This window comes from Spermophilus citellus (genome assembly GCF_964194105.1).
Source record: "Spermophilus citellus genome assembly, chromosome: 9".
Taxonomy (NCBI): domain Eukaryota; kingdom Metazoa; phylum Chordata; class Mammalia; order Rodentia; family Sciuridae; genus Spermophilus; species Spermophilus citellus.
In genome coordinates, this window is record NC_138191.1 from 5,006,279 (window position 1) to 5,066,720 (window position 60,442).

General features: G+C 48.4%; 5 protein-coding genes and 1 long non-coding RNA gene across 17 annotated transcripts; 2 read left to right on the plus strand and 4 right to left on the minus strand.

Annotated features, from left to right (window-relative positions):
- Positions 1–17,989: 17,989 nt before the first annotated feature.
- Positions 17,990–23,818, minus strand: S100A16 (S100 calcium binding protein A16). 2 transcript variants are annotated; one of them, XM_081306299.1, is made up of 3 exons: positions 23,662–23,818; positions 18,922–19,099; positions 17,990–18,689 (listed from the first exon to the last, which is right to left on the minus strand). In XM_081306299.1, the coding sequence occupies exons 2-3, from the start codon at positions 19,072–19,074 to the stop codon at positions 18,531–18,533; spliced, it is 312 nt and encodes a 103-aa protein (XP_081162425.1). In that variant the 5' UTR covers positions 19,075–19,099; positions 23,662–23,818; the 3' UTR covers positions 17,990–18,530. The 2 variants fall into 2 exon arrangements, with proteins under 2 accessions (XP_081162425.1, XP_081162426.1); XM_081306300.1 differs by lacking the exon at positions 23,662–23,818 and adding an exon at positions 19,700–19,845.
- Positions 23,819–24,956: 1,138 nt separating this feature from the next.
- Positions 24,957–26,644, minus strand: S100A14 (S100 calcium binding protein A14). Its single transcript, XM_081306675.1, has 3 exons — positions 26,434–26,644; positions 25,878–26,024; positions 24,957–25,668 (listed from the first exon to the last, which is right to left on the minus strand). The coding sequence occupies exons 1-3, from the start codon at positions 26,461–26,463 to the stop codon at positions 25,531–25,533; spliced, it is 315 nt and encodes a 104-aa protein (XP_081162801.1). The 5' UTR covers positions 26,464–26,644; the 3' UTR covers positions 24,957–25,530.
- Positions 26,645–30,533: 3,889 nt separating this feature from the next.
- Positions 30,534–40,104, minus strand: S100A13 (S100 calcium binding protein A13). Its single transcript, XM_081305251.1, has 3 exons — positions 39,604–40,104; positions 38,072–38,265; positions 30,534–30,765 (listed from the first exon to the last, which is right to left on the minus strand). Exons 2-3 carry the CDS (start codon positions 38,222–38,224, stop codon positions 30,622–30,624), a joined length of 297 nt encoding a protein of 98 aa, XP_081161377.1. The 5' UTR covers positions 38,225–38,265; positions 39,604–40,104; the 3' UTR covers positions 30,534–30,621.
- A 296-nt stretch (positions 40,105–40,400) lies between these two features.
- S100A1 (S100 calcium binding protein A1) lies at positions 40,401–44,297 on the plus strand. Of its 2 annotated transcripts, XM_081305250.1 has the most exons (3): positions 40,401–40,555; positions 42,498–42,651; positions 43,960–44,297. In XM_081305250.1, exons 2-3 carry the CDS (start codon positions 42,511–42,513, stop codon positions 44,101–44,103), a joined length of 285 nt encoding a protein of 94 aa, XP_081161376.1. In that variant the 5' UTR covers positions 40,401–40,555; positions 42,498–42,510; the 3' UTR covers positions 44,104–44,297. The 2 variants fall into 2 exon arrangements, with proteins under 2 accessions (XP_081161376.1, XP_081161375.1); XM_081305249.1 differs by lacking the exon at positions 40,401–40,555 and having other exon boundaries at positions 42,480–42,651.
- Positions 44,044–45,238, minus strand: LOC308655278. The gene is made up of 2 exons (XR_014023441.1): positions 45,083–45,238; positions 44,044–44,475 (listed from the first exon to the last, which is right to left on the minus strand). It is a non-coding gene; the product is annotated as an uncharacterized lncRNA (long non-coding RNA).
- A 250-nt stretch (positions 45,239–45,488) lies between these two features.
- CHTOP (chromatin target of PRMT1) lies at positions 45,489–55,131 on the plus strand. Of its 10 annotated transcripts, none has more exons than XM_081306049.1 (7): positions 45,490–45,774; positions 46,900–46,981; positions 48,302–48,455; positions 49,164–49,247; positions 51,069–51,255; positions 52,031–52,168; positions 53,933–55,131. In XM_081306049.1, exons 2-7 carry the CDS (start codon positions 46,917–46,919, stop codon positions 54,136–54,138), a joined length of 834 nt encoding a protein of 277 aa, XP_081162175.1. In that variant the 5' UTR covers positions 45,490–45,774; positions 46,900–46,916; the 3' UTR covers positions 54,139–55,131. The 10 variants fall into 10 exon arrangements, with proteins under 10 accessions (XP_081162180.1, XP_081162176.1, XP_081162175.1 ...); XM_081306051.1 differs by having other exon boundaries at positions 51,072–51,255; XM_081306054.1 differs by lacking the exon at positions 52,031–52,168 and having other exon boundaries at positions 45,489–45,774.
- Positions 55,132–60,442: the final 5,311 nt, after the last annotated feature.

Below are 60,442 nucleotides of genomic sequence, written 5' to 3' on the forward strand. Positions count from 1 at the left end.
CAGTTCCACCCTGGATTATGCACGTCCAGTCTGGCCCCTGATACGACCTTTCCATAAATATTGGTCCCCAACCCAAGTCAGGGCTGCTTTTCCCTCCCTAGACAGCCTGCATTCTCCCTTGAATGGGTATCTTCCTTCCCAAATAAACCTCTATGCCTTTGTCTGGCTTGTGCTGAAATTCTTTTCCATCCCATATGCCAAGAACCCTGCTGGACCAGGTGAGATGGGGCACACCTGTAATTCCAGCAGCTCGGGAGGCTGAGACTGGAGGATTGTGAGTTCAAAGCCAGCCTCAGCAACAGTGAGCAACCCAGTGAGACTCTGTCTCTAAATAAAATACAAGATAGGGCTGGAGATGTGGCTTAGTGGTTGAATGCCCCTGAGTTCAACCCCTGATACCCCACTCCCCCCCAAAAAAAAATGGAAAAAAGAAAGTGAAGGGAAAGAGAGGAACAAGAGACAGGTAAGAGAGAAATGAAAGACGGAGACCAGGCAGAGACACATACGAGAGTTTATTTGTCAGAGCTGAAAAACTAAGGCCATCTCTATAGGAGAGAGGCAAAACAGGCCTGGGTTCTGGGATTTTCAGGCTCAGAAATCAGAGCTGGGCAGGTCCTAACATCTCTGTGAAGCCCAGCTCAAGGCCAGAGGCCTTGTTTGCACATTTCTTCAAAGTACTAAACTGGATACGTTTGTGAAAAACTAGTCAGGGGTGTCCAGCACCTGGAGTGCTGTATCTTCTCAGCCAGTGGTCAAGTAAACAGGGCGACAGGAAAATAGGAAGTTTATCTACAATGGACTCTTTTGCTGACAGTCCTAAAATCAGCCATGGTGAAGAGGGCTTTTCTGTGGAGAAAGGGTGGGGGGGCACTTCAGAGGCAGGAGGATCACAAGTTGAAGACCAGCCTGGGACACTTAAGAAGACCTATCTCAAAATAAAATATACAAAGATCTGGGAATGTAGCTCACTGGTAGAGCACCCATGGGTTCAATCCCAGTACCACCGAGAGAGAAAGAGTTGTAAAGTTTCAAAGAAAAAATATATAGTGAAAAAAAAAAGAGAGAGAACAGATTTTCAGAAAAGAAACAAAAAGTAAATTAAAACATGACAAAACTGAATGTCATATTCTAAAATGGAATAAAAAGAATAATAGCAGATGAACTTAAAAAAAAGCATAAAAATGAAATTGAAAAAAAAATGTGCTGGAGACACAGCTCAGGGGCAGTACTTGCCCCCCATGTGCAGAGCCCTGGGTTGGAAAGCACATGGCCCACAAGTGACAGAGGCAGGAAGCAAACCTCGGCTCAGCAAGAAATCCTTCATTCTGCAGCGAAGTCCATCCACCAAGCACTGGAGGCTCATTTTCTGGGTGTAGGAAATGGCCCCTGAGTTACGGAAGGAGTCTGGCTTTTCTAGTTTACAATGAGGGTGAGTTAACCACTGGAGGCTGCGGACGTGCAGTTTGGACAGTCAGGAACCTGGTTTGCAGGTTGAAATTTCACTCAGGAAGGCAGTTGTAAAAAGTTTGAAACTCCTCGTCACTGGGAGAAGCCCACAACTTATCTTCCTTCCTCCGGGACCCACTGTTACCTAGAGCTTCACCATTTGCTTGTCTCTCCCCAGGACTCATCTGCACTGGGAAAAGGGAGAGGTCCCTTGGCCCTTCCTTCAGGGTCCATTGTGGTTGGGAAGGGGTGAGTGTTGCTTTGGGTGGAGATGCTGGGGATGAACGGTTAGGGGTGAAAGTTGGCTTTTCCCTCAGGGCCCATTACTACTGGGAAAGGATGCATTGAGAGAGGCGTCATTTCCCTCCTCTGTCCCTCTCTCTTTCTTGGGGAATTGTCTTGTAGGAATATTATTTTCCATGACCCTTCACTGGGTTTGCTCCCAAAGTAACACATAAATGGAAAAGAAAAAGAAGCACAACAATAAAAATATTATGAAAAGAATAAGAAATGTGGAAAAGAAAAAAAAATCAAATATATAATTGGTAGACCTAAAGAAGAGAACAAGAGGCTGGGGCTGGGGCTCAGTGTTAGAGCGCTCACCTAGCCTGTGCAAGGCCCTGGGTTTGATCCTCAGCACCAAATAAAAATAAATAAATAAAATAAAGCTATTATATCTAACTACAACTAAAAAATAAATCGTTTTTTTTTAAAGAAGAGAATAAAGCATTGAAATAATAAAATAATCTAAAATAAATACTTCATTCTTCAAGAGAAATGGAAAGTTTGGTGGTCCATTTTCAAAATATAGTAATTTGCCTTAATCAGGATGTAAGATCCAATGATGGCCTTTTCCTTTGCCCACCCTAGTCTTAAAATTAGCCAATTTTGTAGATCTTAATCCGAGCTCCTCCCATCAGAGCAAGAGGCAGCGCTGCCCTGGGGATAAAAGCAGACAGACTGCAGGATCTTCTTTGGTAGCCCCCCTTTCGTAGAAGTAAAAGGTTTCCCCTGTCAAGTTTGTTTTTTTGCACGTGTTGATTTCTTGCAGCACCCTTATATTTCTAACAAAGTCTAATGGCCACATCATATTCCAAGAAAAGAAGTTTAATACAACCCAGGCATATCCCGAGAAAGTTATTGTGTTAAGGAAAAGGAATTAAACTTCCATTTCCATCTGGTTAAAACATGAGAGTGACACTTCTTAAAATAAACTGCTAAGCTCACGTGAAAGTAAAGGAAATTTTCGAAAGCCCAAGCAAAGTAGGAATTAAAAACCAAATGAGCATGAGTTGACACTACAGCTCTCCTTGGGAAGGACCCGGCTCCTGGTGTCAGGAAACAAAGAGCTTCCAATTTCAAGGACCGTTTGAGTAGAGATGAGTCCTTACATCAGCAAGAAGCTGGGAACTGGAAAGTCCCTACAGGAGGCAAGAATCCTGCAAGAACTACTCCCCGAGGGAAAGTCTCCACCAGCAAAAGAGAGCGAGCGAGGAGCTTGTTATGTAAGGGCCTGGGCTCCCGTTAGGGAAGAGTGGTTTCCCTGGAGAAATTTTCAACATGGGCCTGCCTTCATGCAGATCTGAGATTTTGGTTTACATAACTGGTGTGATTCAGAAAGGCCAAACCAGCCAGGGCGGTGGCACAGCCTGTAATCCCAGGGATTCTGGAGGTGGAGGCCAGAAGATCACAAGTTCAAAGCCAGCCTCAGCAATTTAGTAAGACCTTGTCTCAAAATAAAAAGGGCTGGGGATGGGGATGGGGGGAGTAGGAGGAGGAGAAGGAGGAGTGGGGAGGAGGAGAAAGGGAAGGAGTTAACAAATTGGTAATGGCCTTGGGACACTTGGGAAAAACAAAGAAAAAGAAAAATTGCTTTGAAGACCCATACTCTTAAACCAGAATAACCAGGTTTCCCCTAAATAAATTTGGATTTTTATTTTATTTTTTTGAACCAGGGATTGAACCCAGGAGCACTTTACCATATTTCTCAGCCATTTTGGGTCTCACTAAATTGTTTAGGGGCCTTGCTAAATTGCTGAGACTGGCTTTGAATTTTCGATCCTCCTGCCTAAGCCCCCCAAGCTGCTGGGATTACAGGCGTGAGCCACCACACCTGGCTCTTTTTAATTTTGAGACAAGATCTTGCTAAACCGCTGAGGCTGGACTTGAACTTTCAATTCTCCTGCTTCAGCCTAGAAACTCTGGGATTATAGGCATATACCACTGCACCCAGTAAGATTGAAAAATGTTTAACTGCACAATATAGGCATCTTTTCAGAGGAACCATACACACACACACACACATGCACATACTGACCACACTGTGTAAGAAAGAAAATCTGAAGATCTATAACCATCAAAGAAATTGATTAGGGGGTTGGGTTGTGGCTTAGTGGTAGAGCACTTGCCTAACACATATGAGGCCCTAGGTTCTATCCTCAGCAACACATAAAAATAAATAAATAAAATAAAGTTATGGTGTGCATATATAACTCAAAAATTTTTAAAAAAAGAGGAAATACTGTCCAGCTTACTCTATGTGGCAAGCAGAAAATAACCTTTGTGGTAGAGACAGCTAATGCCCCATTACCTGTTCTCACCTTCTTTCTCACAACTAAAGAATTCCTAAGCAGCAGAATACAGGATTTGAAGACGGGTGAGTCACTTGGACACATCAACTATGGGTGGTTGAGAAGAACCACCAACTTCCAGATAGTCCAGGAGAGAGAAGCAAAATTCTCCCTCATTGAAGTCACTGTTATTTTTGGTAACTGTTACAGCCTTTTGTATTTTGTATACCAACACCAAAAATGAACCATATGATAAAGGAGAATTTGGGTAGTCAATCTGTTATGATTGTAAATGCAAAATTCTAAATTAACTATTAGCAAATGGCAAATGGAATCTAGTATTATACTTGAATGCTGGGATACAGCTCAGTGGTAGAAAACTTGCTTAGCATGCACGAGGCTCTGGGTTTGACACGGGCACCTTAAACAAAACAAACATACAGTTTTAGTGTGTGATATAGATAGATAGATAGATAGACAGACAGACAGACAGACAAAGGGTTTATACCATGAATGCAGAGATGGTTTTAATATTAGAAAGTGTATTAATATATATCACCACACTGACAGACTAAATTTTCAAACCATATGATGATCTTAGTGGGTGGAAGAATTAATTCAGTACCCATTTGTAATAACCCTTAGTAAGCTAAAACTAGGAAGATAAATCTTGACCAATGAAGGACATCTAGCAAAAATCTATGGAAAATTTTTTTATATTCTTTTTTATTTATTTTTTGACACCAGGGATTGAACTCAAGGGCTCTTAACCACTGAGCCACATCCCCAGTCCTTTGTTGTTTCTTTATTTTGAGACAGGGTCTCGCTAAGTTGCTTAGGGCCACACTAAGTTGCTGAGGCTTGCAATCTTCCTGCCTCAGCCCCCTGAAGAGCTGGGATTACAGGCTGCGCCACCCCATCTGGCATGGGAAATAATTTTAACATTTGACAAAAGAGAGTACAAGATGAGAAATATAAGTGACAAACAGGAACATGATACAAGAAAATATAAACACCATGAACATAAAGAACCTACTAATATAAATTCAAACTATGGGCTGGGGATGTGGCTCAAGCGGTAGCGCGCTCGCCTGGCATGCGTGCGGCCCAGGTTCGATCCTCAGCACCACATACAAACAAAAGATGTTGTGTCCGCCGAAAACTAAAAAAAAATAAATAAATATTAAAAGTTCTCTCTCTCTCAAAAAAAAAAGGTTTAAAAAATTTTTTTAAAAAACTAGATTTTATGATGAGTAGCATGTAGATAATTTTGGTAACTGTTGGTGTAGATTATCTTGACGAAGAGAATGTGCATTAAGAAGAGGTGGCTATGTACATACTTAGGGAACTCTAACATTTAAGAAGAGGTCATGGGCTGGGGATGTGGCTCAAGCGGTAGCGCGCTCGCCTGGCATGCGTGTGGCCTGGGTTCGATCCTCAGCACCACATACCAACAAAGATGTTGTGTCCGCCGAGAACTAAAAAATAAATATTAAAACTCTCTCTCTCTCTCTCTCTCTCTCTCTCTCTCTCTCTCTCTCTCTCTCTTTAAAAAAAAAATAACTTCAAAATAGACAAGACAGCAACTGACAATGCTTCTAGGAGAAATAGTGGATCACTTATGGTTAGAAAATTTAACACAGCCTTTTCAGAAATTGATTAGTAAAGGAGAAAAAAATAAGCAAAGGTATAATGAAGGTGTACAGCTCCCACACTTCTTTATGGAAGCAACCGGGATCTTTGCAAAATTCCACTCTCTGGGCACAGTCACAGGGCACGTCCGATGCTGTGCAAGTAAAAGTGAAGCTGCGCTCTTTGCACGGCCGCTCCTGCCAGCAGGGCCCCTGGGAGGACAGCTGAACCCAAGGCAGCACCCGCAGCTCTGCCGCCAGCCACAGCCCCACCATCTGGGCTGGGCTCACCTGCTGCTGCTCCCTGGCAGCGGCAGCTGGCGCAGCTGTGGGTTCTCTGTCACACTGCAGCTGGCCATGCTGCAGCTGGGAGCTTGGTGGGAGGAAGGAATGCTCTGCCCCCAAGGTCTGACGTCACTTACCTGCAGCCTCAGGGAACCCAGCCAGTAAGGCAGCAGCCGCAGGTTGGTGACTTGTGCCTCCATGAGATAAAACAATGTTTAAAGTGTGCCCAGAACCAAGATGAGGGTTTCAATGAGGAGTTGAGACAGTGCAAGCTCACTAATAGATTCCTCTAATCACGAAATTCAAGTTGAAGAAGGAGAAAATGGGCTGGCATCACTAAATTGTTTTAGCATAAAAATGTAATTGGTAGTGAAAGCATAAAGTGTAAAACCTTCAGCAAACCCTCCCTTCTCCTCCGTGATACATAGCATCCTGGGTTTGTTTGGGTTTTTGTTTTGTTTTGTTTTGTACTAGGGATTGAACCCAAGGGCGCTTAACCCCTGAGCCACCTCCCCAACCCTTTTTTTTATATTTTATTTAGAGATGGCATCTCACCATCTTGCTGAGTTGCTTAGGGACCTGCTAAATTGCAGGCTTTGAAATCACAGTCCTCCTGCCTCAGCCTCCCAAGCCACCATACCGGGTGCATCCTGGCTTATGACTGGCAACAGAAAAGGATGTTCTCATGGTTCATTGAGATGGCATAGAAAGGGTGACTGGGCAAATATATCTGTGGCCTCCTTAGACCAGATGTTGCGCTGTTATTGTTTGTGAGTTATTTAAAATAAAATGATTTTCTTTTTCTTTCATTATTTGTGGTACTGACATTGAATCTACGTGCTCTACCACTGGGCCACATCCCCAGCCCTTCTCATTCTTAAGTCTCCCTAAGTTACTTAGGGCCCCCATAAGTTGCTGAGGCAGGACTCAAATTTGTGACCTCAGCTTCCCAAGTTCCTAAGATTACACTCTCATTTTGAACGAGAGAGTCTGCATAAGAACCTATATATTAAGATATAATGTATGTAAAGTTAAAAATGCAGTGCTAAATAATATATTGCTTAGGAATATATGATTTAAAAAAATGTTTTATATGTGTGCACTGGAAATTGAACTCAGGGACACTCTACCACTGAGCTACATCCCTTGCCCTTTTCATTTTTATTTTGAAATAGGATCTCACTAAGTTACCCAGGCTGGCCTTGAATTTACTTGCAATCCCTCTGCCTCAGCTTCCAGAGTACCTGGGATTACAGGCATGTGCCACTGCATTGGGCCAAAAAACAAAAAAATTATTCAAGGGACACATAAACACGTAATTCAGGATAATAGCTACAGCTGTAGAAAGGGTGCGTGCCATGTGGGATTGCACACAGAGGCTTTTAACTGGATCCGTTAGTTTTGTTTATTTTGAAGGGATTTGAAACAAATGTAGAAAAATGTTCAAATTCAACAAAGCTTGTGCCTGGATATTGTTTTCTGTACACTGGAAATATTTCGTCATTAAAATAGTGGGGAAAGAAAAAGAGTTTAAGAAAAAGAAGAGCATCCACAAAGAAAAAGGAATTGCACATGAGATTTTGCAGGAAGATCTGGTTAGCCTGAGAAAATCGGTGGCCCTTCCAGTTAACGCAGGAAAGGGGAGCCAACCGTGGAGCGGTGTCTCCGGGGCTTGGAGAGAAAAAATGAGTGACCCAAGAATTTCATCCCCTGCCAAGCACCCACAGGCTCCAGCTGAAAGAACTCAAGAGCTACACTGAGCCAAAAGCCCTTTGAAATCCAACCAACTAAATAATGAATCAAATAAAGGATGCAAGAATGAAGAAGTCAAGCTAAAAGGTCTGTTATTGAACACCGAATTCAGAAAGTAAAAGGCTCCCCACCCAAGGAGATCATGGTTGCAAACAAAATGTAAATAGTACAGACATCAGCACCTGAAAAGGAATTCACATAACTATCAACAATGGATAGACTGGGGCAGGGAAAATGATTGTAATTATAAGCATACTGTTTTCTTTAACCTTAGATAACTAAGATGAATGCATGTGGTTAAGAGTTGTTTTTCATCTGCAGCATTCTGTAGGAATTACTGTTTTCTTTTCAGTGGGGCTGGGTACTGCACCCTAGGCCTTGCACAGATAAAGTGTCGCTCTACCCCTGAGCCACATCCCCAACCCCAGGAATTAATATTTCTCATAATGAAAAAAACAGCTGGAATTGAGTAATTTGTTCATTTGGTCTTTGGATAAATTCAAGTGAAATTTAAATAGTGCTTAAAAATGAATAATCCTTATTATGATCCCACTGTGACAACTTGTTTTCCTGTAGATCATCTCTGGGTCTTTCTTTGTAGATAGCCATTCTCTTAGTCCTCAGGGGAGTGGCCCAGGAGGCTTCAAGGAAACCAAAATCCATGGACACTCAAGTCATTAGATAAAATGGCCTAATGTTTGCACATGGCCTATGTCTATCTTCCTGGTTTTTTGTTTTGTTTTGTTTTGTCCTAGGGATTGAAACCATGGGTGCTTTGCCACTGAGTTACATCCCCAGCATTTTTTTTTTTTTTTTTGGTAATTTTGAAGTTTATTCGATATCTCTCTCTCTCTCTCTCTCTCTCTCTCTCTCTCTCTCTCTCTCTCTCTCAGGATCTTTATTTATATGCGGTGCTGAAAATTAAACCCAGTGCTCATACATGTTAGGCAAGCGCTCTACCACTGAGCTACAACCCAGCCCAGCCCTGGGTGGTCTTGAACTTGCAATTCTCCTGTCTCAGCCTCCCAAGTCACTAGGAAGGCACTACCACGCTGGCTTCCTGTTTAATCATCATTATATTCTCCTTTTTTTTTTTTTTTTTTCTTTTTTGGTACCAGGGAATTAACCCAGGGGCTCTTAACCACTGGGCTACATGAGACAGGTTCTCACTAAGTTGCTGAGGCTGGCCTCAAACTTACCATCCTCCTGCCTCAGCCTCCGCAGTCACTGGGATTACAGGAGTACACCACCATGCCTGATCATCATTGCATGTGGCCTAGGCATATCTTCCTGGTTTCTTTCTTCTGTTTTGTTTTGTCCAACACCTTTTTACATCTCCAACCAGCCCAATCCCACAAAGACAGTCCCATGTGAAGGCTACGTCAGGTTTACATTGTTAAAAATTTCTGAGTATGATTCTTCAAAAGTTATCTCAAGCTGGGAGCAGAGGTGCACACCTGTAAACCCAGCAACTCAAGAGGCTGAGGCAGGAGGATCAAAAGTTCAAGGACAATCTTAGCAACTCAGCAAGACCTTGTCTCAAAATAAAACATAAAAAGGTCTGAGAATGTAACTCAGGGGTAGAGTGCTCCTGGGTTCAATTCTTAGCACCAAAACAAATGTCATCTCTGTTGATAACGATTCACTTATTTGTGTGATGATGTAGTATTTGCTGTCTTCTTCTCTAAACTGTAAGCTCCATAACATCAGGAGACACCTCGTCTCACTCTTTTCGTTACAGCCTTTGAACATACACATACATTACCTTGTAACCAGGTGCTCTATACTGAGCTCCATCCTCAGCCCATTTTATTGTATTTTGAGACCAGGTCTCTCTCAGTTTCCCAAGCTGGCCTTGAACTTGTGATCCTCCTGTCTCAGCCTCCTGAGTAGCTGGGATCACAGGCGTGTGCCACAGCGCCTGGTTCAAGGCACTTTATTCTTTCTTGTTTATTTCTAGCTTGCCTTATTGTATTTCATTGTCATTGTGGTTTTTATTGGTGCATTATAGCTGTACATAATCATAATAATGGGTCCATCCTGACATGATCATACCTGTGAGGGATATCATTTGCTCCCTTACACTCCCTCGTATTCGATTTCCTCCTATTTCTCCCTCCTCCTCCTCCTCCTCCTTCCCTTCCTCTATTCTCCTGGTCTTCCTTCCATTCGTTTTTTTATTGTTGCTTTATAGATAGACACAAAGGTGAAGTTCACCGTGGTACATTCATATTCGTACATGGCATATTTTGGTCGATTTCAAATTACTACATCCTGAATGAATAAGTATACCTGAGAAGCCACACAGCCGCCATACAGGGCCTGTAGGGGACACTCTTGGCCCTCCACTGTGTCGAGGCCAAGACATGGACAGACGTCCCTGCCCTCATGGGTGGCAGTCCACACAGTTGGTGAAACAAGGGAGTTGCATTGTGTCTCCTCCTGGCCACAGGCAGGTGTGTCCGTAGGTAAGTCACACCAGGTCTCTGAGCCTCAGTATCTTCCTCTGTGAGATGTGGGCACTGATTCCTGTCCTACAGGGTCATCAATAACCCTTGGATACAGAAGTTGTTTTTTTTTTTTTTTCACAAGTATTTTTAAGGTGAGGTGGCGCACGCCTGTAATCCCAGCAGCTCAGGAGGCTGAGGCAGGAGGATAGAGAGTTCAAAGCCAGCCTCAGCAACAGCAAGGCACTAAGCAACTCAGTGAGACCCTGTCTCTAAATAAAATACAAAATAGGGCTGGGGGTGTGGCTCTGTGGTTGAGTGCCCCTGAGTTCAATCCCTGGTACAAAAAAAAAAAAAAAAAAAAAAACTTTTAACATGAGACAATAGAAAGGATTATTTTGTTTTTTGAAATAAACCTTATTAGGAATTTAAATGGAAAACAAAGCCAAATGTGGTTGTGTGTACGTGTGGTTGTGGGTCTGCTCCCCAGCTGCTGTGAGCAAGCATCTTTCTGCCACCGTGATTTTCTGCCTCATCTCAGGCCCAGAGCAATGGAGTTGGCTAAACACAGACTGAGACCTCTGAAACCATCAGCCCCAAAAGAAACTTCCCCTCTACTAAATCTTTTTTTTTTTTTTTTTTTTTTTTTTGGTACTGGGGATTGAACCCAGAGGTGCCTAACCACTGAGCCTCATCCCCACCCTTTTAATTTTTTAATTTATTTATTTTTAAGTTTTAGGTGGACACAATATCTTTATTTTACATTTATGTGGTGCTGAGGATCGAACCCAGTGCCTCGTACATGCTAGGGAGCACTCTACCACTGAGCCACAACCCCAGCCCCCCCCGCCCCTACCCTTTTTATATTTTATCTAGAGATAGGGTCTCACTAAATTGATTAAGGCTAGCTTTGAACTAGCAATCCGCCTGCCTCAGCCTCTAAATTGTATTTATCAGATATGTCAGTCACACTAACAGCAAGTTAACACAACACCCTAGCAATAGACTTCCAACTGGGTTCTCTCTCTCTCTCTCTCTCTCTCTCTCTCTCTCTCTCTATCTCTCTCTCTATCTATCTCTCTCTCTCTCTCTCTGTCTCACACACACACACACACACACACACACACACACACACACACACACTCATTTCCTGCCAGCTGTTCTAAAGTCTTGGTGAAGTATCCGGGGCAGTGAGGCCCAGCCGACCCCCTCTCACGGAGGCAGGAGAGGCTCTGGGGGAAATAACGGGGTCTCTCCGGCCCCCCCGACCCTGCTCTCCTGCCTCCTAAGAGAATCTCTCGGTCTCTAATGCAGAGGTAACATTTTCTTCCTCTTCAGTCTCCCTCTTCCCCTGGAAGGAAAGTGGGAGTGCTGGGTGGGGTGAAGGGGCTAGGAAACGAGTGGTCACTGCACGGGAGGGACAGAAGGGCCACTCTATTCTGAGCTGCCTCTGGGATCTCCCAGGAGACTTCCCAACCTGGGGTTCGAGTGTTGCCACAGTTTGGCTCTGAATTGCTCCCCCGAAGCCCATGTTTTAAAATCTTGTTCCCAGTGTGGAGCCAGCAGTGGACACTTTAAAACTTAGGGCCTCGTAGAGGTTTTAGGTCACTGAGGGTCCCACAAAAGGAGTGGAGGGACACCGTCCCTTTCCTCTTTCTCTCTTCTGCATTTCAGTCATGAATCGAACAGCTTTGCTCGTCCATGTGCCCCCTCCCTACCCACGACGCACTGTCTCACACAGGCCCAAAAGCAACTGGGGGCCAACCAACCATGAACTGAAGCCTCCAGAACTTGTTTATTTTATTAAACCTTTCCTCTTTGCAAGTTGACTATCTCAGGGGTTTTTTTACAGTAATAGAAAGCTAACAAAAACAAGGAGCCACCTCCTCTCCTCCCCAGGGCCTTGGTACCAACTGTCATCCTTGCCAGATCCTCCAAGAAGCTCTGTGCCCCATTTCCTCCCTTTTGTGCTCACCAGACCTACCCCTCCCCTGATTTTTGTTCCATCTCAGCCCATCCCTCCCCCAGGATAGTGATCCTGCTGCTCTCTGAAGTCTATTTTCACAGGGTTCGCTTCTGCACTCCCTGCAAGAATTTCTTTTAACTAGATGCTGACTTGCACACATTTCCAGTCAACTGAGAAGATTTTTTCATCATGCTTAAATCATTGTTAAAAGTGTACATTCTGAAGCATTTTAGATAACTGGAGCATTTTTAAATAAAACTATTTAGACACTGTTTTAAACGTGTGTTTGAGGAAATCTAAACATTTGAAATATGTAGGTCTGAGAAAACAACGAAACAGAAAGTCAGTAAGTAAATCTAGGACTTAAAGAACACCACAGATCAATTGGACCTGACCCACATGGCATTTTTGAGTTTGGGGATGTGGATCAGCAGGAGAGCCCTTGCCTAGCCTGTGCAAGGCCCTCGGTTCAATCCCCAGTACCAGGAGGAAAAAAAAAATTGTGACTGTAATGAAATGCCTACAACAGCTAGCTTTATAAAGAGGAAAAGTTTATTCAGCTCACAGTTTGGGAGGTCCAAAGTCCAAGATTGGGCAGGGAGGCTCCATCTGTGTGACATCAGATGAGAGCAGCAGATGGTAGTGCATGATGGCAAGAGCTCATATAGTAGCAAGCAGTCACGTCTCAAACAGGAATGAAGAGCAAAAAGAGTGTGGGCAGAAGCAGGCTGGCTCCTTTATAACAATCCTCTCCCACGGGGAGACCCACGGGGTCACAAGAGCTGGGCAGAGTGATGCACGCCTAGAACTCCAACTACTCAGGAGGCTAAAGTAGATCATAAGTTCAAAGTCAGCCTCATCAATTTAGGGAGACCCTATCTCAACCCCAAAGCTAAAGAAGCCTGCGAGTGTAGCTCAGTGGCAGAGCACTCCTGGGTTCAATCCCAGGACCATAAATCAATAAATAAACCAATTGAATAACCACAAGAAATTTGATAGGTTACTATAAGCATACAATCAGACAAGACTGAATCATGAAGAAATAGAAAATCTGAAAAGAATTATTACTAGTAAGGAGATTGAATCTAAAAAAAAAAAAAAAAAAAAAAAAAAAAACCTCCCAACACAGGAAAACCCAGGATCAAATGGCATCACTGGACAATTCTATCTAATACTTAAAAAAGAATCAATACTAATTCTTCTCGAACTCTTCCAAAAAATTAAAGAAAATGGAACACTTCTGAATTCATTTTATGAGTTCAGCATTATTCTGCCACCAAAGCCAGACAAAGATCCTACAGACTAAAATATCTAATGAATAGTAATGCAAAAATCATCCAAAAAATACTAGCAAATTAAGTTCAACAGCACAGCAAGAGCATTATCAATCATCCTCAAGTAGGATTTACCCCTGGAATGCAAGGATGGTTTTACATATGGAAATGAATAAATGTAATGTAATGGGCCACATTAACAAATAAAGGACAAAAATCACATGATCATCTTAAATGATACAGAAAAAGCATTTGATAAGATTCACCACTCTTTCATTATTTAAAAAAAAAAATATGCAAAAACCTAGGAATAGCAGAAAATTACTGCCAGGCACAACGTCACATGCCTGTAATTCCAGCTACTCAGGAGGCTGAGATAGGAGGATCAGGAGGTTCAAGATCAGCTTGGGCAACTTAGGGAGACACTGTCTAAAAATAAAGTTCTCGGCAGAAACAACATCTTTGTTGGTATGTGGTGCTGAGGATCAAACCCGGGCCGCATGCATGCCAGGCGAGCGCGCTACCGCTTGAGCCACATCCCCAGCCCAGTACTAAAGTCTTAATCAGAGCAATTAGGTAAGAAAAAGAAATAAAATGAATCAAAATTGGGGAAAAAAAGAAGTGAAATAATCTCTTTGCAGATGACATGGTTTTATAGGTAGAAAACTCTAAAGAATTCATTTTTTAAAAGCCCATCAGAACTAATAAATAAATACAGCAAAGTTGCAAGATAAAAAAATTAATGTTCAGAAATTAGTTGCATTTCTATACACTAATAATGAACAATATGAAAAAAAATTTGCAATAGCTTCAAGAAGGATAAAAATACCTAAAGAACTAAAGGACTTAAAATTGAAAACCACAAAACATTGCAGAAAGGAACTAAAGAAGACACAAATAAATCCCATGTTTGCAGATCAGAAGATTTAATATCATTAAAATGTCCACACTAACTAAGCAGTCTACTTATTCAGTGCAATCCCTCTAAAGATCCCAAAGCATGCTCTTCTGTATCTTGTTTGGGGTGGGGGACACTGAGGATTGAACCAGGGGTGCATCACCACTAAGCTACATCTCTGGCCTTTTGCATTTTTTATTTTGAGACAAGGTCTTGCTACGTTGCTAAGGGTCTTACTAAATTGATGAAGCTGGCTCCACTTGTGATCCTCCTGGCTCATCCTTCCCCTTGGCTGGGATTACAGGCATGTACCACTATGCCGAGCCCAGGGGCAATTTTTACAGAAATAGAAAAAGGCCTCAAACTCACAATGAACTTCAAAGGACCTGAAATAGCCAAATAATCTTGAAAACAAAGAACAAGACTGAAAGCCCACACTTCCCAATTTCAAAATATATGACAAAGCTCTGGTGATCAAAACAGATTGGTCGGGGCATAAAGACAGAGATACAGACGAGTGGATCAGAAAAGAAAAGTCCAGAAGTGGTCCTCACTTAGCGAATGAAAGGCTGTTTGACAAGGTGCCAATATTACACAACAGGGAAAGGACAATCTCTTCAACAGATAGTTGTGGGAAAACTGGATACCCACATGCAGAAGGATTAAGGCACAAAGACACACACCTGTAATCCCAGCAACCCGGGAGGCTGAGGCAGGAGGGTTGACCGCCAGCCCAAGGCCAGACTGGGCAACTGAGCAAGACCTTGAGGATGTCACTTGATGGTATAGTGACCCTGGGTTCAATGCCAGTACCAAAAAAAAAAAAAAAAAAAAATTAAGATGAACCTTTGTCATATGATCTAAGACCTGAAACCATAAACCTCCTAGGAGAAAGCACAGGGGAAAAACTTCATGACCTTGGTCTTGACAGTGATTTCTTGGATGACACCAAAAGCACAAATAACAAGAGCAGAAATAGACCAAGGAGACTACATCAAACAAAAACTTCCACGATCAACAGAGCAAAAGGCGACCCACAGAGGGGGAGAAGACATTTTTTGCAAACCCTACATTGAATTAAGAGTGAATGTGCATAATATACGAAGAACTCTGACAACTCAACAACAAAAAGACAACCCAACTTATAAAATGAGTAAAGGATTTGAAGAGACATTTCTCCAAAGAAGATATACGAACAACATGCAAATAAAAAAATGCTCAGTCTCACTAATTATCAGGGAAATACAAATCACAACCACGATGAAGGGTAGGGGTAAAAGGGGATAGAGGAGTATTGGTTAGTGCATACAAAAACACAGTTAGGCCAGGTACGGTGGCCCACGCCTGTAATCCCAGCTGCTCAGGAGGCTGAGGCAGGAAGATGGAAAGTTCAAAGCCAGCCTCAGCAATAGCAAGGCAGTAAACAACTCAGTGAGACCCTGTCTCTAAATAAAACACAAAATAGGGCTGGGGATGTGGCTCAGTGGCCCTGTGACCCTGAGTTCAATCCCTAGTACCAAAAAAAATAAAAAATATACAGATAGATAGGAAAATTAAGATCTAATGTTCCATAGCACAGTACGGTGGGTATAATTAACAGTAATTTATTGGTGGCTATATTAACAATAATTTATTTTATATTTCAAAATATCTAGAAGACAGGATCTTGAATGTTCCTAACACAAAGAAGTGACAAATGGGGGCTGGAAATGTGGCTCAAGCAGTAGCGCGCTCGCCTGGCATGCGTGCGGCCGGGGTTCGATCCTCAGCACCACATACCAACAAAGATGTTGTGTCCGCCGAGAACTAAATAATAAATATTAAAAATTCTCTCTCTCTCTCTCTCTCTCTCTCTCTCTCTCTCTCTCTCTCTCTCTCCTCTCTCACACTCTCTTTAAAAAAAAAAAAAGAAATGACAAATGTTTGCGGTGATAGATATGCTAATTACCCCAGTTGATCTTTGCACATTTGACTATGTGTCAAAATACTGCATAATACCCCATGAATATGTAGAATTATCATGTGTCAATTAAAAAAAGTAAGCCATGGGGCTGGGGATGTGGCTCAAGCGGTAGCGCGCTCGCCTGGCATGCGTGCGGCCCGGGTTCCATCCTCAGCACCACATACAAAGATATTGTGTCCGCCAAATACTAAAAAATAAATATTAAAATTCTCTCTCTCGCTCTTTCTTTAAAAAAAAAAAAGTTAGCCACAATGAGATATTACCTTCCACGCATTCGGATAGTTACTATCAAAAACACAGCCTGACACAGTGGCTGACGTGTGTAATCCCAGAAATACCATGTCTCAAAATTTAAAGAAATAATAGTAAAAAGGGCTGGGACTGTAGCTCAGTGATAGAGAGCCCCCGGGTTTAATCCCCAAACCTGTAAAGAAAAAGAAAGAAAAACCAATACATCTGAGCTTGGTGGCACATGCTGGAACCCAGCTACTCAGGAGACTTGCAAGTCCAAGGCCAGTCTCAGCAACTCAGTGAGAACCTGTCTCGAAATAGAAAAGACCTGGGATGTAGCTCAGTGGTAAAGCGCCCCTGGGTTCGATCCCAGTACAAAAAGAGGAGAAAGAAAAAACAGTGTGCATAGAGTTAATAATACTGCAATATACACTGAAAAGTACGGCATGTTTATGTTGGGTTTTTTTTTTTTTGCCATAATAAATAGATAGACAGATAGATATACAGACAGACAGAAGACCCACACTAAGAAAAAAAGATGTGAACAGGTTCTTCACCACTTAGACAGCATAGTGATACTTGGCACAGATCAAAGGCATGTGTTTCATTTTTAATTGGGGAAGAGTTATTGCTTTTCTGTTTGTTTGCAGTTCTGAAGATGGAACCCAGCAGCACTTTACCGCAGAGCTACATCACCAATCCTTTTTAGTTTTTGAAACAGGGTTTTTACTAAGTTGCTGAGCCTGGCCTCCAACTTGTGATCCTCCTGCCTCAGCCTCCCAAGGAGCTGGGATTACAGGAATGTGCCACCACACTTGGTGGGAGACGGTTACAGTGATGAGGAGGTGACAAAGGAGGGTCAGGCTGTTCCGAGGCCAACCAATTTTAGAAGGCTTAAGATCTGGAAGTAGATTCTAATAAAACTCCCTGCGCCTGTTTCTTTTGGGAAATCTTAAATCTTGGGGTACATGCTCCCATTTCCAAACGCCTGATCCCAAGTTCTACAGGCTGGGGTTCCTGCCGTGTTCTCCCTGGGGGGTCCCTGGGGGCAAGAGAGGGAGAGAAATGGAGAAGGCCTGTTGTTTCTTAGCCGCTGAGGCTTCCTCTCCTCCCCTGGCCTCCCTGCATCCCTACTTTTCATCCCACAACTTCTGCTTCTTGGAATAGCATGTTGGTGAGGATTCTAGGCTCCGCACCCCTCGGGGCTCAGGACGGGGGTCTGGCCCCCTGTGGAATCGCAGTAAGGATGAAATGAGACCTCCTCTGCACCTGGAAATTGAACCGGGATCTGAGTCTGGATTACGAAAGTCTGGAGGCAGGGACACTTGGCCTCCGGCCCTCGGTGGAGCAGGAGGGAGGGTGGCAGCAGGTGCCGGGATCCAGGAGTCCTCATTTCTCTCTTGCTCTGCCTGTGAGGTTCCTCCTCGGGTCAGAGTGGAGGGCAACGACCACCCAGGCATGAGAGGATCTCAGGGAGACTGAAGGGTTTGACGAACGCCATCAAGGGACCAGGTAAGAGGGATACCAACTCCAAATCCAGCCTTTATTACCATCATTTCAGTGACTACGCCGAGGGCAAGGGCTCAGCCCTGCTTGGCTCATCCCAGACACAGAGGCAGCTGGGGTGGGGGGTCCCTAGACAGGCTTCTGGGCCCCGCTGAGGGCTATGGAGGAGGGAGAGGTCTCTGCCACTACTGACACCAGGAGCAAAGAGACCTCAGCAGCCAGCCGACCTCTGGAGGCAGGAGGCAGACACAAGCATCAGGCACTGGAGGGTAAACAGACAGAACAGGGGAGGAAACTCTTGGGGTCCCCAAACAGCATTAAGATCTCATGGGGGGCCCCTAGGGCCTGCTGGCTCCAGGGACTGAGACCCTCATGGTAGCACCCCCACACTGAGATATTCACAAAGGGGCCCTGGCATCTCCCCTTCCCCTGTTGAGCGAGGGTATGGAGAGGGTCTGAGGGAGAAGCCAGGAGGGGCTGCGAGGGCAGCGGGGTCCAGGAGGGAGTCTGGGAAGAGAACAGGGCTGGGCTCCGGGGGCCTGGAGGGCGGTGGCAGGGCCTTTAGCCGCTACTCTGCTGCTCCTGCTGCCGGATCAGGTTGGCGATGGGGCCGGTGATGCCACCTATCAAGGTCCAGTACTCGTCAAAGCTGATGCGTCCATCGTGGTTGGCGTCCAGGTTCTGGATGAGCTTGTCGGCAGCCTTGCGGTTCCCCGTGTCCTGCAGAGGAACGGGGATGGGGTGGGGGGTGCTTTGAAGGTCGGGAGGGTGGCAACCCCAGAGAGCCTGGGCAGCTGTTGCCCTTGGAAAATGCAAACAGAGCCCTGGGTGGGGGGGGTGGGGGCGAGGCCTGGGCACCCTGGGAAGACCTGGGCCTCAGGGCTGCAGGGGAACTCAAAGGACAGAGGACCCGTGGGGCAGGAGGCCCCGGCACAGCAGGCAGGGACTTTACTGTCAGCATGTGGTTGAGCTCCTTCTGAAGCATCTTGCGGAAGCTGCTCTTGCTGATCTTGTTCTTGACCAGGCTGTGCTTAGACACGTATTTGTAGAAGTTCTCCACCAGCACCACCACCGCCTTCTCCAGGTCCGTGTAGCAGTCGGCCATTGCGCTGCCTCAGCTCCTCCAGGGCCTGGTACCGAGGAAGGGAGATAAGACATCCACAGGCCAAACCTCCTCCCTTACTCCCCTGCTGCGCCCTGGTGCCCCCAGGAATGACTTGTCCTCAGGAAAAAGGGGGGGACCATGGGTGCTAGGGTGCGGGGGTGGGCCCTGGAATGAGAGCTATGCGGCTCCTCTAATCAGGTGCTCCCCAGCTCAACCGCCTGGACAGGTTCTCCAGCCCTTCCCCAGCCCAGGGCACTGGCTGCCCGCCGCTTGTCAGCCCTGGTAAGAGCAAGAGGCTCCCTTTCGGAGGAGGGTGGCGACTGCCCAGGCCTCCCACCCTGCTCCACACCTAGCACCGAGGGCCCCTGCCCGGGGGCAAGAGCAGCTAAGAACTGCTAGGATGCGAACCGAAGCCCACCCCAAGCCCTTCTCCAGGCTGCAAGGCAGTGAATCCAGAGGCTCAGGCCCCAGCCGCCCATCTCCAGGGGAGGACCAGATGCTGACCCATCACACCAGATTTTGGGCAGCCTCCCAACCACCCTGCCACGCCCAGCCAGCCTCTCTGCCCTCCTACCCACCCCTAGAACATACAGCAGAATCCAAGGAAGCCCCCTTACCCCATTACCTAAGGAGGAGCCAGGCTGTTCTGCCCCAGCTGCAGCCGGACCCTGGACACAACAGCTGCCTGCCAGAGGCCACTTGCGTCACCCCCTCACCCAAGGACAAAAGGCACTCACATTCCAGGCGGATACAGCCTTCTGAATAACAGGATATGAGGGGAGCAGGCGGATCTCCTCTGTGAGTCGCCGCCCATGCCCAGAGCCCCCCCAAGTCAACCCAGGCAAATCAGACACCCCTCCCACCCTCAAGGCCAAGAATGAGCTCCAGCCGCCCTCAGCCGGTTCTGGCAAGGGGAGACGGGCCCAGCCACAGAGCAGGCTGACGGGAAATGGGGGTCCTCTTCTCTAGGCCCCACAATGCAGCCTCCTGCCCTGCCACCTGCTTTCCCCTACCCTCGTGGCCATTCCTACTCCCATGCCCATGGCTATGCCTGCTCCACCCAGCTGAGCCTGCCCATCACTCTGGCCTTGCCCAAACCACGCCTCCCTTGGAGGCCCGCCGCCTTGACCCCTGCCCTCGGCACGTTCCTCCCCGACTCTTCACTGTCCCAGCCCTGTCTGGAGCCACTAACTGGTGTGGCCACTGTCTCTACAGCTCTGGTCTCAGTCCTTGGGGCAAGCATAGTGTTTCTGATACGCTGCAGCTGCATTTCCTGAGCCAAACAACAGAATGCATAGACCTGAGGACAATGATTTTTCCTCAGGGTACACAACAGCCCTTCTTCTGGTCTCCCTGACTCCCCTGAACCGCCTTGTTCGGCTCCACGCCTTGCTCAAGGGAGATCATTCTATGAATATTGGACCTCCTTTCAGCCCTGATAGTAGGTGTCCCAGACCCCCAGCTAACTTTCCAAGTCTTTTTCTCTGATGGAGCTTTTTCTCAAGGAAGGGTGAGACCCGGAGGAAATAGCCCAGGAAGGAAGAAGGAAGGAGAGTTGAGAGGGAGAAGGATCAGTGGCATCTCCAGCAGGCAATCCTGCCCTTCTCTCCCTGCCCTTGCCCACATGACCACTCTGGTCTGTGGCTGGACCGATGGCGTAAAATGCCAGCACGGCAGGAAACCGTACTCTTTATTTAAGTGTGTGGTTCAATAAGACGTTCAGACAAATCCTCTGACATCCACAAATAAAGAGGAGGAAAAAATTTCAACCACGATCTGTCTGCTCTTGGGTGGGAGGTACCCAAGCTCATGACCGGAGCTCCTGGGGTTTCTGGAAATGGTACCCATTCCCGGAAGGATGATGCCACACCCACTGCCAACAAGCCTGGGGAGTAGGGAGAGCCTTTGGAGACCCCTCCCACAATTAACCCCCTCAGACCTGTTCCTACCCTGGGAATCCCGTGGAGAGCAGTCAGGGAGAGGGAAAGCACAGACAGGGGCGTTTGGGGTGGTGAACGTCTGCTCCTCCCCACCTCTCCCTGCACCTGCCTTTTGAAGTCTTATTCCTCCAGCCACAGGCAGCTCCTCCTACTCTTCCTCAACACCGTGCCCAACCCCTACCCTCCCTGCGGCAGGGGCCAAGTAGGCAAGACACAGGTGAGCACCCAAAAGAAGACTCAGCCTCTGGCTCTCAGGTGGGCTGGGCCAGCCAGAGAGGAACCTTCCGGGGTTTCCACTTCCAGGTCCCCCTCCCGGGAATCAGCCCCCGCATCCTTCTACTGGTAAAATGGGCCACACTGAGACAACCATCCAGACAAACACTTCTCTGAAGCTCTTTCCGATGGCAGGCTATCAGAGTGGGACAGTCACCATCACGTGTCATTATTCTCCGCCTCCCACCCTCCCCTGGGGGCCAGGAGACAGGATCTGCCACCCCACCCAGCCCACAGCCACCAGCTCCTCCGGATGCCCATCCTCTCACCTCTGGACCTAGCTCCAGGTAGGGGGGAAAGGCAGCTGTGCTGTCCTACGGCCCCTCTCTAGGATGGGTGGCCAGGAAGTGGTTCCTGCAGTAACATTGTCTCAAGAGATCTTGGAAGAGAACGGTGGTGGGCAGGGGGGGAGTCAGGGTGACAGTGCACATTGGAGACTGTCAAGAAAGTGGGAAAAGGGGACCACTTGTCCTCCAAAGAGCCCCTCCCTGGCCCCCACGTTCTCCCTGTCTTCTCCGTGGCTGATTCATCATTGAGCAACCAGCAGGCTCCCACCTCCCACCCCGCCCACCTGAGCCCAGCTTGCTGACTTCTCCAAAAGCCCAAATTGCCCTGACACCATCCCCTGGATCTCAGCCACGCCAGCCCCGCCCTCCCACCCCCAGGTTCTGGCCCCGCTCCCTCGAGTGTCTGCTGACACCCCCCACCAGTCCCCTTCATTCTGGAACCCTGAACCTCCACCACAGCCTCAACGTGCACCTCTTGCCACCCTGCACACACTTCAGGACTCTTACATTGTTTCCAAGCGTTGGGATGTGTCCCCAAACTCCTAGTCCCCTGTCTCTGGGATTCTCCAGAGTCTATCCATTCTCAAGCTCAAGTTTGGCATTTTGAGTTCCTTCCATCTGCTTCCCATCTACCGCTCACTCACTTATTCGCACTCCTGCACGCTCTCTACTCATGTGTTCATTCAGTCTTTCTCTTTGCAGGAGAGAGGGACTTGGTGCTGGGGATGGAACCCAGGGCTTTGTGCTGGCTAGGCCCCCTCCCACTGAGCCATAGTCCCAGCCACAGGCCTTCCCTTCCTGACTCACTCCTTCTGGCCCAAGTGCCCTGGGTACACTGGGAAGGCCTGTTGAAGAACTGGGCTGGGAATCTGAACAGGGCTGGGAAGGCGATCTGTATTTGCAATGAGTATTTCAAAAGAATTTCTCCAGCCTCAATCAACAGGTCCATTCTCCGCTGTGTTCTCAGTGGCCTGAGGTTCATGGTTCACACAGGTGACCTGCCTCAGCCCTTCCCACCCTCACAGGGTTCATTCACACCTGCACACAGAGAAGCCAGGGGCCTGGCCTTTACGGATCCCCTTTGCTTGGGCACCTCATTTACCTTCTGCCCTCTTGTGCTTTCAGACCACTACACTGTGGACTTCTTTGAAATTTCTTACAGATGAGTGAAGCTGGAGGCATGTACAGGCACGTGTGCAAACCCAGACACACACACACACACACACACACACACACACACACGCACATGCACACGCTGCACCTGGCCTCACCACTCAGGGAGCTTCGCTACTTGCTGGGGAAGGGCTGCACCCACCTCACCTCCACCCTGCCCTCACCCCCGTCTCGGCTGGGCTAGGCAGGCCAAGGCTCCTATAGCACCAGTGGCTCTGCCAAGCCAAGGCAGTCAAGCCAGGACCTGCCTGGGTCCCAAGGTGGAGAAGCTTCGGGTTCAAGGCTTGGCTTCGTTCCCTCTCCCTTTTCCAGGGAGCTTCCAGGCTTCCCCAGGGCCTCACCCAGGCCCCTCCCAAGGAACAACTCCCGGAGCACAACGGGGCCTACATCCGGGACCTGCCCATGGTCTTCAGGTAAAGAAGCCACTTCAGCCCCTGCCTCCTTCCCTGGGCTCTGAGGCTCTCTGGACCCTCCTGGGTCCTTTTAAGTCTCCCAGGACACAACTCCCAGATCCCAGAGAGGCCTGTGTCCCACATCTGACCACCCCACCGTCCCCACCCACACACACTTGTCCCTTCTGTTCAGGGAGGGACAAGCAGCTGTGGGCAAGGCTCCCAGTGTTCTGCCCAGTGTCCCAGTCCCTGGAGAAGAGCCCAGGCAGCTGCTGGGCCAGAGAGGGTCTTACCACCCTGCCCACTCCTCTGGAGGCCCCCTGGAGCCCCCAGCCACAGCAGGACTCCTCATTCTCAAACTGGCCTTTGGAAAAAGTTAATAATTAACAAAACCTCTTCCTGCCCTGCCTCTGGAAGTCCCCTGTCCCCAGGCCCCCTTCACTGCCCCTTCTCCTGGCCTCCCAAGCCTGCAGGGTCCTTTGGGCAGCCCCAGACCTCCCAGACCGGATCTGGGGTGCTCACCTGCCTGCTCGATCCACCTCCACTCCTGCAGGGTTCTGGGGCCTGGGCTCTGGCACTGCCAACAGCTCCCCCGTTCAGCCCAGCCAGGACTCCTCCCCGCTGCACTCCCAGAATCTGTCCCACTCCCTCCCGGCCCTGCCTGGCTGAGCTGGCTCGGTGGGGAGGTAGTGGCGGAGCTCCTTCTTAACTTGGCCCTGGGGTTGGGCCCTGGTTAAAGGGATACACACCTTTTTACACACCCCTCTAATGCCACCCCAGAGGGAGTGGTGGAACCTGGCGCTCCCCCAACTCCACCCTCCTAACCCCACAGGGCCTGAGCAGAACCTGACAGAGTGGAGAAAGGAAGGGAAGGACAGTCACCTGCCCTTCTTACCTGGGTCACTGGGAGCCCAGTTTCAGGGGCCCTCAACAGACAAGTTCAGTTAGCATTCCGGTCCAGCCTAGCTGGCCACAAGAGCTTCCTCGATGTTTGGATGTCAGGAAGAACACCTGACTTCTGTTGACACTGGGGACCAGAGGTTGGCTGTGGTCTTCCCTCTCCACGTCAGCGCATCCTCACCTCTGCTGAGACCCAACCCCAGAACCTCTCGTGCACAGTAGAGGATTCCTCTGCAAATCCCCCCCACCCTGCCCCCAGGTCCCCAAGGAAATTGGCCAGCTCCACCTCCCTGTGGTGGGGACTCTCTCCCACTCCCAGGGACTTCCACTCACTGGGCACGCATCGTGTGTTGGGCTGTCTGGTAAGTGCTGCCCGTGATCTTCCCGACACTCCTATAAGTGAAGTCCTGTGCCTCTCCCCTTTTTACAGGTGAGAGACACACTCGAAAAGCATGTCCAGAGTTTCACAGATGTAAGTGGCAGAGATGGGACTTCAACCCAGGCGGGTCAGCCTGAATCTCAGCCCTTTGCCGTTCGTCAGTGGGGTCCCAAGACACTTGGGCTCATGTCCTTTTCCCCAGGTGTGCACACCTGGGCCCTCGTCTCTGCTGGAGGATCAGCTCCTTGACCAGACAGAGCCTAGGCCTCAGAGAGGACCAGGTCTCCGGCTGGTTGGGCTTGTTTCCACCCTCACCCAAATCCATGGGGAGAAGGCCACACCCAGTCAGTTCCACTGCACCCACTCTCGTTCCCCGGGTCTGTCCCACTGATGATTCTACCACCTGCCCCCAAGGATCCCTCACCCATGGACCCCAGGGCAAGTATCCAATCAAGACAACATCTTTTAATTTTTTTTCCATTTTTTTTATTAATCAAATGATACAAAACAACCATCATTCTGTAAATGCCCACGCACCCGGCTGCTCCTCTCCCCACAGTCACACCCTCCCAGCCTCTTCCTCAAGCTCTCCCTCCTCCCCTGCCCTAGCCCTGGGACAGAGTCTTGGGAGGAGGGTGGGGCAGGGCTGGAGGCCGGAAGGGATAGCCTGGGACAGACAGCTACAATTTAGTTTGGAGATGGAGAGGGGTAGGTTCTCAGAGATCCTTTTGGGTACCATACATATCCAGCCATATCCCCAGCTCCATTCCTCAAATCATTTCCCATAGCCCAGCTTCTCTGCCCTTTCCCCACGATCAAATCACTCGGCCCTTACACCACTGTTACCCCTCCATGTCCTCCCTGGTCCCAACCTGCTCCCTGAGCTTCCCTCCGGTGGGGTCTCTGGGTCCCGTCATCTCCACAGAGCTCAGGAAGGAGGTATTCAGAGACCCTGGAGAGGGCTATTATGAACCTGAACTTGGCAGAGATGAGGAAAGGTACAGGCTGGGGAACAGGGTGGGGGTGATGGAGAGAAGTTTTATTTCCAGGCCCACAGTCTTGAAGGTCCCCTTTCCCCCGTATGCCCCCTAAGAGATTCCAGGGAGAAGTCCTCAGCTCCTTGGGACAGGGCTCTCCAGCTTCACGCTCTTGGCCGCTTCTCCAATTAGCTCCCAGAAGCTCCCGAACTCCAGTTTAGAGTCGCTACAGTTGCTCAGGTTGGCGATTTTCTCTTCCAGCCCACAGTTGCTCTGGGCAGAGGGAAGAGGCCACAGCTCAGCAAGACAGTGCCTGGGATCTTCCCACCCCGCCCTGCCCAGGGGCAGACAGCAGGACCTGAGCCTGCCCGGCACTGGCAAGGGGGAAGCTAGGGGTGGCCAGTGCCCGTGTGGGTGGGGTCCTGAGGCACTTGCTTGGGAAGTCAGGGGACTGACTAGGGTGGGGTCCATCCCCTCAGTACCGGCATGAGGTGTGGCAGCTGCTGGGTGACCAGGTCCTGAAGCTCGGAGGAGGTCAGTGTCTCCTTCCCGCCCTCCACCGAGTACTGGTGGAAGTTCTTGATGAGGGTCTCAATGGCCCTCTCCACCTCACTGAATTCCTGGGCGTCCTGAGGGCAGCAGACATTAAGCACATCAGGGAGGCTCCTGATCCCCGGGAGCTTGGGTCAAGCCAGCAGGGCAGAAGACAGCTGGAGTGGCCCTGCCCGCTCCAGAGCCCAGGACCCAGTCCCTCTCCCTCACCCGCACCCCAGCCCCCGGCAGCTTCTGCCCTGACCCACGGGTTGGGCAAGACTTTCCTCCCTGCCACCCCCGTCCCCAGGCAGGACGTGGGCAGACACTCTCTTCCCAGGAGGAGTCCATCCCATCACCTTGTGTGGGGTTCAGGGAGGGATCTCAGGCCTCACTGGCGAGGTCTGGGTGTAGGGCAAGGCCAAGGTGAGGGGCAGGAGTCCGTGGGGAACACAGATCCCGGGGTGGAAAAGAACAGGGAAACAGGCCAAGAGCGGAGGGTCCCACCTCAGCATTGGCTGACCGACACTGTCCCATGGTGCCTGGAACCCTTGGTCCCTTGGTGAGTCTCGTCGTCCTATGGCCTGAGCCAGCAGAACCGATGGATCATGATCTGCCTGGAGAAAGGGGACCGGAGGTCAGGGGGCACTTCTGCTTTCTGTCCCCATGACCCCTTTTGGCTCCACCCAAGATCTTCTGCCTCACCCCAGGGGTCAGAGGCAACCCCACACAGACCCAGTCCCTGCCCAGGGCCCAGGAGATAAGGCCAGAGTGCCCAAGCCGACCCATTTACAGGTCTCACCTCAGCCTCACACCTCCAGCCACCCACTTATGCTCAAAACGCATGAGCTCCGGGACCCAGTCCCCAGCCCTCCCTTGGAAGACTCAGGCAAGAGAGGCTCAGGGTGCTCCCTGTTCAGGAGAAAAGCCCTGGGTTTCCTTACCTGCTGGCAGCCGCAGAGACTGGACGGGAGGAGCCAGCTCACCTCAGCTGGGCTCTTATACCTGGGGGAAGGGAGGGGAGGCAGGGGGCTGGGCCTCAGAGCCACCCCAGCTCTTGCAGCAGCCTGGGCTGGGAGCCAGCTGTGTGGGCCCCACCCTCCATGGGCCAGAGCTCCAGAGCCAGTCCCCACCCCTGCCACGAGGAGGGAGCCATGGAGGGCTGGGGCCAGCCCTCCATGGCTTTTTTTTTTTTTTTAATATTTACTTTTTAGTTGTAGTTGGACATGTACCCTCATTTCACTCATTTATTTTTATGTGGTGCTGAGGATGGAACCCAGGGTCTTACATGTATGAGGTGAGCACTGTGCTGAGCCACAAACCCAGCCCCCTCCCTGTACTTTTGAGATACCTCTCTCTCTCTGCCCGACTTCCCAACCAAAGCCAATAGGGATAGTGACCCTCAAGCCTACCCAGACCCCAGCCACTCCCAATCCTGATGGTTGAGACATGAATGAAGAGGTCAGGAGGAAGGACCAAAGAAGGTCAGCAGCCTAGGACGGTTGTGATGTACACACCTGTAATCCCAGCAGCTCCGGAGGCTGAGGCAGGAGGATTTTGAATTCAAAGCCCACCTCAGCAGTTTAGCAAGACCCTAAACAACTTTGTGAGACCCTATCTCTAAATAAAGTATAAAAAAGGACTGGGGATGCCAGGTACTGTGGCGAAGGCCTGTAATCCCAGCAGCTCCGGAGGCAGAGGCAGGAGAATCCCCAGTTCAAAGCCAGCCTCAGCAAAAGTGAGGCACTAAGCAACTCAATGAGACCCTGTCTCTAAATAAATACAATATAGGGCTTCGGATGTGGTTAAGCACCCCTGGATTCAATCCCCAGCACAAAAAAAAAAAAAAAAAAAAAAAGAAGAAGAAGAAGAGGAGGAGGAGGAGGCGGGGGGTGGGGTGGGGGGGGCAGAGCCTGGTAGAGAGCCACAGAGAGCATTGACTGACTTCCTGTCAGCTCCCTCAGCAGCCCAGAGTGCAAATATGCAGGGCCCAGATGGCAGCTCACAACCTCTCCAAACTACTTGGGCTGCAGGTCCGTCCCTCCCTCAGAATCCCACGCCCTCCTAGCCCACCAGCTCCTTAGCAACCCATGCCCTCTAACCCAGTACCCAGGATGCCATCCCAGAGAGCCTTCACTGTACTTCTGGGAACTGAGCCCCACCCAAATGTCCCTCCTTACCTTCCCAGGCTCAGGGGCCTGGAACCTAAAGTCATGGGGAGGGAATTCAAGAAAGGCAGTGGGTTCCGTGTGGATCAGGGCGGAGATGGAGTGGGACTCAGCGCCAAGTGCCTGGGCCCTTTCCCAACCTCCTTGGGTCACCTTCTGCTGAACTTTCAGTCTTGATTAGGGCCCTCCGTAACTCAAGGCCCTTCCACAAGGGTGTCCAAAGGACTTGGATTCAGGGACCCCCTTCAAGGGTCTCTCCATCTGAGAACTTCCCTGAGGAGTCCATCTGAGGTCCCTCCTAGAACGTCTTTGCCAATGGCCCCTCCAGCCAGGAGGTCTCTGAGGTCTCCGTCTGGTGCTCCTTAGATGTGACGTCTTCATCGGGGATCCTCTTTTTGGGGTGTATGATCAGGAGCTTGTCTCAGCCTCAATGTTTTTCTGGGCTACTAGCTGCCCCACATGGACACCTGCAGGTACAGCAGAGGCAGCCCTAGGAGGCAGTCCTGCTGACTGGCCCGCCTCTGCTCTCTCTGGTGGCCAGTAAAGCAAACCACATGCCCCTCAAGCCAATGCGAACCGGGAAGGCAGCAGCACTGTTGGAAGGTTCTGCTTCCTTCAGTACCCTGGCATTCCACGACCTACCTCACTAGTCCCTCCTCTGCGTGCCCGCTGCTGTGGAGGGAGGCTGGGATCTGAGGTCTAGTGTTCCCGGTGCCTACCCACGGAGGACTCTGGTAAACCAGGGGCTCTGGAATTTCAACCCAGTTCTGCTTGTCCTTGTCTTTGTGATTTAACCTCTCTAAAAATCCATCACCTTTTTTTGGGTTCTGGGACCCTTTACTACTGAGGTACAGTCCCAGTCCTTTCTTTCTTTCTTTTTTTTTTTTTTTTTTTTGAGAGAGAGAGAATTTTTAATATTTATTTAGTTAGTTTTCAGTGGACACAACATCTTTATTTTATTTTTATGTGGTGCTAAGGATCGAACCCAGCACCCCATGCCTGCCAGGCAAGCATGCTACCGCTTGAGCCACATCCCCAGCCTCCTTTTTATCTTTTTATTTTTTGTGTGTGTGTTTTTTTTTTTTTTTTTTTTTTTTTGAGACAGGATCTCACTAAGTTGCTGAGGCTGGCCTCCAACTTGGGATCCTCCTGCCTCAGTCTCTCGAGTCTCTGGACCCAAGCTCATATCCGCATCTTGAATATAAGACTTAAAAATACTACCTACCACGTGGGGTGTAGTAGTACACACTTAAAGTCCCAGCTATTCAGAAGGCTGAAGTAGAAAGATCACAGGTTTGAAGCCAGCCTAGGCAACTTAGTGAGACCATGTCTCTCTCAATCCCTAGTACTGCGAAAGGAAGGGAGGGAGGGAGGGAGGGAGGGAGGGAGGGAGGGAGGAAGGAAGGAAGGAAGGAAGGAAGGAAGGAAGGAAGGAAGGAAGGAAGTTGTGAAAATTAGCTGAACATGGTGACTCCCTCCTGTGATCCCAGCAGCTCGGGAGGCTGAGGCAGGAGGATGGTGAGTTCAAAGCCAGCCTCAGCACCTTAGTGAGGCCCTAAGCAACTCAGTGAGACCCTGTCTCTAAATAAAAATACAAAAAATGGCTGGGATGTGGCTCAGTGGTTGAGTGCCCCTGGGTTCACTCCCCAGTACCAAGAAAAAAAAAAGTTGTGAAAATTAACTAAAATAATATAGGTAACATGTTCAGCCTATGCCTGACATATCGTCAGCCAGTGACACCTGCTCGCTGCTGTCATTATCATCCTGGGACAAACTCTAGGGATAGGATAGGGAAAACTGGGGTTATAACTATGCAACTGAGCCCCAGGAGACACCTGGTAGGATAGAAACCAGATCTCTGCATCTTTCACATATTTATTCATCAACCACTTATCTACTTACCTATTTTTTTACTTCTTAGGTTTTTATTTTTATTTTGGACTGGGGATTGAATTCAGATATGCTGTACCCCTGAGCTACATCCCCAGTCCCTCTTATTTTTTCTTTTGAGACAGGGCCTCACCAGGCTGGCCTTGAACCTGCAATCCTCCTGCCTTAGCCTCCCAAATCCAAGTGCACCACAATGCCCAATCTAGCCATTTATTCACTGAGCACCTAATCAGTACAAGACCTCATGTTAGATGCTGTGGAATATCTGAAGATGAATTCACGGTCCCTGTATTCAAGGAGCTCATAATTTTCAGACTCGCCCTCAGGTCAGGGTAGTTTCCCCCCGCCCCCCATCTCAAGAGAAGATATCAGTACGGGATGTGAGTAAGAAACATGTGCCAGGGGCTGGGGCTGGGGCTCAGAGGTAGAGCGCTTGCCTAGCATGTGTGAGGCACTGGGTTCGAACCTCAGCACCACATATAAATAAATAAAAAGTAAAGGTCCATCAACAACTAAAAAATATTTTGAAAAAAGAAAGAAACCTGTGTGTTTCGAGGGAGAAGGTTTATTTGGGGAGTGATGGGTTCTCCTGGCCCTGCCAGGCCTACTCTCCCCACTGCCATCCCGGCCAGCAGCTCTACTTCTTCCGGATCTCCTGCGCCTTCTCCTTCCTCATTTCCTTGGCCAACTCCCCAATCAGTCTCCAGTACTCATTGAACTTGAGCTCCGAGTCCTGATTCACATCCAGGCTCTTCATCTTCTCATCTAGGGAGCCCACATCCTAAAAGGGAAGGGCAGGTTAGATGGAGGGATCTTGAGACAGGAAGAGGGGAGATTTGCTAGCTTACCATCCTCTGACAGCCCTCCCCTCCGAGAGCACCAACCCGGCCCCTTACCTCAAGGAAAAGGCTGCAGGCCTGGACTGGGCTGCCCTGGGGTCCCAACTTCAAGGACACCAGCAGAGAGGTGGAAGGGCCTGCTCTGATTGTTTGCTCTGACATAAATACTCCCATCGCGGCCTAGCATACACTACAAATATGATGTCACTGAACACAGAGCTGGAGAGAGATGCACACAATCTGCTCTCACCGGCAGGTAAAGCTGGCGCTAGCACACCACTGCACCAGTCCGGGTTGACCCAATAATACTCAGGGAGCCTTTGTGGGGACAGATCCAACCTGACTCCCCGGAGGCCTTCTCAGCCACCCTCCTCCCTCACAGTAGTAGCTGTTCATTTGCATCACCCTTCTGTGTTCTCCTGTATCCAGCTGGGCCAGTACCCGGTAGATCAGGGAATGGCAAAGACACAGGGTATCTTGTTTTCCAGGGGCCCTTGATAAAGTCTCTCAGGACGGGCCTGTGAAACCCAGGGATACTGGAAGCCAGACTTTCGTGATAAAAGGATTTGTTACCAGACAATCACGATGGAAAACTTGATTGTAGGGCTGGGGACATAGCTCAGTGGTAGAGGGCCTGCCTCAAATGCACAAGGCCCTGGGATCAATCTCAGCACCACAAAAAAAAAAAAAAAAGAAAAAAGAAAGAAAGAAAGAAAACTTGATTGTTGAGTAAAGGGTCAATATTAAAGCAAAAAAGGTACCTCTGTTGAGCTTGATGCTCAACATTTAAATCAACATTTGAACGAAGGCAGAGAAGATCTGCCAAATCTCTAAAGCTAATTTATAGGAGAGCTCAAGCCCTCCCGCTCTCCCCAGCTTTGTGGTACTGGGAATTGAAGCCACGGGTGCTCTACCACTGAGCTGTGTCTCAGCCCTTTTTATTTTTTTAATCTTTATTTTTATTTTATTTTATTTTTGGTACCAGGGGCATTTAACGACTGATCCACAACACTTTTTTAACTGTTTTTGGTACCAGGGATTGAACTCAACCACTGAGCCACATCCCCAGCCCAATTTTATATTTTATTTAGAGACAGGGTCTCACTGAGTTGCCTTGCTGAGGCTGGCTGTGAACTCACCATCCTCCTGTCTCAGCCTCCCGAGCCACTGGGATTACAGGTGTGTGCCATCACACCCAGTCTATCATTTCTTTAATGGGAAAATATCCTATATGTACTGTTAAATTTTTTTAAAAGCTATTTGTAGAACAATATATAAAAGATGTATTCTTTCAAGTAGGGTACAGTGGCGCACATCTGTAATCCCAGCAGCTCAGGAGGCTGAGATAGGAGGATCGCAAGTTCAAAGCCAGCCTCAGCAACAGCGAGGCGCTAAGCGACTCAGTGAGACCCTGTCTCTAAATAAAATACAAAGTAGGGCCAGGGACAGGGCTCAGTGGCTGAGTGGCTCTGAGTTCAACCCCTAGTACCAAAAAAAAAAAAAAAAAAAAAAAGTATTCATTAACTCACTGGAAATTTTTTTCATTTTTAAATTTTTTTACAATTATATTCACCCATTCTCGTGGACTGAATTTTAGGGGTTTTTTTGTACTGGGAAGTGAGCCCAGTAGTTCTTTATCAGTGAGCATCCCCAGCCCCTGCTTTTGGGGAGGGTGCTGGGGATTGAACCCAGGACCTCATGCATACTAGGCAAGCACTCTACTGCTGAGCTATACCCGCAGCCCCCTCAGTCCTTTTTTGGTTGGGCTTTTGTTTGTTTGTTTCTTTTTTTTTTTTTTTTTTTTTTTTTAGAACTGGAGATCAAACCCAGGCCTTTGCACGTTCGAGAGAAGTACTTTGCCACTGAGCTCATCCCAGTCCCTCATGGACTGAATTTTGTGTCCTTGCAAAACCCATGTTGTATCTCTCTGTCAGTCAGCTTTTCATTGTGTGTTTTCCTGACACAAACGACTTGGAGTGGGGACCAGTTATTTGGGCTTGTGGTTTCAGAGCTTTCAGTCCATAGTCAGCTGGTGCCACTGCTTAAGGCCACAGGTCAAGTGCAACATCGTGGCGCAAGGCCCAGAGGTATTAAAGCTGTCAGCTCACGGCTGCCAGAAAGTGGGGTGGGAGGCAAGAGAGAGATGCACCCTCTCGGGCCGCCCCAGGGACCTACTTCCTCCAACCAGGTCCCACCTCCCAGTAGTCCATCCTGTCTTCAATAGGTTAACTGAATGGCGGGTCAGAGCCTTCATGATCCAGTCACTTCCCAAAATACATGAGACTTTGGGGGGCATTTCCGATCCAATCCATAACAAAATCCCAAACCCCAGTGCAATGGTATTAGGTGTAGCCTTGGGTCATGAAGGTGGATCCCTCATGAATTAGATTAGTGCCCTTGCTTAAAGAGACCCCAGAGTGGGCACGGTGGTACAGGCCCCTAATCCCAGTGACTCCAGAGCCTGAGGCAGGAGGATCGCTAGTTACAGGTCAGCCTCAGCAATTTAGCAAGACCCTGTCTCAAAAATGAAAAGGACTGGGGATGTAGCTCAGTGGTTATGTGCCCCTGTGTTAAGTCCCCAATACCAAAAAATAAAAACAAAAACAAGACCCCAGAGAGCTCCTGAGCTTTTTGCCCAGGTAAGGACAAAACTGGAAGATGTCAACCCATAAGAGGCCCTCGCCTGAACCCAACTACTCTGGCGCCCTGATTTGGGCTTCCAGCCTCCACAACTAGGAGAAATGAATTTTGTTGTTTGTCAACCACTCAGATTATAGTACTCTGTTATAGTAGCCAAAACTCACTAAGACTGTCAGTTAATATTTTTATACCTTTATTTTATTTACTTATTCTTATGTTATGCTGAGGATCAAACCCAGTGCCTCACATGTGCCAGGCAACTGCTCTACCACTGAACTACAGCCCCAGCCCCGTCACTTAATATTTTATTGAGCACCCAATAGAGAAGTCAGATACTGTTTAACTGCTGAGATTAAATGGTAAGCAAATGCCTTTCCTTCTTGAGCCTTTCACACTTAAAAACATGTAAGTATATGATGGAGGTCAGATTGGTTGTGTTCTGCAGGGTAAAGGAGGTGACCTTTGTGTTCAGTGGTGAAGGGAGACTGTGCTGAGGATTTGCCAGCTAAGCAGAAATCTGAATTAAATGAGGAATAAGCCTAGCAAGTACCTGGGAGACGAGCACTGTGAACAGGAGAGGAAAAGTGGAGACGGTAAGTATGAGTCATTCTCATTGCTTTTAAGGAGTACAGAAGAAATATATGGTATAACTGAAAGCAGCTACAAGGTCTTTATTATTATAATTTTCTTTCTTTTCCCAAGATGGGAGACATTATAGCATATCTGTAAAGAGACTGTGGTGGCGCACATCTGTAATCCCAGGTACTCAGGAGGCTAACACAGGGCATCACAAGTTGGAGGCCAGCCTGGGCAACTTAAGTGAGACCCTACTGCAAAATAAATGTTAAAAAGGGATGATGGGGCTGGGGTTGTGGCTCAGCGGTGGAGCACTCGCCTACCGTGGGCAAGGCCCTGTGTTCGATCCTCAGCACCACATAGAAATAAATTAATTAATTAAAGATATGGTATCCAACTACAACTAAAAAATAAATAGTTAAAAAATAAAAAGGGCTGGGAAGGGCTGGGGCTGAGGCTTAGTGGTAGAGGGCTTGCCTAGCACATGTGAGGCACTGGGTTTGATCCTCAGTACCACATAAAAATAAATACATAAAATAAAGGTATTATGTCCAACTACAACCAAAAAAAAAATTTTTTTTTTTAAAGAGGGGCTGGGAAGCCAGGCGTGGTGGCGCACGCCTGTAATCCCAGCACTCAGGAGGCTGAGGCAGGAGGACTGCAAGTTCAAAGTCAGCCTCAGCAATTTATTGAGGCCCTAACAATTTAGCCAGACTTTGTCTCAAAATAAAAGGGGCTGGGGATGTGGCCCAGTGGTTCAGTGGGTTCAATCCTTGGTTCAAAAAAAAAAAGCATGCAATTCCCAGTACTAAAAAATAAATAAATAAATAAAAATAAACAAGCAACAAAAACCCTGATACAAAAAACCCAGTAGAGAAGGAAATTTTAATGATGCAAGAAAGAGAAGAGACCACTGCAAGAATTGCAAAAGGAAAGTCTTTAAAGTAGGTGAGAGGGGATGGGATCCTGAGCACCCGTTAAGAGCTAAAACTGATCATGTATGTCACCAGGAAGGAAGCAGATTGTGTGCTGATTGAGCAGTAGATTTGGGGATAAGGGTAGCACATAGAAGTTTCCTGATGACATATTTTCTTAGTGAGGGAATTTCTTAGTGAGGGGGAGGATGTGGAAAGAGGCACTGGAGTTTGAGAAGGGAGGGAAAGTTATGAAACAATCATCTGAAAGAGCTGATACACAATCATTCAGGGAAACACAGCAGAGTTGCCAGGCATTGCTAAGGGTCCCTCAGAGTCTGTGGTTGCTGATTTAAAGTGAGACAAGTCAACTAGGCTGTGCATTTTCCTCCAGCCAGATTCAGCTATCCAAGTGTAGGCAGGGATGGTGGATTTAACCAGCAAGTTAATGTAGGGAAAATGTTGGATTTCACCAGGGTTGGGATTCTGCCAGACAACTGGGACAGAGAGATAATCAAATGGGTTGAGGGTATGATCCTAATAATGTCTTGAACATGAGCTAAGGAAGACAAGAAATGAAGAGATGAGAGATGATGATGGAAAATGAAAAAGTGGCAGGTCAAGAGACTGAAGGTCCTGCCGGTCATGGTGGCACAAGCCTATAAGTTCAGGAGGCTGAGACAGGAGGATCAAGGGCTCAAAGCCAGCCTCAGCCATTTAGCAAGGCCCTAAGCAACTCAGTGAGAGACTCTGTCTCTAAATAAAATATTAAAAAAAAAAAATGGGGGCTGGGGATGTGGCTCAAGCGGTAGCGCGCTCGCCTGGCATGCGTGCGGCCCGGGTTCGATCCTCAGCACCACATACCAACAAAGATGTTGTGTCCGCCGAGAACTAAAAAATAAATATTAAAAATTCTCTCTCTCTCTCTCTCTCTCTCAAAAAAAAAATGCTGGGAATGTGGCTCCGTGGTTAAGTGTCCCTGGGTTCAGTCCCAGGTACCAATCATCATCATCATCATCATCATCATCATCACAACAGATGCAGTGCTAAGAAGAATAACAGTAGCCAAAGCTGAAAAGATATAAGAAGTACAGTAAGGAGGGCAGAAGGCAGGCACGGTGTGCAGACCTGTAATCCCAGCTATTCAGAAGCCTGAGGCAGGAGGATCACAAGTTCAAGGCCAGCCTGGGCAATTTAGTAACATCCTGTCTCAAAGTAAAAAATAAAAAGGGCCACTGGAGCCGGGTGTGGTGGCGCACGCCTGTAATCCCAGCAGCTGGGGAGGCTGAGACAGGAGGATGGTGAGTTCAAAACCATCTTCAGGGGCTGGGGATGTGGCTCAAGCGGTAGCGCGCTCGCCTGGTGTGCGTGCGGCCCGGGTTCGATCCTCAGCACCACATACCAACAAAGATGTTGTGTCCCCCGAGAACTAAAAAATAAATATTTAAAAAAAAAAAAAAACATCTTCAGCAATGGCGAGGCGCTAAGCAACTCAGTGAGATCCTGTCTCTAAATAAAATACAGAACAGGGCTGGGGATGTGGCTCAGTAACTGAGTGCCCCTGAGTTCAATCCCTGGAACCCCCTCCCAAAGAAAAGGGCCCCTGGGTTCAATCCTCAGTACCATGAGAAGAAACAAAGAAGGAAGAGGAAGGCAGCTCAGCTTCCAAGGAGCTTCCAAGGTCTACAGAAGAAGGAACTAAGGTCCAGAAAAACAGATGAAAAGCAAAGAGGCCACTTCTTGCTTTCCCAGGCCCAGAGGACGTCAGAGGGAAAATCAGTTACTGCTCAACCAGACTCTGGGAATGCTACACCTTCATCAGAGAATCTGACATTTCCAATAAAAAGGCGAAAGGAAAAGTCTGAGAAGTGAGAGGATACAGGGGATTTTGCAGATGAGAGACTTAAGTTTCAGAGGATGGCTTTGTTTTTTAAAAATCCATACTCATACACTGCTAAGTACCTGTGAATTTTCAGAAAGGAGGAAAAAGAAACTGTTAGCCTGGAATGACGGGCAAACCCAGAGTGGATGAAATTTAAATCCCAACTCATTCCTTCCAGTAGACGAGAAGAATGGCCCTGTCGGGCTCTCTATTGAGGGGATCCCAGAGATGGTGGGAAATAGTCACAAATGTTCCTTATGGACCTCCTACACCGAGAGTCTGGACTCCATGAATTTGGCTGTTTTCTTTATTTTCTTGTGTGCATGTGTGTGTGTGTATGTGTGTGTGTGTGTGTGAGAGAGAGAGAGAGAGAGAGAGAGAGAGAAAGTTAATTACTGGGAGTTAAATCCAGGGGTACTCTACCATGGAGCTATACCCCCAGCCATTTTTTAAATTTTGAGACAAGATCTCACTAAGTTGCTGAGGCTGCCCTCAAACTTGAGATCCTCCTGATTCAGCCTCCCAAGTTGCTGAGATGACAGGCATGTGCCACCATGCCCCATTTTGTTTTTGCTTTTAATAATACCATTCCCACTGCTGGGCCTCAGTTTCCATACATGTGAAGTGAGGAGTCTAAACCATGTTTTTATGTTTTCTCTTGGCCTCCTTCAAGCTCTGAGGGTCTGTGAATGACCTGGAAGCCATCTCTGAGGCCAGTCCTGTACTGGGGAAATAAGACCAGAGAGGCACACACAGACACAAGAACCCAACAGCATTTTTTAATGGGAGTACAGAACCCAGTTGCACAAGCACAGTATCTTTGCTTACCTAGTCTGTCTGTCTGTCTGTCTGTCTGTCTCTCTCTCTCTCTCACACACACACACACACACACACACAGAGGACAGAAAACCCAGAACCATGTACACATGCAGTCACTCACATCCTTTTATTTTATTTTGTTTGTTTGTTTGTTTTTGAGGTCCTGGGGATTGATCCCGTGACCACTAACCTACATCCTCAACTCTTTGTTATTTTTGATTTTGAGACAAAGTCTCACTGAGTTTCGTGGGTTGGCCTCCAGTTGGAATTCGCCCCCTCACTGAGACCCGGTGTGCGCCCCCATGCCTGGCCTCCCACCCCTCCTGTGGCTCACTGTCTACTCGGCAGTCTCCCTCAAACACTCAGGGTCCCACCAACACTGCCTCACAGAATCCCAGCCCAGAGACCTCCACCCACCTTGAGCAGGTGAGGCAACTGCTGCGTGGCTAGTTCCTTAAACTCGTTGACGCTGAGGCTGCCCTTCCGGCCTTCCCGCCCTGCAAAGGTGAAGAAAGTGGTGACCACTGTCTCGATGGCCGCCTCCAGCTCAGTCAGTGGCTCGGCCGCCATGAGGCCCCTGGGGTTGGAGCTGATGTGCTCACACAGCTGACCTGCAGGACGTGGGGGAGCAGAGGGGGAAGAGTCAGGCAGTCTGGGATCCAAGGATGGCCAGTGTCCCTGCTCCGGGGTGTCATTATAAGAAAGAGGGAGGGTTCAGAGGTTGAGCTTGGGGTAGGGGACCAGGCAACAGTATCTCAATTTAAGTTTAGTCCCAGAAAACTTTCTTCTGTGGGTCACGATCTGAGGGTCCTTTATTTTGGGGTGGGGCACTGGGGAGGGAACCCAGTGGTGTTCTATTACTGAGCTACATTCCCCAGCCCTTGTTATTTTTATTTTTTACTTTTTTTTTGAGGCAGGGCAGGGTCTCAGTAAATTGTCCAGGCTGGCCTCTAACTTGTCTTCTTGCTAGGCCCCCACAGAAGCTGGGTTTGCAGTTGTGGGCCACCACACCTGGTTTCTGAAGGTCCTTTTTAAGAAGCCGTCTATTCGGGTTCAGGTGCCAGTAATCCCAGCAGCTGGGGAGACTGAGGCAGGAGGATGATGGCAAGTTCAAAGCCTGTCTCAGCAATTTAGCGAGGCTGTCAGCAACCTAGCCAGACACTGGCTCAAAATTAAAAATAAAAAGGTCTGGGGGTAGGCTCAGTGGTGAAGCCCCCTGGGTTTCATCCCCAAAAAAAGAGAGAGAGAGACCCTCTGGTGATCCATCAAGTATGGTGATCCCTCTATCCAGGGAGAGATTTTTCAGTTTGCAGTTCCTTCTTCAAAGTCCTGGGAGTCTGGTGGCCCTCTGATGGGGTTTCTCTTATGGCCCTATCTTGTCTCTCCCAGTGTTAAAGGGTCAGGAGGTTGTTTGTCTCCAAAGTTTGTTTACAGTGGGACCTGCAGTCCGCCCACACGCTGGTCACTCCTTCCAGCAGAGAAGGTTAGGGTTGGCACAAGCCCAGCTGTGGTCAGGGCTGGCTCAGTCTGGACAGATCCCCTCCCCTACCTCTCCTTGGGGGCAGCTAGACCGAGTGCTGGGACAAGAACCCCTCATGCCCTTCCAACCCTGTCTCCAGATGACAGGGTCCTGGCGCGGAGGTCCTCTGATTCTCCGAGCCCACAGGGGCACCGTCCGGGCACTCACGTCCCCTGGGGGCACGACCGAAAGCTGGAGAAAAGGGACAAGCCCACGCATCCCTCTCCTTTCCGTCCACCCCCCCCCCCCACACACACACACACACACACACACACACACACACGCCCAGGCTCCTGCGGGGACTGCTGCTTGCTCTCCCCAAGCCATTTCCTGAATCCCTGTCCCAGCTGGCTCTGGGGGAGGGACCGGGAGCCAATGGAGAAAAACGGATCCCCAGACAGCCCCTGGGTGGGGACGGGGTGCGACTCACCAGGGTAGGAGATGGGGTGCTGCGCGGAGACGCAGGCCGAGGTTTATAAGGCTTGCCTGCGGGGAGGAGGGCGCCACGCCCAGCCCGAGGTGTCCAGTTTCCTAGCTGATTCTCCAGAGGAGGACCGCCCAGTCACGCCTCCCGCGCTGGCCTTGGGGCTGGGAAGCCTGGCCGCCCGACCACTCCCGCAGGTTCCCCAGCTTGGGGGGGCGTCCTGGACAGATCCCATTAAGCAGGGGTCCCAGAGTCCATCACTTCCTTTATGGGGGCTGCTGCCCTACCACACCCCCAACAGCTAACCCCGAGGGGGGCAGGGATGACAACCACTAATTGAAAATCCAACTGGAGCTCAGCACTGAGAGGCCAATCTGCAAAACCCCACAGAGACCCTGCAAGGGTCACTGCGGCCCACACTCCTTCCAAGGACTGCAAGCTCCGGCACCACGATGGGGGACCCAGGCCACAGGGGCATAGCAGAATCCCAGATTGAGAGATCTCAGCGGTCCCCAAACTAAGTCACTCACTGAGCAAGACCCGTGTGGCCAGCCCCAGGCTAAGACTCCCTCTGCAAACCCTGCCCTTCCCTGTCAGTGTCACAGCCAGCTCCAGGGGCTGTGCAATGGAGCTGGGGGTGAGACTCTGTGTCCCCCCAGGACCCACCTCCCCCTCCCTTCCCCCTGCACTTCCCCGCTGGTACCCAGCAGGGGTGGGAGGGCAGGCAACCAAGGCCAGGGAAGAGACACAGGGCAGCCTGTTCCAGCCCAGGAGACAGAGGGCGCCTCTGTCCTCTCCTGGCCCCTTGCCTCACTGGGTGTCTGTGAAGGGGTGGAGCCGCTGGGGGGGCAGCGGGGGAAGGACTGCTAAAGACAGGTCTCTCACACAGCCCGGGAGCCACACTTGCAGCCTCGGCCATTTGTGCAGAACCCGCTCCCGTCTCAGGCCCAGGCCAACTGTGAGTATCCCGCCCAACCTGGCCTCGGTCCTTGGCCTGGCCAGCTTGGGGGAAAGGGGACTTCAGAGGGGGTCCCAAGAGCGAGGGAGGGGTGACGATGGCATTCTGCATCGTGATGCACTTAGGGCCTGAGAGGAATTAGGGTAGGGGCAGCTCAGGATCTGGGGGAGACAGTTTGGAAGGTGGTAAGGGGGGGGGGGGTGAGTAAGGGTCAGAGTTAGAGCTGGGAGCTCAGTAAATGAGGAGCCCATCACCCAGCTTCCAGGCCACCAGCCCCTCCCACACAGAGCCCCGGAGTCCCCTGCCAAGTCTCCTCAGTCTCTCATTGTTGAGGAAGGGACACAGCCTTGCCTTGCTTCCCATGGAGTAACAACAACAGAAGAGAACAGCTGTTCCTACCCACTTCCAGACTCAGTCTCTGCCACCCCTGCCCAGCCTTGCCAAGAGCCGGGCCCAGGGAGGTCTGGGGGCAGCAGAGCAAGGGCCACATGATTATCAGGAAGAGAGGACCCTTGGTTCTGAGCCCTCTCCCAACTCTTCCTTCACAAGACCTCCCCTTTGTCTTCCTCTTTTCTCAGCCCAGACCCCCTCCTCTTTCCCCAATTCCTTCCTCTGTAGTTTTCCTATTCTCCCAACCCAGGTCCTCCCAGAACTGCCCCCACATAAAATCCCAGGCTGCTGGAGAGCTTGGGGCAACCTCCAGCTGTCCCTCCTGATAGGGCTGGTAACTAAGCCACCAGCATCCCTCCCTCGAGCACCCCCTTATCCTCTCTATCAGCCCCGTCTTGGGTTCCGTCACCCCCACATCTCTGTGACAATTGCTTCTCATGTCCGGAGTTCAGGTGACACTCACAAGGGCCTTATTGAAGAGCTGGGATGTCATCCGATCAGAGCCCATTGTCCACTCCCCCAGTCCTGGGGAAAGATGGGGATACCTGATCCCAGACACCTGAGCTGCCCCTTGGGGCTGCGGAGGGCCTGACTGTCCCAGGGTCAAAGGACAGAGGCTCCCCAACTTGGCAGTCTCCTCTCCTCAACAGACCCCTCCATTCTTCTCCTGTTCTCGCCTAGCCCCTTGAACTCAAGACTTCGTGCACTCAGTTTTTATCTCCCCGACACATACCAGCCCCATTCCCTGCTCTCACTGTACCCACATCAACCAGGCAACCAGGCACCAAGGTATACAGATTCCCTCCCCCTCTCCAGGGCTCAGACATTCTTTTCTCCCTTCCTGCCACCCACCTGATGGAGGCGATAATTTTGCAGAGAGGAATTAAACTGAAGGCACTGGGAGGCACAGCCCAGAGAGGTCAAAATGACATGCTGAAGAGAGGAGAGCTTGAAGGACCAAAAAAGACCCCTACAAATTGCTGGCAGGAAAATCAGAAACAGACTCCGTTCCCCCCAAAAGCTCTGGGCCACCCACTCAGGCTACCACCCTCTGTCAGGCTCACCAAGGGAGCCAGACTCAGTCCTTGCTGCAGTGGGCCCCAGAGTCAAGGCTACAGGGACACCAGCCCACCACCCCAACAGCAGAACTGGCAGAACTTGGTCGTGCTAGGCCTACAAGGTCCAGGGTAAAAATAGAGCCAGCAGAAGCCATCCTGGTCCTGTGACCACCCCAGACTGCCCCACCCTCATCTCTGCCCAGGCAGTCAGGAGCCACAGCGGACGCCCACTGCAGGCCTCCGGAGCCAGCCCAGTTCCGGCTGCTTGCTCTCCATGCCCAACCCTGACTCCCTTTGGCTAGGGTTCAGACTGAGGGACACAGAGGTCTGCAGTTAGTTGTGCTGGGCCTTCCCCCACGCTGTAAAATCTCAATGAAAGATAAGCGGCAGTAGGACTCCCACCTCAGGGTTATCTGGCTGTGGAACCAGGTCCAGGCCCGAGGAGTCCCCGGGCCTGGTCCCCAGCTCACCCTTGTGCTGTGTGGATGGAATAGGCGCACTGCTGCGATGGGCTCCGAGCTGGAGACTGCGATGGAGACCCTCATCAACGTGTTCCATGCCCACTCAGGCAAGGAGGGGGACAAGTACAAGCTGAGCAAGAAGGAACTGAAGGAGCTGCTGCAAACCGAGCTCTCTGGCTTCCTGGACGTGAGCATGGAGTGGGAGGAGAGGGTGGGTGGGCAAGAGGTGGGGCACTGGGGGCGCCTCCCTGCCATCCCTCCCAGCCCCCACAGCTCAGTCCAGCCACCCCCTCCTCTTTCATCTGGGTCTTCCAGGCTCCCCTGTGTCAAATCCAAATGCCCTGGTTTACTGCCTACCTGTGAAGCACTAGGTCTTGTGCAGTTTCCTCAATGAGGTTCAAGGTCAAGAAGGGAAACCCCGAACTCCAGGAAGTACACAGAGCCTTAACAAAGGTACCAGAAAGGGTTAGTAGGAGATTAGTGACCACACTGAAGTAAGATGGTTCCTTGAAGAGTGGCAGTTGGGCCTGGGGCTTCCACTGGAAGATGACTGGGGTCAATGAAGACAATGTGGAGCACGCCCAGTAGTTCCATTTGACGGGAGAGTGCGGAGAAGTAGGCTGCAAACGTTAACAGGGGCACAGTGAAGAAGTCACTCAGATACGGCAGACGGAGCAGCTCTGCATTCAAATTTTGGTCCTACTACTTCCTTTTTCTTCTCCCGCTTCAGTATGGGGCATTAAACCCAAGGGTGCTTTACCTCTGAGTTACGCTCCCAGCCCTTTTTATTTTTTAGGACAGGGTCTCACTAAGCTGCTGAGGCTGGCCTCAAACTTGTGATCCTCCTGCCTCAGCCTCCTGAGTCACTGGGATTATGGGCGTGTGTCACTGAGACCAGCCCTGCCACCTTTTTTTTTTTCTTTTTGGTACTGAGGATTGAACTCAGGGGCATTCAACCACTGAGCTACATCCCCATCCCTTTTTACTTTTTGAGACAGGGTCTCACTAAGTTGTATAGGGGCCTTGTTAAATTGCTGAGGCTGGCCTCAAACTTGGGATCCTCAGTATCCTGAGCTGCTGGGATGACAGGTGTGCATCACCACACCTAATGCCAGCCCTGCTGCTTTCTGTGTGACTTTGGGCACATTTATTTAACAAAAATCATCCATGTTTCTTCTTCAGAATGGAATTAATAAAAAGAGCCCCATACTGCTTGTATTAGAATTAAACTAGACAGTGCCTGGAAGGCTCCTAGTGTAGTGCTTGTCACACTGTAGACAATTAGCTTATGGTGAGTGACGTTATCATTAACTCTTCCAGTTAAGGCGTTTCTTCTGAAGGCAACAGGAGCCCGTGAGCCTTCTGGGATGGAAAGCAGAAGGTCCCATGATTAGAGGCTGTCTGACCTCTTGCTCACATCTGCCTTGCTCTCCTCGACCACCTCCTGCCCCTGACTCAGTGATGCACACCTCCTCTCCCTCTTCTTCCTCCACAGGCCCAGAAGGATGCAGATGCTGTGGACAAGGTGATGAAGGAGCTCGATGAGAATGGAGACGGGGAGGTGGACTTCCAGGAGTACGTGGTGCTGGTGGCTGCTCTCACAGTGGCCTGTAACAACTTCTTCTGGGAGAACAGTTGAGCAGACAGCCCAATGGGCAGCGCCCTTCCCCTCCCCCTGCCGGGCCCACCCCTTCACCTGCTTTCACCTCACCCCACTTATCCCTGTCCACATTCTCACCATTGCCCACCTCCCTCAATACACACCAAGGGCGCAAGAGTAGCAGTCCAGGCCTGCAGCTAATCTTTCATTAAAGGCTCCGCTCTCAGCAGCCATCAATGTCTGTCTCCTCTGGGGTCTGGAAGTGGGTGGAGAAGTGAGAGTTGATTATTCCCAACTCCCCCGATTTTGGAAAGAGTTCCCTGTGCACATCATCTTCCTACCTGAAGAACGCTCAAGACTTACAAATGTAGGGGTCCAAGGTTCCAGCTGGAAGAGACATCAGCTTCTCAGCTACAAAACCAGAGGGAAAAAAGCTCCTTTCAACCTTCAACCAACCTTTACTGAGGTCCTACCACGTGCTGAACATTGTGTGGGAACTGGGGACACACCTGTGAGCAAAATAAAACTCTCCTTACCTCATCAGAATAAAGTCTAGCAAGGGTGCAGGCAGGACCATTAAATACACCCACACAAACTAAGTGCCAGGAAAAACAAAGGGTCCCAAAGTGTACATGGGGCAGAAGAAAGTGCTGAAGATATGTTCATTCATTCATCCCTGAAACATTTAAGCACTTTGTGTACTGAGACTTAAGAAAAATCCCTTTACAGGTCTGCATCAAAATCTATACGGAGGGCTGGGGACATGGCTCTGGGGCCGTGTGCTTTCCTGGCATGCAGGAGGCTCTGGGTTACATTTAAAAATTCCACATGGATGGTAGTTTGGGAGAAAGACATGGAAGGTTTACCCCAAAAGAAGGATCAGACCATGTTCAGGCCAAATGGGAAGGGGAAGAAGTGGAGCTGAAAACAGGGAGGGATCCGGGCGCAGGTGTGCAGTTAGCTAGAGGAGGGCTCCCAGCACTAGCCTCCCGGGCCCTCTCAGGTCCATGCCACTCACAACCGGTGAGCTGGGAACTGGGAACGGGATGAGGCAGGAGCCGAAGCCAGTCAGCTGGGCTCGACGGTCCGGAAGAGACCGAGGCGAGCCCCACACACAGGCCTTTAGACACGCTTTCTTAGGGGCCAGAGAAGGGTTTCAGGGAATATGCGCGCTTTTCACCTGGCCCAGAGCCCACCACGCCTCCAAGTGCCGTGCAGCCCTGCCGGAAAGCGAAGCTCCCACATGCCCCGCCCACTAGGCCACACCCCCCCATGGGCGGAGCACCATAGCCCCTCCTCCACCGCAGCGCTCCTCCGACTCCCGCGCAGGCGTAGTGCATCAGCCCCGCCCCTAGCTGCGTGCGCATCTAAACGCCTGACGTAAGTGCGCAGACGCCATTTTAGCCGGTCCTACTCCGCACGGAGCGTGGCAGCCATTTTGTTTTGGACACCGAGCAGGAGTTGGCGGCGGCAGCTGTGGAGGCACAGACGAAAGGCAGAGAAGGGCAGGCCGGGCGACCAGGCGGATTGGCCGGCTAAGTAGTCAACCTAAACGAACGAACCGCGCATTCTACCGCTTACTTATTTAACCAACCGCCCACCTAGTGCACCCGAGCCCCTCCGCCGGCAACCCAGGTTCGGCCGGTCCCCGGCCGCCCGCCGCAGCCGTGGTGGCAGCCCCGGGAGGAGCGCTGGCGTCCGTTTCCTTTGGTGCGTTTCGGTGGGAGGAGGGGTAGGGGTGGTGGAGGGGCGGGTGGCGGACGGTCCAGCGGCTAGGGAGGCCGGCTGTGGGCGCCGAGGCAGCGTGGGCGGGGAGGGGGCGGAGCCCGAGACGGGGCGGGGCCCAGGTGGTGGCGAAGGCCCCGGGACCTGGGTGGGCGGAGGCGGGGGGAAGGGGTGCCAGGGATTCAACTCCCGGTGCTTAACCACGGAGCCACCTCCCTGCCCTGCTTTGCATTTATTTAGAGATAGGGTCTCACTGAGTTGCTTAGCATCTCGATTTTGCTGAGGTTGGCTTTGAACTCGACATCCTCCTGCCTCAGCCTCCCGAGCCGATGGGATTACTGGCGTGCACCACCGCGCCGGGCAGTGGTAGGGGTTTAAACGAGGACTGTCGGACCTCGTGGCGGCTTTAGGGTTAAAGTCTGAGAGGGCTCTGGAGAGCTGACTCCCATATGAATGCTCATTTAGGAAACCTCTCCCACTCAATCCCATAAATCCCTAATCCCTTGCCAAGGCCCCTGAAACTGGGCATGCCCGTGTGTCTTCCCTGGATCAGTGGATCTCAACTTTGCCCATTAGGCTGCTTATCTCCCACTATTTGCTGATCCCCGGCCTCTGCCCCTGCCACCAGAGGTTGGTCTGGACCCCTGGCATCTGTATTTTTAAACGTTTCTTAGCCAAGTCTTTTGCAGCCAAGGTTGAAAAAGGTTCTCTGTATTAAAAGCCAGCTTTTTTTTTTTTTTTAATTGAAGATTGAAGCCAGGGGCACTTTACCACTGACCTATGTCCCCAGCCTTTTGTTTTGAGACAGGGTCTGAGTTGCTTAATTTTTGTCATTCTCCTGCCTCCAGGCTTCGGGGTGGCTGGGATTATAGGCATGTACCACAGTGTCAGGCTAAAAGCCAGACTCTTAAAACAATTTTGGCAGATGTTTGCTGTCCTTGGCTTTAAAATTTTTAATAATTTGAGACAACACTCATAAACTCCTATAATGAGTTTCGATTTTCAATAATCAGTGACATAGACCTTTTCATTCATTGTTTTGGACTTGCCCTTTTAGAAATAAAGTGGCCATTATTCTGATTACTTCATTTTGCATGTCATCCTTTGTAGATTCTCGGGATTTGAAGATGGCTGCACAATCAGCGCCGAAAGTTGTGCTAAAAAGCACCACCAAGATGTCTCTAAATGAGCGGTGAGGCAGCCAACAGCAACTTCAGCTCCTTCCTAAGAAAACATTACTTAAATGGCCCTGGGGTCCAATGCACAAAAACCGTTGTAAGCTAAATACCAACAGAAGGCTACAGACCTCTGTTCTTAGTTGCATCTTAATGTGGTACACAAAACAAATTGGGCGGTTGTTTCAAAACCCCGTAACAGTAGATTTTTATGTTAAGCTGTCTGAAATATTTATGTGGTGGGATGTATTTTAAAAAGACTCCTCGCGCCCTCTCTTTTCTTCGATTTTTTTTCTTTTTTTTTTTTTTGCATTGATACAGGGGTGGTGCAGCACGGTAGCATGATATACCCTGGCTGCAAAAGGCTTGCTGCCCAGTCCAAGGCCAGCAGTGTTGTGTCTGGCCTGTAAGAGGCAGGTAGCAAGCCATGAATATGTCCAAAGGCCCTCGAATGCCATTCCTGGGCCTTGTAAGAGGCACTTGCTTTGCTCCATTTCACTTTCTTTCCATTCTGCTTTTTAGTTTGTTTTTGTTTTGGAATCTTTTAACAGTTAAGTGTTCTTCTGTCTCATTCCATTAAGCTTAACCATGTCAAATATAATAGAGAAATATTTTCACAGGCTCTTAAATGATTAAACTAATATTTCTCAAAAGTACTCACTTGGAATTGGAAAAAATGATCCTTTGAAACTGAGGAAAATTAAGGTATTTAAAGGCAGTTTCTGAGAGCTTTGTTCATTCAGTATATTTGGCCAGTAATCTTTATCAAGTTGATATTAAAATGTCTATTTTTGCTTCTTCTGAAGCATATATACTTCTCATCTCTGAGAATGTAGAACATTAATTACTTATATTCACATGTTCCTAAGCAATGTGTATTTATAAATTGATACACTCCTAAAATTTATGTGGATGTATTATTTCCCTGGCTTTGAAGATGCTCTAGGCTTTCCTCGTATTTGCCCTTAAACTGAACCCTTGAGTTCCCAAAGTTTAGGCTTTCTTTGTTTGTCTTTGAAACTACATCTTCTGTCTCTTGTCATCATATCTGCTTATTGCGTGTTTTTCATACTTTCCACCTCTCTTAAGAGCTGTTACCTGAGCCCTTGTTATCACTTTTGATTGTGCTGCACTTAGCTGCATTTCTAAGTTTCTGATTCTTGCAAGTTTTGTGGAAACAGAGGAGTCTTTAACCCACATCAGCCTTGATCTAAACGTACCACTTTACTTAAAAGTTCGTGGGATCTGGAGCTCCTGGTCTAGCAAGCCATGAAAATGCCAATAAATGTTTTGTAATAAAGCTTTTGTTTAAACATCCATTTTGTTCGACCTTGAAGCTTTACTAATATGCTGAAGAACAAACAGCCGATGCCAGTGAATATTCGAGCTTCGATGCAGCAACAACAGCAGCTAGCCAGTGCCAGAAACAGAAGACTGGCCCAGCAGATGGAGAATAGACCCTCTGTCCAGGCAGCATTAAAACTTAAGCAGGTGAGAGAATGCATCGTAATGCTCTGAAGCAGCTGGTGGTCTGTGTCAGTCAGTCCGCTGAGGCTGTCTGGATGCCATGGATGATGACACAGAGGTTCAGGGCCAAACCTGAAGCTTCTATGAAAGGGAAGTTCAGAGAATTCCAATTTTGGCAGGTACTGATAAAAATAATGTTTTATTATTTCTGTTTTAGGGAGTTTGCCATCTGTGTGGCCTGTTTGTGTTATCAGTGACTATTAATCTCTTACGTTTGGTCCTTTACCCGAAAAGTAGATTTGATGGATTTTTTTAATACAAAGAACCTTTGTTTCAGGTTGGGGTATAGCTCAAAAGAAGAGCACTTGCCTACCATGTGCAAGGCCATGGATTTGATCCCCAGCACTGCCCAAAAAAAGAGAAGGAAAGAAACTATTTGTGTTTAGATGATCTTCAAAATATCCTTTACTTCCTGTTAAATGATCTATGTCCTAGGGAAATAATTTTATTCTTCCCTATACAGGGAATTTGGCCTTAGTCAAAAGTTTTCAGTGCTAAAATATACCAAAAGTATAGTGACTTTTGTTTCCACAGCACCTGAAATTTTATCAGTACATTAGAGCAAGAGTTCTGAGTAGCTAACTTAACAATTAGTGAGGTTCTCTTTCAAATTTCCAGTAAGAGATAAATCTATTCAGACCTGAAATAAAACCTGCTCTTTATTATTCATAGACTTTATATGCAAGTCCGGACATTGGCTGTGGAAGGATATGTCCAAGCTGTGGCTGGGCGTCCGGAGGGCGATGCCATGCAACTGTAAGGACTTTAACTGGTAGCACTGCATGGCTGTGCATAAATTCAGCAGTTAAATATAACACCCTCCCACCCTTATTCTGAACCACTGGCTCACTGACCAGAAATAAACAAGGCTTTCTGCTTCAGCTACCTTAAGCCTTGTATGACTGGATCCATCTCTGACTCAGGAAAGCCAGAAGCAAAAGGCACCAACAAAGGACCTTTCAGCATGAAGTTTTCAATATAGGCTGTGCGAGAAGTAACCTCCAGAGCAACACTCAGTCGCTTCTGTGATGATGGAAATGCTCTGCGCTGTCCAGTACAGTAACCACTAGCCACATACGGCTATTCAGAACTTTAAATGTAGCTAGTGCTGTGGAGGAGCTTCAATAGCCACATGTGTCCAGTGGCTGTCTCAAATGGCAGCTTTAGAGTGGAAACCAATGGTATAGTGGACATCCTTAAGTGTCCTATCAATGTTAGAGGCCAAGATTGGTAGCAGCTAGGGATGGGGATAGGAGGAGAACTCTAGGCACTGTGTAGTTCTTCTTCATTGAAGCATAGAACTCTGGAGAATTGATATGTTCAGGAAAACTGAACATGAGGTACTTACAGAATATAGTCTTGACCTCATGATTGTGTGCTGGGGCTCTGAGTGTAGCTCAGTGGTAGAGCATGCGTAAGGGTATGGATTTGACCCCTAACACTACAAAAACAAAATAATTGTGTGCTAATTAGAAGAGTGAGGGCAGTCCCTTAAAATTGGTTGCACCTCCTGTACTAGATGTCTTTCTCTACTGATCAGAAGCGGCTTGTTATCTTTATCTTGTGCTAGGAAGTTATGCCTCACAGCACAAGAGGGCTACTATTGGCCAGAGGGGGACACACACGTCTTTGGTAGTTATTTGTGGGTTGAACCTGAGCGTGCATAAACTTTATTTACATTCATGTTGTAGAAAAACAGGCCTTGGTTGTGTGTTCAAAGCTACATTGATGAAATTTCCTTTGAAGAAATTTTTAAGATGTGATCCTCAAGGATTTATTTTTTTGAGAACAGATTATTGAAAGTCTGTCTCTGTAGTATGTCCTTGTCCTCATATGTGCCCCTTTGTGGTTAAAGTTCACCTGTGTTAATTCTAACAGTTTGGCTGGCTCTCTGGAGATATATTTTTGTTTATTTTGAATTAAAAGTTATAATATTGGCTTAAGGGAGCTGTTTGCAAGTGTAGATATGGAATTATGGATTTCTAAGAAATGTAAGGAAAGGAAATTTGACTCTTGTGTTTATTTGCATCTTAAGGTAAAAAGTGGACCGTCTGGAGATAGATACTCAGAGGAAAAATGGAGCACACTGGCCTCTTTGACTGAAAAATCAATCTTGTTCTTAAGTCAAAAGAATTCAAATGAACTTGTAATTTAAATTGTGCCCAGAGTGTGGTGAACTTCCTGTGGTGTTTGAGTAAGCCTTTGAAGACAGTGGTAGTTCCTGGGCAGGTATGAATTAAGTCATGTCATTGTCAACCTGGGGTTCAGAAACAGCAAGTGTTCTTATTAAAACCTAAGTTCCAGCTGGTGGTTTATGACTTCTATAGCCAAATCAGTGAGGTGATTTGTGGTGATGCCAATTTCATGGGATCATACTGAAGCTTCTTAGAGTTTATGCTCTGGAATTCTTTTATAGCATGTCCTGAGAACAAAGGTTTCTGATTTGGGATCCTTAATGATACCCACAGCAGGTTATTTCCCGCCATCTCAACTTGCTTCCTTTTCTCTGCACTTAGAATTGCCACCTCTCACTGAATTGCTTTTTTGATCTCAATCCTCCAACACCTTTTCTTCCAGAAGAGCTTAAAGCAGCGCCTGGGTAAGAGTAACATCCAGGCACGGTTAGGCCGACCCATAGGGGCCCTGGCCAGGGGAGCAATTGGAGGACGAGGTCTGCCCATAATCCAGAGAGGCTTATCCAGAGGAGGACTACGTGGGGGACGTGCCACCAGAACCCTGCTTAGGGGCGGGATGTCGCTCCGAGGTCAGTGCTTTGTGTACCTGATAACTGCTGGGCCCTGTCCCCTTTCCTTTTCTCTTGGGCTGCTTATGGACACATTTGTTTAACATCTTTAATACTAAATTTTATTAATGTAATTAATAACTTTTGAAATCACATTTTTAGTAGTGCTGCATGCCTTTTATTGATACCATTCCTTTTCTGGTAATGTGCAATGGTGAGAGGCTATGACCTGCATAACAGGTAATTCATGTCATCTCCATTTCATTTTAAAGCACCCTGCTGCTGCTTGAATCAAAGCACATTCAAGTTGTAGAAATAAGTCAAGTTTAAGAAATGTATGTTAGCATATATATGAGGCCATGGGTTCAATCCCCAGCACCAAAAAAATAAAGAAATGTATGGGTCTTCGGCCTATATCAGAACTAAACATCTCTGTTCCTGGTGCTAGTGCAACACTGTTGATCATCTGAAAGAGAGAGGAAAAGTTGACCAATAGTACTTAACCCATATCTTGTAATTTGGGCACTGCTATTGTATTCCCTGTATAGTTTTTAAATTTATTAAAAGTATGTACTTAATTAACTCCCAACTTCCCAAGATGGATTTGTGGTCAGAATGTTGAACTGATACAAATAATGAGCAACTTAATCTGGTCACACTCTGTGCAGCTTGCTCTACCCAGCCTACAAACTAACTGAATTACTTTAATTTAACCCTCACCGCCTTCCTTTGGTTAGAATCTACTTTTGTTTCTCTTGGATTTACCTGCATATACATTGTATGCCTCCTCTCCAAGGTCAAAACCTGCTCCGAGGTGGACGAGCCGTAGCTCCCCGAATGGGCTTAAGAAGAGGTGGTGTTCGAGGTCGTGGAGGTCCTGGGAGAGGGGGCCTAGGGCGTGGAGCTATGGGTCGTGGCGGAATCGGTGGTAGAGGTTAGTCAGCTACCAACTTCAGAGAGTAGCTCCCCCTGTTTCCTTCCTTTAAAAACTCAGAGCCACCTTTCTGCACAGCTTCAAGTCACAGGCAGGCTTGTTTGTTTGTCTTGTTTTGTTTTTTGAAACTGGCTTATTTCCTAAATTCACATGCTGGTAGATTGAAAGTCTGTCATAATTTTTCTTAGAGCCAGTCAGATACCTATTACAGAACCAGATATTATGCAGTGTTCCCCTAGGTTCTTACAGATTTAAATTTTTTAAATTTTAAATAACCAAGTGGTTAGTTTGGAATTTTGTCTTTTACTATCTCTGCCCCATCACTACCACATGCCCATCTTCTAACTTAAAACCTCACTTTAACTCAGATAAGAATAGAGGCAGCGGCCTGGGGGTATGGCCCCTGGCTTCAATCCCCACTACCCTACACAAACAAACACACAAAAAATGTGAACAGAAAGAAGGTAGTAAGAGGCTGGGAGTATAGGTCAGTGGTAGAGCTCATGCTTAGCACCATGAGGCCCTGGGTTCCATCCCCAGCATGGGGAGTGAAAGTCGAAGAGGGTGAGACTTGGCGCTGAGCAGTGGCTCTGAAATAAGTTTCTGCTTATGGGGAACCAGAGAGGTTTTTCTGATAAAGGTAGGAAATTAAATGATATTACTGTCAGTTAACTGGCTTTTGCTGATGATCTTACCTTTGAGGTCTTGATATTTGTCTTTTGATCTCATAACCCAGATTGGGGGAAAAAAATTGGTGGTGGTGTTACTGCCAAATCTCATGGGGGCTTTCTGACTTAGAATTTAGTGAGAAACCCCCACCACCGTCTGTTCAAGCGGAACAGCCCCTGTGTGTATTTGCTTCATTCCTTTATAACCTGGACATTGCCAAAGAAGAAATTAACTGGGAAAGGGCATTAGATAGCCAAGGGCTATTTTTTTCTCTTTCATTATATACTATGTAGGTTTGTTTTGTTTTGTTTTTTGTTTTTTGTTTTTTTTTTTTTTTTTTTTTTTTTAGTGAAATGCAAGGTAGTTTGGTTTCAGGATGAAATAGGTTGTTTTCAAATTATCCCAACTTGATTTTTGAGAGATCACATGGGTAGGGAAGATGAAAATGACTCTTCAGAAAGCCGGATGTATTTTATTAAGTGAATTGAAACTACCTCTCAGATAACCACCATTGTCATGAGGTGCCTAGAGTCAGAGATAGAGAGGCTGGTACTCAACATGTTTTTCTAATCACATTGTCTGTGTCAAAGAGAAACCCTCAATAACCTGACACATGGAGTCAGTTCATTAGCCTTAATAAAATTAAAGAGAGAACTTTCCAGAGGGTATCAATTAAAGCTTAATTAATTTGAATGTCTGCCTTCGAATCCCTGATTCTCTGTGCCCTTTTTACTACCTCCCTGTTACTAAATTCAATTATCTATAATGTATTTTAATTATGAATTTAGAGGGGGGTCTCAAACATTAGGGAATTTCTTTCTTAGAAGAGATTATCTGTTTATTAGCCGATTATTTTCCATTTGTTGATAGATTTTTAGATAGTATTTAGAGAGGAGCATGTAATAAGGGATTCATTATATGTGCTTTCCATGTGTTGCTTTCTATCCAGTGTGTTTCTTGTTTTTCCAGATTTCTCCTCCTCTCTGCCCTGCCCTTCAGCTTTCTCAGCTAGGCCCCACTGCTCTAAGGGGCATTTACGTAGCTCCCATTAAACCTACTTGTAACTGTCTTTTTTTCTTCCCCTCCTTGGGCCAGGTCGGGGCATGATAGGTCGGGGAAGAGGGGGCTTTGGAGGCCGAGGCCGAGGCCGTGGAAGAGGAAGAGGTGCCCTCACTCGCCCTGTATTGACCAAGGAGCAGCTGGACAACCAGTTGGATGCGTACATGTCGAAAACTAAAGGACACCTGGATGCGGAGTTGGATGCCTATATGGCACAGACAGATCCAGAAACCAACGACTGAAGCCTGCCTGCCTGTCCTTCTGTGAGAGACTCTTGTTAAGTCACCACATCTGTAAATAACCTTGAGATAACAGATGAGAAGAAACCTGATTGATGCTGGAAGGACCTATCTCAATAGGCTATGGACTCACCTGTCACCAGTTTGTGCATTTAGTGTGTTCCTTTTACTTTTTGATACTGTGTTGTATGAAACTTTTTTTCCTTTGATTTAGTTGGGTTTTTTTGTTTGTTTTGTTTTGTTTTCCTCTTCCCTTCACCCAGACTTTGAAGATGAATGTGTTGGCCTTGTGGGTAGAACACTTTGCCTACCTCTGCCTCCCTTCACCTATATCATACACTGACATTCTCTGTGCTCCCACAAAAAGTTCCAGAAAGAGCCAGTTTTCCTCCTTGATCCCTTGGTTTCTGAGATAGAATTTTGTTGTACATCCTGTTTAATAGCCTCTTAGAAGTGTTAAGAAAATCTGGAGCTGAAAAATAACGTTTTGCTGCATTGTTAACAATGTAGTAAATTGGGAACATTGACATTGCTATAGGGACACATAACAGGTTACCGTGGTATCTGCTTTGACTGAAGTTGCTACCAGGTGCATGGATACCACATCATTGATAACCAGCATGCTGGATTGGATTTTCTACCCTCAGATGAGATTTTTGAGCTTGCCTCTTGGTGGCTTTGTATCATATCCAGAGGGATGGGCTGCCTTACACCTGCAATCGAGAGGAGGAAGCCCTTTGGTTTGACTCACACAGCACAGGGACAGGAGTGGGGCAGTAGGGAGACCACCACTGGAAAGGATCAGGAGCTGCCCATGCCAGAATGCAGTTATCATGTTTGTCCCAGGCCACTGTTGAGCTTCTCCATTGTTGGCTTTATTTGATCCTCTTCTTTCTCTTGAAGGTTTAAGTTCAACCATATTCTGTCAACTGTTCCCAGTTTCAGTGGAATCTTGTATTTCTGGTTCATTATAACAAATTGTTCTCTCAAATCCAACCAGGACTCTCTCTCTATTTGTTGGGCTCCTGAGGTGCTGTAGCTGTTTTAATGTTATCTTAATGTACCCTTTGTGTAGTTAAGAGTCATTCCTGGTTGTATTAAAATTCTTGGTTGTGGGGGAGGTGAGGGTGACTTTGAGGCAGAGGGTGAAAGTTTTTGCCCTCCTTCGATCCACTCTATAAAGTAATGAACTGGCTATGGGAACCTAAATGGAGATAGTCCTTGGACCCTAACATAATTTGCCTTGCTGTTTGGCCACCCACAATAAGCCCCTTGCCATTGATTGAGCTGCTGTGTGGCATCCTACACATTACGATCCTGGAGGGACATTTTGGTCATGATAACCTGAACTTGGATTCTTACCTGTTTGAGATTGTTAGAGTCTGTAAACAAGTCTGGATGGTGACTGGCAAAATGCCAGGCACCATCCTGACTTGTTCACAGACTCTTAACATGAGATGGGACATCCAAGGAACCCAGAGAAATTGAAAAGTGACTAGGCAAAGCTAAATCCCCTAGCTTGGCTCCGTCTTTTCTGGTGCAGAAGCACAAGCAACAAGAAGAGCTGGTGTTGGCCTCCCCCTCCCCCTAGAGGAGGCTGATGCTTAATTGAAGGCCTTAGCAAAGAGGTGGCCACTGTAGCCCAGGGCCCATTTTTCTGGGCCTCTTAACTCACAACCTACATGTAAAGTGAATACCCTAGGGGGCCTTATCCCCCACGGAGAGGCACTGGAAGCTCTGCCCTAGGAGCTTTGGGCTCTTCAGCCTCACTGGCTGTTCATTGCATTTATCTAATTGTCCTGGAGCCTGTCCCCACTGCCATCCTCAGTCCATGGTAAGTGCCCCAGGAAGAGTAGGATGAGTATGCCTGGCTGCTTTCACCCACTCTGCCATCTGCTGAAGGCTTTGAGGCCAGCAAGGCATTGTTTCATAGAAGAGCATTGGGAACATGGAAAATGTGAAGACAAGGGGGAGTGATATTCCCAGTTGACAGAACGAGGAGACAGTATACTTCGACGTTCTACATACACCGAGTATAGCTTACCATTCTTGTGGTTGTGGGGTTCCACTGGTCGGGTGTTTGTACATGAACTAGGGGGAGGAGCAGTGGGTGTTCAGGGTAGGAGAGGTCTCAATGTGCGGTTGTCCTGGAGCCTGATTACTGAAGAGCTTGGCCTTTATAATTTGGGTGGTTTTCATAAGCAGAGCACACAGGATGATTCCTAGAACTCTGGTGAGATGACAGAGGGGCAAGGTCCCAGCTACCCACTTGACACTGCCTAAAGTCTTAATGGCAGTGTCTCAGGCTTCCTATGCCCCTTTTAGCGCCCCCTCCCCCAGGAATGCAACCCACAGAGCCTCTGGAAGTGGGACAGGCCTTGGAGGGAAGCAAGGGATCCAAAAAGACCAGGACCTGAAGGGGGACTGGCCTGGTGCTACCCCTGGTACCACTGCAGGCCCACCTCGTTGATTGTCCAATGAGCATGGGAAGGGCAAAAGGGCCCAAGCGCCATTTTCCTGGGGTCCTCTAGGGACTCACCTCTTGCTCTCCCCCAAATTTCATTGACAGACACTTGACCTCTTGATTTCTCCACCTTTCCCCAAAACCACCCTCTTACCAGGGATCTCTACAGTCCAGACTTATTTATCAAGGTTTTAGCTGGAAATGCCATTGAGAGAATGGTCCAGGTGCCACCTGACTGCACCCTGTTCACTACGGGTGGCAGTGTGGACCCAACAGGGAAAGGGGTGGAGGCTTCCTTCCTGAGTGGGCTTTTGGACCTCTTCCACACCCAGGCTGCAGACCCCACCAGGCCTGCTGGGGGCCCTGACGTGTGGCTCAGGAGCAAGAGGGAAAAGATGAGAGGAAATCTGTAGCAGGTAAGAATGACACCCAGAAGTGGAGAGAGGTCTCAGATGGCTCTGGGACCCACGAGGGCAGCAGCCCCATTGTGAGCCTGTGTTGGGTTAGGGCCCGGAACTGACAGCTGAGGCCTGCAGGAGACCCCCTAGGGTATTCACTTTACATGTAGGTTGGACATATTACATTAATTTATGTACCCTCACTGTAAGGCTATTATCAGCTCAAGAAAAAACACCCGTGGGCAAGAAGGGGACACAGCAAAAATTCTATCAGGAAGACTCTGGGGTGAAAGGGGTTCCCCCAAATGTCCTGAATCTCTCCTTTGGGTTTTTGTTTTTGTTTTCCTGCATTGGGAATTGAACCCAGGGGCACTTGACCATTGAACTGTATCCCCACCCCTATTTTTGTCTTTATTTTTTTAGTTGAAGATGCCTATTTTTCTCTTTAGATATGATACATGACAGTGAAGTATACTTTGACATTCTACATACATGGAGTATAACTTACCATTCTTGTCATTGTGGAGTTGTGGGTTTACACTGGTCGTGTGTTCGTACATGAACATAGGAATGTTATGTCAGATTCTTTTTTACTCCTTTTTATTCCCATCTTTTCTCCCTTCCCTTCATTTTCCTTTGTTTAATACGATGAACTTCTGATATCCCCCCATCTTATTGCATGTTAGCATCCACATATTAGAACATTCTGCCTTTGGTTTGGGGGATTGGCTTATTTCACTTAGCATGATAGTCTTCAGTTCCATCCATTTACCAGCAAATGCCATAATTTCATTCTTTATGGCTGGGTAATATTCCATTGTGTATCTATACACCACATATTCTCCATTCATCTGTTGAGGGCCCCTGGGTTGGTTCCACAGCTTAGCTACTGTGAACTGATGTAGCTGTGTTACTATAGTATGTTGATTTAAAGTCCATTTGGTACCCAAACCTTTTTTTTTTTTTTTCCACATTTTAAGAGACAGGGTCTCACTAAGTTGCCAAGGCTGTCTTGAACTTGGGGTCTCCTGCCTCAGCCTCCTGAGTCCCTAGACAGGCATGTGCTGCAGTGCCTGGCTCTCCTTTGGATTTTTTTTTTTTTTTTTTTTTTTTTTTAGTTGTAGTTGGACACAATACCTCTTTATTTTTATGTGGTGCTGAGGCTCAAGCCCAGGGCCTCATACCTGCTAGGCGAGCGCTTTACCTCTGGGCCCCAGCCCCAGCCCTCCTTTGGATTTTAATTGAAAGCACATCCTTCCAAAATTTCCGGGGAAGAGCCAGGCACAGAACAGAGAAGACAATGATGATGAGAAAGACAAAGTGGACCAAAGGCCCTCAGTGACCTCAGCGCTCAAGGCCAGGACCACATCCTTAGTCTCTCCTTTGTGATGAGCAGGAGCCCTGAAGTCTGACCTGAGAATTCACCTGGGGGGATATGGGGGGTGGTAGCCCTCCCGAAGCACAAGCTGATAAGCTGGAAACCAGGCTTCCTGCTGCCCACCCTGACCCTCCCCTGCCCGCTGCCACATTGCTCCTTTAGTTCCTCTGTTGAAACACTCTAGGGCTCCCCAGAGTTCTGGCCTACCAGAAAGCAAGCTGGACCAGGAATATCTCAAACCTGTCCTTTGGATCTGACAGAGGCCCAAGAAGCCAGACTCAGGTGATCCTTCCCAGTTGAAGCATTACCAAGTCACCATTCTGTGGCCCCCCTCTCCCAAAAGAACCTCTGCTACACGGTGCAATGCTACATACCTGTAATCCCAGCTGCTTAGGAGGTTAAGGCAGGAGGATCACAAGTTTAAAGCCAGCCTCAGCAACTTAGCAAAGCCCTAGGTAACTTAGGGAGACTCTGTCTTAAAATAAAAAGTAGCCAGGTATGGGGTGGTGAACACCTGTAATCATAGCAACTCGGGAGGCTAAGGCAGGAGGATCGAGAGTACAAACCCAGCCTCAGCAACCTAGCACGACCTTTTATCTAATAAAATATTTTAAAGGGCTGGGGATGTGGCTCAGTGATTAAGCGCTCCTGGGTTCAATCCATGGTACAAAAAACAAAACAAAACAAAACAAAAAACCCTCTGCCAATCCTGACTTCCCTCCCCAGTCTCCTCAATAGGTATAGGTACAGGTGACCTCCAGGCAGAGGGCACTATGTGACCCACTGCCTGAAAAAAGACAAGTATATCCCTTCAGAGCTTCCTCAGGGACCTACCCTAGGACCCACCAGAAGGCAGTCAGCAAGAAAAAGATAGTTCAACCAGAGCACCATCCAGAGGATGGGGAGAAGGAAGTCAGGAGAAGGAGCTTCAGAAGTAGAGCAGAGCTCAAGTTTCCAGGAGCTGATGAAGGACCCTGAAATCTAGAATAGGAAGGTTTACGGGCACTGAAATTCCTACAACACCCAACCCGGCACCCCAAGAAAACCGGCTGAGGGAGGATTCTGCTGGGTTGAGGATTGGCAATGTGAGCACCTCTGAGTTGGCAGGACGTCCTGACCTCCAGCCTCCTGCCAAGGGTTTACCTGCTCCAGTTGGCCTGCAGCAGACACAGCCACATTTCTTTCTGCCACCTATGACTGACAGAGGCTGCTGGCACTGTGATGGGCAGGATTTATACATCCACTTTAGAAATCTGTGAATGGCTGGCAGCCAGATTGACCACACCACCTCACTGGCCAAATGGAGATGCGGCTACACCAGGCGCCGCTGCTGTGGGACCAGGGAGTGCACTTTATGCTAGAACTCAGCCTGATCCCCAGCTCTAGCTGCCCAGGCTTTGGGGCGCATGTCCGAGTGCCCACTGGGCATCAGTCTGCTGGCTGTAAGCACCAAAGAGGCTTCAGAAGTGAAAAATGCTGTGAATCTGGGGCTGGGGATGTGGCTCAAGCGGTAGCGCGCTCGCCTGGCATGCGTGCGGCCCGGGTTCGATCCTCAGCACCACATACCAACAAGTGTGTCTGCCGAAAACTAAAAAATAAATATTAAAAACAAATTAAAAAATATATATATTAAAAAAATGCTGTGAATCTCCTCTGCAATCCTGTGGAGAAAACAGAAACCAAAGACAGGCCTTCCGAGTCTGTCAGCAGAAAGTAGGCTTGGCTGCATGCCTGTAATCCCAGCAATTTGGGAGGCTGAAGCAGGAGGATCACAAGTTGGAGGTCAGCCTCAGCAATTTAATGAGACTCTGTCTCAAAATGAAAAGGGCTGGGGACATAACTCAGTGGTAAATGCCTCTAGGTGGAAGGAAAGAAGGAAGCAAGAAAGCAAACTTGGCTTTCAGAAAGTCACAAGGAGGCCGTTGGGATATGGGAGGATCATGGTCTCTGAATTTTTCTGTAAAACTTCTAATTCTTCTCTTCCTATCCTCTCCTTCTTCCCCTCCACTGGCCTCAGGTACTTCGACCCTTTTTTGTTCATACATTTCCATTTTGACACAATCCCAC

Coding starts and splice junctions, on each gene's coding strand:
- S100A13 (XM_081305251.1), bottom strand. CDS start 38,224: ATGGCGGCCGAGCCACTGACTGAGCTGGAGGCGGCCATCGAGACAGTG. Junction 30,766..38,071: donor AGTTGCCTCACCTGCTCAAG/GTGGGTGGAGGT, acceptor CTTCCCTTTTAG/GATGTGGGCTCCCTAGATGA.
- S100A16 (XM_081306299.1), bottom strand. CDS start 19,074: ATGGCCGACTGCTACACGGACCTGGAGAAGGCGGTGGTGGTGCTGGTG. Junction 18,690..18,921: donor AGCTCAACCACATGCTGACA/GTAAAGTCCCTG, acceptor GTTCCTCTGCAG/GACACGGGGAACCGCAAGGC.
- S100A1 (XM_081305250.1), top strand. CDS start 42,511: ATGGGCTCCGAGCTGGAGACTGCGATGGAGACCCTCATCAACGTGTTC. Junction 42,652..43,959: donor AGCTCTCTGGCTTCCTGGAC/GTGAGCATGGAG, acceptor CTTCCTCCACAG/GCCCAGAAGGATGCAGATGC.
- S100A14 (XM_081306675.1), bottom strand. CDS start 26,463: ATGGGACAGTGTCGGTCAGCCAATGCTGAG. Junction 26,025..26,433: donor GTCGGTCAGCCAATGCTGAG/GTGGGACCCTCC, acceptor TGCTGCCCTCAG/GACGCCCAGGAATTCAGTGA. Junction 25,669..25,877: donor AGCTGCCACACCTCATGCCG/GTACTGAGGGGA, acceptor CCCTCTGCCCAG/AGCAACTGTGGGCTGGAAGA.
- CHTOP (XM_081306049.1), top strand. CDS start 46,917: ATGGCTGCACAATCAGCGCCGAAAGTTGTGCTAAAAAGCACCACCAAG. Junction 46,982..48,301: donor AAGATGTCTCTAAATGAGCG/GTGAGGCAGCCA, acceptor TCGACCTTGAAG/CTTTACTAATATGCTGAAGA. Junction 52,169..53,932: donor TGGCGGAATCGGTGGTAGAG/GTTAGTCAGCTA, acceptor TCCTTGGGCCAG/GTCGGGGCATGATAGGTCGG.